This window comes from Porites lutea, chromosome 1 (assembly GCF_958299795.1).
Source record: "Porites lutea chromosome 1, jaPorLute2.1, whole genome shotgun sequence".
Lineage (NCBI taxonomy): Eukaryota > Metazoa > Cnidaria > Anthozoa > Scleractinia > Poritidae > Porites > Porites lutea.
This window is the reverse complement of record NC_133201.1, coordinates 52,043,287-52,115,375: the sequence shown is the minus strand read 5'-3', so window position 1 is coordinate 52,115,375 and position 72,089 is coordinate 52,043,287. Positions and strand designations below refer to the sequence as shown.

The 72,089-nt window shown below is 37.9% G+C and overlaps 2 protein-coding genes and 2 pseudogenes across 2 annotated transcripts in view; 2 read left to right on the top strand and 2 right to left on the bottom strand.

Annotated features, from left to right (window-relative positions):
• Nucleotides 1-22,475: 22,475 nt before the first annotated feature.
• On the bottom strand, nt 22,476-59,420 carry LOC140931982 (sushi, von Willebrand factor type A, EGF and pentraxin domain-containing protein 1-like). Its single transcript, XM_073381656.1, has 28 exons — nt 59,057-59,420; nt 58,000-58,176; nt 56,290-56,457; nt 55,829-56,005; nt 55,349-55,516; nt 54,896-55,072; nt 54,411-54,578; nt 54,011-54,200; nt 53,208-53,239; nt 52,312-52,479; nt 51,854-52,030; nt 48,584-48,751; nt 48,124-48,300; nt 46,336-46,503; nt 45,884-46,060; nt 45,404-45,571; nt 45,016-45,192; nt 43,306-43,473; nt 42,847-43,023; nt 41,066-41,233; nt 40,593-40,769; nt 40,109-40,276; nt 36,932-37,108; nt 32,130-32,441; nt 30,238-30,546; nt 25,108-25,416; nt 23,296-23,604; nt 22,476-22,620 (listed from the first exon to the last, which is right to left on the bottom strand). Exons 1-28 carry the CDS (start codon nt 59,418-59,420, stop codon nt 22,544-22,546), a joined length of 5,352 nt encoding a protein of 1,783 aa, XP_073237757.1. The 3' UTR covers nt 22,476-22,543.
• On the top strand, nt 25,907-28,406 carry LOC140939604 (uncharacterized; annotated as a pseudogene).
• Nucleotides 59,421-60,783: 1,363 nt separating the features above from the next.
• LOC140931973 (uncharacterized) lies at nt 60,784-68,520 on the bottom strand (annotated as a pseudogene).
• A 2,953-nt stretch (nt 68,521-71,473) lies between these two features.
• The window catches only part of LOC140921463 (sperm-associated antigen 17-like), a 30,790-nt gene continuing 30,174 nt past the window's right edge, over nt 71,474-72,089 (top strand). Inside the window, exons 1-2 of the mRNA XM_073371469.1 lie at nt 71,474-71,662; nt 71,762-71,902. Coding sequence (XP_073227570.1) covers nt 71,576-71,662; nt 71,762-71,902 — 228 coding nt within the window. The 5' untranslated portion in view covers nt 71,474-71,575. The remainder of the gene's footprint in view (nt 71,663-71,761; nt 71,903-72,089) is intronic.

Below are 72,089 nucleotides of genomic sequence, written 5' to 3'. Positions count from 1 at the left end.
GCGAGTCTAATGCACTAAGCACTTGCTGGCCACGTATTTCCCCCAGTATTTACAAGATACAATTAATTAACCTAACGAACTGAATCACAAAAGCGAGCCTCACCTAGGCGAAGGTTTGCATGTGCTCTGTTGCTATAAAGTTCAGCTTTTACGTCTACGTCTTTGCAGTTCACTTTAATTCCCTCAGTATAAAAGTAAACAGCGTTTCTGTAGTCGTCCTTTAAGTACGCTTCATCACCTTCAGTTTTGTAAACTTCTGCAATTGCTAAAAATGAGGCAGATTTTAAAACTGTTAAACCTGAAGTTCTACAAAAGGATTGGGAGAAGGCCTGGTTCCGCTTTTTTGGAAACTAAAGGCGATTATTTGGAAATGGGATGAAAGATAAAAACAAGAGCGGGAAGCAGAAAATAAAAAAAAGAAAAAGAAAGAAAGAAAAATGGACCGGAAGGGGATCTTGCGCTTTTCGGAAATAAGTGAACTATTTGTAAATAAGAATTTGGTGCATGATTACTGTACACAATTTTTATTTTGTGTTTACCAGTATATATTTTTTTTCTCTCCTCGCTTTGTCACGTATTAATGTCAACAATAAAAGAAATTATTTGCAAAATCAAAGAAACTTTATTAATTGAAGAGTTAAATTCCTTGCAGAATGTCAAAAAAAGGTAGCGAAAAACTTCTACCAAAAGCTATCAAACTAGGAGCTACACGTACTGATCTACTCCGCTTTTCCCGACTTGTCCCTTGTCCATGTTTCTTACTAAAATAAAGACCCAGGAGCCCATCAAATGGTGCCTCCATCTCTATTAATTTCTTGAGTCAACCCTTTCCCGAGTAGATTTATAAATAGAACGGCTTTTTTCCCGCGAAAAGTGTCATATTTCCTTGAGTCTCGTATGCCACGGTGAAAAAATAAAGTTGGATGAAGTCGAACTCAAAAGCCCGTCCTTCCACCGTTTTCTTTTTTTATTATACGTCCATTTTTATCATTTTACAGCCGCTGGGATCTGGGTATAATGAAATGAAAGTTAATGAACTGTAATGAACTGTAATGTAAGTTAATGAAATGAGCATGAAGCGATGGGACAAAGGCAGCGAACTGAGGATTACTGAAAAGTTGTCTTTGCGAGTGTTTTGTCGTTATACATTCCACATGTAAACATGCACTTCGAAAAGAGTCGACGATTAAGCGTTGTGTGAACGGTTTGGAACATTTCGATGATTAGCGCCGAAAAAGTGCTTGGATCATTTGATTTTTGTCATCACCGTGGAGTGGATTTCGCCAGTTAAGCACCGCGTGCAAAAGCGATCACCTAAGTAGCAACTAACGAGAAATGCTCTAGTTCTGAAATTTGAGAAATTGCAGTCTGCCTCTACAACTGGCTTGTATTACCATGAGTGTTGCCTGATAAAACTGGCACTTGAAAAGTGGAACAGAACAGAACACGATTGCTCGACTGTGAAGCTAAGTCAAAAGTAATATGCTAACGGAGGAATTTGTTACATCGCGCTCCAGTCCAAAGACCCACGTATCTCAAGAAAAACAAAATGGATTGTATCTGCGCCAAAAGAATTATGACTGACTAACAGGACAATTCTCAGCAGTTAATGTAATAAGTTTAAGGTCAATTCATTCCTTCGAATTCGCATCTGTAGATCACCATTCGTGAGAAAACAATGCTAAATAGCTGGGCCCGGCGCTACAAAACATAGCAGGGAATCATCACACTAGCTGACGGGAAAAAAGAGAAAAAGGACTATAATTATTTGTTCAGATAAACGCATTTGGAAAAAAAAAAGCTTTAAAAACAAGAAATTTGATTAACGTTGAGTCAATTAGCCGAAATAAGAACTTTAACGCTTAAAAACATTAGCTAAAGAAAACCGGTACTAGGATCGAATCCTGTCAGAACTACAGACTGTAGGAAGTAGTTAATCATTATACATGGAACAGACCAGCTTCATGGCATCTTAATGTGAGACAAGCAGCCAAAATAAAGATTAACATAGTCAGAGTTTCAAATTCTCCGCAGTAGAATCTACCCGCTAGAAAGAAAAGAAAGAAAATCTCTTAGGGATGAAAACTCTGAAGTCACGTTTCACTAGCTTATGATTGTGTTTGGCTTGTCAACACCGTATTTCCTGCTGTTTGATGAAGTACAATAGCACTGTCATTTTGTCGTTGTGATTGGCTCTTCCCACTGTCGGCGCGTGAAGCCTCCCCTGGGAATCGTTCTAATTATAAATCTACTCGGGAAAGGGTTGACTCCAAGGGCTTGTATGGGAGATGGAGGCTCCATTTGATGGGCTCCTGAAAGACTATAATCCGGTTTTGCGATATTATAATATTAATTCTGTCGTTGCTGTAAAGTTTAAAGTAGGAAATGCCGCAAATTCTGTTTTTACCTTTTAACAGAGGTGTTTTTGTCTAAATTTTTTAACTTCATTTGTGGTCCTTTGTCCCTTGAAATTCTAAAGGGCTTTTGGTTTATACCAAGTATTAAGAGCTGTAAGTACCTTTACCTTTCAAAGTAGCATCGTCAAAGTTCAAAATTTGCTCATCAGTCTCACTTGCTGCTTTGATTCCACTAAGCGCGATGAATGCTTTGATCTGGGAAAAGGTATAACGCTTTCAATTACCGTAAATCCGCTATTAAGACCCCGGCAGGCTTATTTATTTCAAACACATTTAAGGAGGGCTAAAAGCAAGACGGCAGGCTTATTTGAGAAGGAGAGCTCATTTAATTTTGCACAGACGGTGGTATCAGTTCACCATAAAGAACAAGAATGCAAAGTGAAAAGTTCAAGTACCAAGCTCGGTCCCAGGTTCTCTCTCCTACCCGTCTCTCGCTCCGTAGGAACGGGTAGTAGAGGGCCCTAGGAACGAGGTTGCTGAAGTACAAGAAGCTGGATGTCATGCAGCAAAATTCAATTCAAAATTCAATTCAAAACTTCCAGCTGGTAAATAAAAAATCTTTTGTCCACATGAAGTTTTACAATCCAGTCAATTATTTGTCAGTGAATAATAATGAAGAGGGGGGCTTATTAACTTTCTTCCCCTGATAAGGGAGGGCTTATTAGAGAGGGGGCTTAATAGAGGATTTACGGTTATGTTATCGTCATGCATACTGGCATAAGCACATTAAAATTGTCATGGTTTTTCAATGAACAGATAACATTGCTTTACAGAATTATTTCATTTGTAGGCCGCCACGGTCCTAAAATACACCGTCCGGTTAACCAGCGATCGCGAAATGGAATTTCGAGAACCTCAGGACCCGACCCATCCTCAGATTCAGGGCAATTTTTTCTTTCAGCTATCTTTTTTTTGCGTGTGAATAGCAGAACATGTATGAGCGCATTTAAAATTCTGGTAGTTCACTGTTGGAATCTGCTATTGTTAGAGTACAATCTGATGATATTCCTTCCATTTTCCTGGAAGAGCAACTCGATTAAGTTTACTTTATGGGACTTTCAGGGCATTGAAATACCTGATTTGCAGTAGATGCCGTTATTCGAAAAAAAAATGCTGTAATCGGTGACAAAAATATCGTCAGAGAGAACATTAGCTGTACCCATTTAGCGGCTATTATATTGCGTTTTCCATTTCAAAACTAACAGACCTAAATTTTGAAAAATTAAAATTGATATTACCCTTTTAAAATCATCATTGGAATATCTTAATTGGCACTAACTAAAAACATTTTTACAACGGCAATGGCGTCTGAATTTAATTTCCTTGAGCCCGGCTTGTAGCGGGAGTATACGCATGCGCCAAAAAATGATAAATAGTTCTAGAGTGGGTGACAAGGTCGGGGTATCAGTGGAGCGTGCACCACAATTGACGCCTCAAAGAAAAATTTGCAAATCACTTTGGCGACAACACCATGTTAAAAATCGACAAAAAAGCCAAAAAAACAAACAAACAAACAAACAAAAGCACACCTCGCAAGTTTAGAAATACTGCAATATCGAAATTCATGACTACAATGCAATTGTAAACTGCAAGAAAAAGTACTCAACGTACCGCAGCACCGCAAACTTTTTACGAGTACGTACGTCGATAAAACCAAACGATTTCTAAAGGTGAAACTCTAGGACGACAAAACCCGTCTTCCGGAGCTGACGTTTGTTTTCAAATGAACCAAACAAAAGTAAACAAAAGTGCCTGGTGAATGACGGGAAGGGGTTGTGATGCTTCAATTAGAGAGGAGAAATGTGACGTCACGTTACTATGGTAGCAAAATTTCTGGATCTCAACAATCTTCGTTGACGAGGCGGTTATTATCATTGTCGAACGATGGAAGGAAATTATTGGCTACCGTTTTGTTCCAGAGTGCAATCATGCACAGGAAAGTCATACAAGTCAATTTTTTTTCGTTTTTTCCTGCCATATTTACAGGACAACGGTTTTTGAGGTTCAGAAATTTTTGATACCATGGGAATCTGACGTAACGACGTCTCCTTTCTATTGACTCTCTAATACCAGCTGATAGCAGGCGAGTTCACCGCGGTTGAAAGTGTTTCGTTTTTGGTTTGTGGTGTGCTTCGTTTTCGGCGAGTTGAGGGTATTTCGGTTTCGAGCTCAGGATCTTAGCTTTTTTTTTGTAAGTTTGAGGTTGCTTCGAGGTTTAAACTTGTAGATTGTTTCGATATCTGTTTTGCTATTACATGTATGAAAATCGTCATAAGCAATTTGGGCCTTTGTCTAAGAAATCCTTGTAGACGGAAATAGTCCATGATACGTTTCGTTGATAGCCGAAATTAGAACAACTATGACCAGCCAAAAAATAAACAAGAAAATTAAACTAACAAAAAATAGCAAGAAAGTTATATTACACGGAATAAACGAAGGTAGCATGTTTTTTATTCTTTAAAATTTACCTGTACTAGTAAATTGAATTCACAGAAAGAAAACTCGAATAAGAAGCTTGTCGTAAGACTACAAAAACTCTTCTAGCATTTGGGATCCGGGATCCGGTTAAAGACGAGTTGAAATTCCCGCCATTTTCGTGTTTGAAATAAGAGAAAAAGTGGTCAGCCGTTTTAAACCTTACATTGGATTAAAACCCAGCATAGATTTTTGGGGCTGGTGTATGGAGAAACAGACCGGAACTAGACCAGCAACAATGCGTCTTGAAAGAAAAATCTGTACCGAGGAAGGCTGGGACTGTCAGATGTGGGCAATAAGAATTAACCAGTTGAAAAGACTTAATATCGAAAAAAGGCGGTTAGCGTAGGAAAGGATCAACAAAAATGTCTTCTACCAGTTTTCTGAGCCTACTTCTGTGCTCACACAAAATTTATATTAAGTAATAAAGTGATAAAGCAATAGGAAAAATGACGAAAAACCCAAATGGTGTCGTTTGTGTAGGAGGTGCCCAACATTACAAAACATGGAACAGTATTCTTTGTTATCGATAAGAAACAAAGCTTAGTCCAGCAATTTAAACGAACAGCAACAGGCCATTTAAAAGTTCATCAAATTAGCTTACCTGTATCCTGAACTAAGGAGGAATAACTTCTCTAATTCGTTTGACTGCACCTGCTTTGCTCAGATGTACGTTGTATGATGATATGAAAGGGTCGTCAACAGAATATGTAGTCCTTGGATAATCATGTGATCAAAAAGACACGACGCAATAGGATCATTCCGATTTATGAAAATGTGTGTGATGACATCTTGCCTAAAATATGTTTTATTCATAAAAACTTGGGAAAATGATATAAACAAAAGGATATGACGCTCAATAATTTTGTTTCGGGAAAATGGCGTGATGACATCCGGTCGAAAATAAAATGATTCTAGGCAAATTATACCGTTACACACGAATACATCATGGCAGCTAGATAGCAGGAAACGATACAAGGTTTGTATAAATTAAGGCCACTGTTTCCAACTTTACACTGCTGTATATAGTTAGTGAGACACTTTTCACACCAAACACTCGAAAGTATTTGGAAACTGAAAAGTTACAGGTTTCGACCAATTACCGCCTCGAACTCGTTTTTTCAAGTGATGGGAAACTAAACAGTAAAGAATTAGAAATGAAAATTGAACTGGCTGAAATCTTTCCTTAAAAAAGGTTACATTAATTACTTTTCTCTTGGTAGCGATAAATGCTTCCATTTCATTTTGTCCAGTAAATGTTTGCCGAGTGCTAGATATAATTTTTATTTTGATTACTTCAGGTCGTCTTTCATTTTTTACTGAAAGTACATCTATAATAATGCAATCTGGATGGAAAAAAATACTTTTAGCCCGTATCGAAACTGATTGATGCTCTAATTTTGTTTTAATTTGTAAATGTTATGTTGGCTATAAAATTCATAGATGTAAAAGCCGGCTACAATTACGAACCGGGATATACTTTGAAAACCGGCAGCAGCTACCACCCCAATGAAAACACACTTTGGCGCGCACAGCTCTATGGGAAACTGAAGGATGTATCCCTGAAAGCCATCCTGGCGCATGCGTGCCGCAATGCAGTTTATCGATGTACGAAGTTGGCATGTGGTCACTGGTGCCCCCCTGAAACCTATACCAGCTTTTTTGAAGGGAACTGTCACATTTAGCTAGGCCTGTATCATTGTCTGTTTTATAATACATTGATCTGTCGTCAGAGTCCAGGAGCACCAATTTGAGGCACTCTGAAAAAGTAAGAGAACAGTACGATGGAATGAATTTCGCAAAGTAGACAAACGAATTTGGCAAAGTTATTGAGGGATGAATTTCAAGTCAAGTTATAGTGCCTTTCAAAGAAAATTTGAAAACCAGATACTGAAACTGTTTAAGCTTTTGACTCCCAGTGCGAAATACGTGGTTTGAACTAAGTGTACTCAATTAAAAAAAAAAAAGATTGAGCACGCTACCGCTTCATTGTCGTTAAGTCATTTTTCTGATGCGTGCTTTTTGCCTTCTTCTTACTCGACCTTAATCAATGGCATATTGATGGCTGTAACAAATACGAAGCTGAATTTTAGGACGTATTTGCGGACACGAACGAGGAGAACGCCAATTTTGATGGAAAATGATTGAGAAAAGTCATTTTAAGGTCAAAAGGGAGTGATACAAAGTGACTTACCGGGTAAAGATGGGAGCCTTGTGTTTGTGGTGTTCGCAAGTATTGTTGTTTCTGTGTAAAGAAAAATCTTAGGACATTAGAAATGTAACATTTAAAACAGGGTCTGAATGGGGTACCTCTACAACACTAAACACTTCATTTTTTGGCTTTGTAACATGAAACAGTTAAATTTTAGGCATTGTAACAATGAAAGCAAAAAATTCTTTGAAACAGTAATTTTTTTCCAGAAAGAAGAAAAAACAGCTTCAAAAAGGCCAATATCATTTTGTTTAGTATATCAAGGAGTTTCTGGCCATTTTACGACAATTCCGGATTATTTCAGAAGATTTCTGAAGGCTATCGACGATTCCCGAATATTGTCGAAGATTTCCGAAAACTAACGAAGAGGTCCGACCATTGCGGAAGATGTTCGAAGAACCCCCCAAACCCTTAACAGTACTTTCTTCGGAAACAACAAACATTAAAAATTGGCCAATTTAACACCAAACAATAAAAATTATGGGCAAATAACACTGAACACTAAACCCCATTCAGACCCTCTTAATAACGTCCAGTGCTTCAGGAAGTTGATAATTGATTTATTTTCTTTTACAGAACCGCACTGACCAGATAAAGGGACTTTACAAGACACGGTTAGCAACGTTTTATCTTACAATCAAACTGAAGCACCTTCTAGAAAGTTTCTTGTTTTTACCTGGCGAAAACGTTGCTCATTTTGTTATTGTTGTTGTTAGCGTTGTTGTTGTTGATGATGCTGAAGTTGATGCTAATGATGACGCTGATGTTGTTGAAGGTGGTGTAAAAGTTTCCGGGGATGCTATCGCCTCTGCAACAAAACGAATCTAATTTCACAATCAAATGATTTTGTTAAGTGCAGTGCCGGATCTAGACCTTAAGATAAGGGGGGAGGAGGGCGGTCATCCAGATCCTTAGAAAAGGGGGACCCGGTCTCCAAATACACTTTTTTCAGCCCTTCGGGCCTCAGTTTGGTCTAAAAATAAAGTGGGACCCCCAGGCCCCTCCCTGGATCCGCCACTGAAGTGTACATTCTTCCTTTTGAGTCACTTTACTTTTGTGAGTATTTAAAAAAGACAACCACAAAACGTCATACCAGAACGAGTGAGCGATTTTGCAAATGCGTTTTTTGTAGCTTAGTACTATGAAAGTATTAACTCTGAAGCTACGAACAAACTCTACCTTTCCCATTACCACAATAGCGTAGATTGCAAGTTACTGTGCTATGGATTGCAAGTTATTGTTGTTGAGTTCGCAAACAAAGAACGAAAACAGAATTTTTCCAAGAACAGCAGCTCTTCCAGTGAAAGCAAACGTCAAGCCGAACCTTCCCTTCATGCACTGCAGAATGAGGGCCGTCAAGCCAGCCAGGCGCATGCGCACCACAATGATGTGTGGGGACACACGTCGTTGGCATTCCAGTCGCGGCAGATCCATCAAACCTGTACCATCCCCATGTTCATTTATCATCACAAGACGACTTGGAATCGATGAAGTTCAGCGATCGTCTGATTGAATTTAAGATATGATAGTTTTGGCATTCCACATGAAACGTTACACCATGTACATGTTATAAAATAACTAAGATAGTACGCGCGCTCTGATTGGCCGAGAGGAGTGTTTGCATGAGAGTATGTAAACATGGTTGTGGCGTCAAGATGTTTGGCTTTTCGCACGAATTTGAAAAAGTTTTCGAGTTCAAAACTCGACAAGTTTACTTTATTTACTCATTCCTTCGTCGGCTGAAACTTGTAAAATCATTACAAAGAAGGTGAGTCAATTTTTCTTCGCTTAAGCTGACATTTTAAGCGAGAAAAGTCCGTATTTTGCAAAGCATCCTGTTGCAAAACAAGAACTGATTACTCGTGCAAGACTTCGTGGACAAGATTTTGCAACTGGTAAGAATTTCTCTTTTAATCAGTGCCATACAAAGAGTTTTGCGTTTTTTTTCTCGAGAAAGTTATTTTACAAAAGCAATGGAAAACTTTTTTGCTGTGTTTGCATAGCCTGATATAAACACGAGAGGGGTTGGGAGACGTTGGGAGAATTCGAGACAGTTTTGCAAACCCGAGAGGAAGTCGAGGGTTTGCATAACTGTCGAGAATTCCCCCAACCCCTCTCTTGTTTATATCAGGCTATGCAAACACGGAAAACGTTTTCTATTGCTTAACTGTCCGACACCTTACCTGATACCGACGTTAATCGCAAAGAAAAATCTAGTAATTGCCATTTAAATAGTCCATTTGCAACGATTGCGTCATTTTCATACTACTTTACGACCAGAATCCTTTTCGATTTTTCTTTCATATTTAAACTTGGTAATCCCAGCGAGGTTTAAATAACAAAAGCCGTACTTTGCACAAGAAAGCACCTGTAGGATTCTGTTCGTGGTAGTAAAATGGCCTGTTCTATTCTAGCATTGTGGTACTTATACGCTAAGATTTGAGGAAATCCCTTAATTAGCGTACCTGTTGGGATACAAGTTGTTGGTTTTTCCTTTGGCGGAAGGGGAGTCGTGGACTCTACTGTTAAGTGAGTAAAAGGGAAGAAAAAGAAGACAAAAACTCAAAACTGCATTGCATGGACGGGCAACAATAACCTGCTTTGCGGTTGTTTCCACCAGGATTGCAATCATGGGACACGATCGTCGACTGAAAGTGCAAAGAAAGAAGCCGCAGGACAGGGAGGCAATAGATAAACGATAACCGATTAGATAAACGATTCCCTGTCTCGTTTTCAAAATCCTAGAAGCTGGCAGTCTTTACTGCTCTAGTGTCGTAAGCTCGTCCGGGACAAAATCCTAAGGTTTGAACATTTAAATGAAACTTCGAAGCATGACTCCTTCACAGCACGATTTGTTTGTAAGTTGTTGCGAGTAAAAAGTTTTAAACCAACGTACCATTTTGGCAGGTCGGAGCAGGCTAGAAACCAGTTTCGCAGAGACACCACTATTGTTCCTCTTGTCGTTTTAAAATGAAGTATTTCAGCTAAGGCAGCGCAACATCAAGTGGGAAGGCGCCGAAAGGACGAAACACGACGTCCGGTGCTGGTGAGCTGTTCTGCTATTAGTCAAATCGGTTTTAAATTCAGCGTGCCGTCGTCGCTGTTGTTCGTTGTCTTGGAAAATTTTTCTTATTAACTTAAGTTCGAAATGCACACTTACGTGACTCGATGATCATGAAAACTGAGTTCTCTCCTTTGCCTCCTAAACCACTTTTGTAGCCATTTGAAACGCCATCCCTCTTGTACTACTTGCTGCATCGTTACCACTTCTGCACTGTCCGAACGACTGAAGACCAAAGTAAGTGTAGCCTTGGTCACTTGCAAGTTTTGCACACTTTCGCTTGACCTTGCTAAGATCGCGCCAGTCTATCTCGCCAGTTAGGTCAGCCAGCAGTTTTGGGATAGGCCTAGGATCGACTTGTTTGTCTCTGTAGCATCCCACGACTTTGTAGAGAATTTGATGTTTGTCTGCATATCAATAATTAAACAAAAGTAAATGTCAAAACGTGATTCACAAGCTGAATAAAATGGTGCAGGAAATGCGTTAAAATAGTGTTTAATGACATTGGGATTGGTGACAACGACGCAAAAAGTGCTTTAAGGGTAGCATTTACAGTCGAACCCTATGGAGTGTTTTCACATGACGTCACGGCGGCCATATTGGTGTCCCAAAACAATGAAACGGCGGCCATGTTGGTGTCCCAAACCAGTCCTCTGGGAGTTGAACTCTTTTCTTATGCAAACGCTTTCTTTTGTTCCAATAAATTTGCATATATGCTAGCCACGTGAGTGAAAACACTCTATTGATAAAGGTACTGTGGCTTGGGTGGGTGGGGGGGGGGGGGGGGGGAGTGGGGCAGAGAAAGTGTTTGTATTAACTGGATGTCCCTATTCAGAGGGTTGAACTTAGAGGAAATCTAAGGGCTCTCTTTCCTCAGGGACGAAGAAAACTGTCTGTATATGAGGTGTCCGTATTAAGCTGGTGTCCGCAAAGCGTGGTTTGACTGTAGGAACAAGCATCTATTGATGCCCCTGGCTTTCGAATCCCATTGCAAGCAAATGTATTAATCCCTCTCCCTAGTCTTCCAAAAGCTTACACTCGGGCATCTTCCATGTCTAATTGTTTTTCTCTAATGGAGTACTGATAATAACAGTGTAAAGAGTGATTGCGATGTACCTTGACGTACATCTTCAACAATCGTATCGAGGTCTGCTAACATCTCTTGAGCTTCTAGCATTTTATCTGTTAAGAAAAAAAGGATAGCTCCCTAGCTACGAAAAATTTTGCACCGCACAAGCTGATATAAGCTGAAACGCGCCATATAACATTTCATCAGCAAAGACAATATAATACAAAACTTCTGGTGCGAATAATGCTATGATTACTAGAGAATGAGTGTAGACAATCTGATATATTAACACTCGAGTGATGGTAAATCCGGTGTAGATAAGAGAATTGGAAGACCCTGAATTACAATAGTATTGCTGTAGTTTCATTTCCGCTTATAATAATCTTCATATATGCATTGCAATTGTACTGATGCATGAGGACGCATTGCATCAAGGGAAGTTCAATGCGGTTTCCCCCTTCCCAACCTTATTACCTTCGTCCAGACGTTTATCACTCTTGATAACACAGAAATAGTTAATAAAAAACCTCCGCTTTCCAGGTTGACCTAACTCTAGGAGTTCGAATATCTCACCGTCTTCCCAGTCGGTTGCTTCACGTCCACCGTTTTTAGTCGTTATTAGTTCTTTTTTATTTACTGTCGACCTTTCTAACAAGCCTCAAACATCTAAACAAAAATACAAATGAGTTAAAAGCTTATTAACTCATACAAAACCCTTGACTTACAAACTGTATTCTCAAATTGTACAGTTGTTCAGTACTTTCCGCTGCAAAAACGCCTATCCAAGGATTAGTTACCATGGCAACTGACCACCCATGTGATCTGTTTGCAGTTAACCCAGGGTTAACTGTTTAAGTCCCAAAAGTGACCAACATTATTTTTCTCCTAGCAAAATTCATACATCATCAAAAGAAAAGGTTCTGAGAATTAATGACATGATCACTAAAGGGAAAATGTTTTCAAATTGAGACTACGATGCGAATGTTGGGGTTTAAAGGGTTAAAGCCAAACTAGCTGGCTTCAAACAACTCGGCTCAATCTTGTTTTAAGGCTTGCTATCTTCTAAACTCTCGTTTCCTTGTTCATTTAACAGGCTGATTTAGCAACAGAACGGGAACGTCAGTTGACGACGACACGCCCAAATCAAACAACTGGCTTGACCAATGGTAGAGCGACAAATTGAGCACCGGAAGTCGTGTTTAGTCCTTTTCGCGCGCTTTCCCGTCGTCAAAAGACGTTCCCGTTCTGTTGCTAAATCAGCCCAATAGTAATGTTATGCCGGTGATTTAACTGTAGCGAAATGGAATACAGGACTACACCTTCTCTATCATTTAATGTCGTCCAGTGCTCGCGATAGCATTCCGATGTCATCGCAGACGGCTGTGTAAACAAAAATTATTTTCATTGGTATGTTTCCTCCGAAATGAGCGCCCGGGTCTCACAAATTAGCACGTTCTCCCTCCTGGGACTCTTGCGTCAGCCCTGGATATTGAGCGTAGTATTTTAATCTTAACCTTCATCATTAACCTTATTTTAACCTTCATCAGATCGCTGTATTATGCGTTCATGCTCTGAGAGGTCATATACTTTCGGTTTTTGTTTTGTGCCGTTTTTTCGTCGCTGAGCATACCTCCGCCTGAACTTACTGCTGGTGGTGAAAATCTCGCACCACCCGCTGAAGAGGTAGGCTGTATTCTTTCGCTTGCTCTCCGGTGTTCTGCTCCCTCTGTACGTTCTGTGGGTTGGGCAGAATCAAGGCTGGCCAGGGTTGTTTTGGTAAACGTACGTCGCCTTTTCTGTAGGTCTTGCGGCGTTTGTCTTCTCTCCTGTTTTGTATTCGTGGCGAGTGCTTGCTTGCAAGTCAGCCTTCTTGGCGTACGTCGCCTTTCTAATAGTAGGGAGTTTAAGATACCGCCACTACGGACTACGACTATGGAGAAACATGCTACTGCGCATGATCAGAACCACGTGACTGTTCATTTTTCCCGCGTAGTCCAGCGGCTACGGTGAGTTGTTGAGCTGTTTCGCGTAGTAGGGACTACGGAGAACATTTTGGTCGTATTTTGCCGTCTCGGTAATTCAAAAATCTCGTCTTTTCGTAAAACAGTTTTCAATTCACCTGCTTTAAGTGGGAGGGAAGCGAAATATGTAAGTTGTGTCTAATTTCTGCTCAGATTTACGCTTTTAATCCACTGTTGTGACTACATTTTTATCTAGCTAAGCTTAGAATTCAAATTGACGGCCGAGGGCAAGAGAAATTATGCACGTAATTTACTTTCTCTTCGCACTTGAAAAGTTTCAATGTTTGTTCGAACTGATTAGTGTGTCTTTCTTCTTGTGTAACCTTTGTTTATGCGAGTTTTTGTATCGCTTTTGCTGAATGAAAAAGAGGTAACCATCTTCGAGACAATCGAAACTCGGCATTTCAATACTTCAATACATCAGATCAGTAGTGGGAGAAGTCCATCTTCTAAATCTAATAAATGAGCTATTACTATTTATGTCTATATCTTTAATATTTGACATAAGTATTCATGGGCGAAAAAATAAAACCTGTGTAACCAAAACTTTGTTCACCAATTTCACCCGACGTAATTGTTTCCTTCAAGAGTGGAAGAATTTGTTTATTTTTGTAAAGATAAGATCACATGCAAAACTGACTTGCATTTTTGTGAACTGTGATGAAAACAAGAAAATCTTTGCGTGTTGTTTCCCTCTCCGCCTCTTCTCTCGTAGTCTACTGTCTGTAGTGCAATCTTAACGTTCTATATTTGCACGACTTAACCCACTGCTACAAACAAAGGACAACGCTCGTCCAGCCGTAGTTCGTAGTCCGTAGTCTCCGTATCTTAAACTCCCTAGTGTTTTGCTTTTGGCCGTATGTGCTCTCGAAATTAGTTTCCATAGCGTGTGTCGCCTTCAAGTTACCTTTTTATAGCGTGTTTCGCTTTCAGACTAGATTTCACGGCGGATATTACTCTCTAGTTCATTTTCACAGTGTGCGTTGCTTTCGATCGAGTTAATAGGCTGATTTAGCGACAGAATGGGAACGTCATTTGACGACGGGAAAGCGCGCGGAAAGGACTAAACTCGACTTCCACTTCCGGTGCGCAATTTGCGGCTCACTGCCATTAGTCAAGCCAGCTGCTTGATTTGCGCGCGCAGTCGTCAACTGACGTTCCCGTTCTGTTGCTAAATCAGCCTATTTTCATTAACGTACGTCGTTTTCAAGTTGCTTTTCCGGCGTGTGTCGTCTTCAAGTTAGTTTCCTTGGCGTGTTTCGCCTTCAGGTTGTTTACACGGCGTGTGTCGCCTTCAGGTTGTTTACACGGCGTGTTTCGCCTTCAGGTTGTTTACACGGCGTGTGTCGCCTTCCAGTTAGCCTTTTCTGGCATGTGTCTCCTTCACTCTAGTTTCATGGACTAGTTTCATGGTGTCTTTCGTATTTTTTCTCTCCATTTAGGTTTATAGTGTGTGTCGCTTACAAGTTGTTTTCATGGCGTGTGTCAACTTCAACTAAGCGCGTTTCTAGCGTTAGACGATCTCAGAATTATAGTTTTATAAAGTCTATTGCCCTCATTTTTTTATTTTTGCTGAGTGTGTCGCTTTTACGTTTGCACAGCCTTTATGGCGCATATTCCTTTCAGGCTAGTGTTATGTTATTTTCTGCTCCCAATATAGTTTTCGTAGCGTGTGTCGCTTTCAATCAAGTTTTTTGGTATCTTTTGCTCCTAGTTCAGTATGTCGTCCCCCCTTTTTCGGACCGTTTTTTCATAGTGTGTTGCTTTTTTAGTCCTTGTGTGTGACGCGTCATTTTGGTCTTGTATTTATTCGGCGTTTGCCAGTTGTTTAAGTTTTATGGGCTTGTAGTTATTTATGCAGGTTAATCTTGACTGTACTCTATCGTGTTACGTATATCGACCCATCACTTTGTTTTGGTTGGCTTTCGCTTCGGGAAATGTGTTGTTATTTTGCTTTCAGTCTTATGCTCCTGCTATCAGTCCGGTTGATCTGGGGCTGGTCATTCTAAACAGTACCCGATACTCTGTCTGTAACGGGATTCCTGGATCGGCCTGGTTGGTAGCCCCCTTTATTTCTTTTTTTCTGTTCTGTGTAAAGCTATCACGTGAGGTATATTGGTATTGCCTTCGTGGTAATGTATTTCCAATTTTCTCGCTTTAAGGCACCGTTTATTGTTCGGTTAAACAACGCACAAGTTTCGGTCAAATTTGATCCTTCCTGGTGTAACTGAAAAGGGGAGCCCGCCAGCTGGGCCGGTCCGCTCCTGTCTCCCGGGAGGGTGGTCTCTGAGAGGGTCTAGCCTATCCCTCGCTTTCCCCTGGGGTGAGCTTCTGAGATTGGGGGGGATATAACTATTTTTTCTGGGGTTGTTGGCTTATTAGCGGCGTTCGGGTAAAAATAATTTTCGCTTCTATGTTAGTATTCCCCGCGTGTGACATAGAGGTGCAGCATAACAATGAAAATTCTCCGACTATTTTCAGATATTTTGATTGGTATGTTTACTACGAAATGGGCGCACGGGCCCCATAAATAAGTATGTTTTTCCTCCTGGGACCCTTGCATCATCCCTGGGTATTGAGCCTAGTATTAAATTTTAATGCTTATAACAATGAAAATTCTCCTTTTATCGTTCTGCATCGCTTTTCTCCATTCTAGAATACGACCCTTCTCCAGGAACTAGTAAGCACCTTTCCCGTAAACAAAAAAAAAATAGAAAGAAAGAAAGAAATTGAAAAAAGAAGGTAGGAAGAAAACAAGTAAAAACAATTTGAAAAAGAGAGGACACGAGAAAACAGAACTTTTATCATTTAGTTGAGATGTTTTATTTAGACCACAATAACAAGTTAAGAAGAAGAAGTTAAGAACATTTCTGTACTTCGCTGTTATTTTATTATATTTTTTAATTCTGTGTAATCGGTTTATAGTTAATTCACGCCGGATCAGCAGATCAAAACGCTTGAAAGTACACTCTAGGGACTACTTTTACAGGCTTTATCCGTTTGAGCTCAAATCATAACAAGCCGCACGATCGTAGCTAGCAACCAAAAAAAACCCCTCAGTATCCAGCTGAAAAGTGTAAGTGTAAGGGTTTGTTACTGCCGTTACGAATTATTAACAGGACAAATGACATGCTTTGTTTGTTTATGCATCCTGTCATAATGAGACAATTTATTTTTTCTTTTGGCTGGCATGACAACTTAATGTGAATATTTTACATAATTTACTGTATACCAATTTTGGCAAGAAGTTAGGGGACAGATATAAATGGCGCTCATTCTACAAAAAGTTATCCCAAGAAAGCGCTTAATTTGTGGACATTTTTTGAGCTCCTTCTTTCTTTTTTCCTGGATAGTTCACATAAAATTAAGCTATCGCTAGGTAAATTGTATATACATATACACAATAAATTACAGCATTTGCCCGTTTTGAATGAAAGATAATTAAAAGATACCTTCTCCGTAATGTTACGGAAAAAAGGGTTGTTGCTAAGATTTGTGTTTTTTCATCTGGAAGCAAAATAGCATCACATGTCCTAAGTAATGACACTGACATACAAAAAAACAAAACGTTTGGCGACCATTAATTAGGATCGACATATAACCAGCCAGTTCTATATACGAAATACTGGACTAATTCACATTCTGAAAGTGGCTAAAGGGATAATAATTTTCTGATAAAAGAACTATTTAATTGCATTTATTCTTGTAAATTTGCAGTGTTACTCAATAATGGGTATACTGATGTACAAAATAATATCAAATAATTCTTACCTAGGTAGAATAAAGATCCGCAAACTAAGTGCTGGATAGTAAATCTTTCAGCAACCATGCTATCTCCTGGCGATGAGCAAAATGAGATTATGGAGCAGGGCTTATGTAGACGAAGAGCGGTAAAAAGGGTCTCCTGACATGTATGACCTCAAAGTGGTCTAAGAGCAGAATGTTCCTCTTATATGCCACGCTCGCATGTTTACGTCAGAGTCACAGAAACAAGAAAATGTTGATCAAGGAGAAAAATCAGAAATTTAAAACAAGGCTGGCAGAAAATAGATCTTAGCATTACAGTGCAACAAATTTAAAAGTTATTAGATTCATGCCCGGCATATTTACTGAAAGCGAGTGACTCAGATATTTAGACGAGGAAGAATTTTTCTCATCCAGTGTCATAAATGCTCTATTTTTAGTCATTAGCCCTTGTTTGGCCTAAATAAACCAAATTGTTTTCTTAATAGCAGATACGATAAAATATGATATTACGGAAATAATAAATAATTAAAAAATATTTGTTCTCAATTCCTCCCTGATAAAGGCACAGGTTGGCTAAAAATTTTAGAGCAATTGGAAAGATAAAAATATTAATATCCAAAGAATCTGATTAACCTCTTCAGTTGGTTCCTACGATGATCAACAAAGAAATGAAATATTTTTAGTTCCACAGTTCTATTTCGTCATTCGTTAACAATTTTTAAATCAGATTACTCAGTCCCTCTTGTCGAAGATCGTCAACGCATTTTAATTTATCCTTATTTGGTAGCTGAATGTATCAAATCCGTCAAAGATATCGATCGACCATTAATTTGTTCCCAACTAAGTAAAACAATATCGGGAAAATTCATATTATTGCTGACGTAAACGTCCCCACAGGACACACCCAGGAGCCGATCGGCTCCTGAAACACCCAATTGTAGTGATGCCCCGGTCGATCTGCTTGTCACTCTAGACCAGACAGTCTCTTCCTCTTGCCTTTATACACCCAATTGTTATTTTTACGTTATGTCAAAAACTTTTATTTCTTCAGCGGTTGTTTCTAACATAATAGTCAAAATTATAATTGCTGCAGTCTTTGAACCATTAGTTTAAAAAGTCTTAGCAAAATTGAAATGCTAGCACCTTAGTTTTTTCTAAGCAAAAAATCAAGATGCAATTTGCTTCGGCCTTGAACCTTGAACTTACGATAAAAATTATTAAATTGTAGTACAATTAATATGTTGTTTTTGTTGTTAATGTTTTGCTGTTTTTACTCAATTATAGTTTAACTGAAAAAACCTAGATACTTGAGTTCCACAATGCATTGCTCTAAAAACGACCAGCCATATTGGAACAGCTAACCGCTCCTTGAGATCGTGTATATGTTCAGATTAACTTTACTTCTTGAAGGCTACTTTACTAACAGCTTATGGCTTTAGATCGTCAACTCCTGCTGGAAAATAGAAATTAAAAAATATCCAATTATTACTATTATGTATTATATTGTGTTCATAAGTCCTCTAAATCGGTCATTTAAAACTAGAAAACTGAGGTGCTTAACTAAAGAGTACACGTGTTCGTGCGCATCAAAAAAGGCCACTTCAAGTTTTCCTATTGAAAACGGTTTTTTATCTCTTGTGCTTTTCCTCTCAAAGTTCAAGAATCTCGCCCGTTCCCCAAAACAGTGGGAATAAACTGGGACTGTACAACACGTAAGGCTAGCCAAACGAGGTTTAACGTTTTCGAGTAATCCTGCTGGCTCCGCTTATCAGCCAAAAAAAGGCAGCTCCCCCTGGGGGGAGGGGGGTACTCCTGGGAATTTTTGGTGGGAGTGTGCCGCCCGCTTCTCCGAATCCTGACCCGATTCCAGACCAAAAAGTGTAATTTTCCGTACCCGTTTTCAGAACAGACCTCTAAAATCCATACCCATTTTCATACCTGGCCTTTAGGCGGAAATTATGTTATCATTACTTAAATTAGAGCGCAAACAAACAAACTCATCAAATCCATTTCGAATTCGCATATTTCTCTTTCTTTCTTACTCATTTGGAATTTAGACGATAAATATCTTCCTACACTCCCGTAGTTCCCCCTAAAATCATTCTCGATTCCAGACCAAAATAAGCAAAGTGTATACCCGTTTTCAGACCAAAATCGCGCAAAAACCCTACCCGATGCCAGGGGCGGCACATATCTATATAGCTTATATAAGGGAGTACCCCCCCCCCCCCCGGGAGGGGGCAGCTCTCGGTTGTATAAGTTCTGTCCAAACTTGTGTTTGAGAATGAAAGTATATGGTAATGACTTTAAAGCAAAGGAAAATACAATTTATGCCCCGATACATCCCATCAATAGTTAGGACGGTCTATAACTTTGATCAGCTGTTCTGGCAAATTGTCAGTTTTTCAAAAACAAATTCTATTGTTGTCCACGACTTTGCCATACGCAAACACAGGAAGGACTTAACAACTGCTGCATGCATAACACGACCCTACGCCATAGGAGTTGGCCACCTTACTAAATAACTCTTAAAAAACGCAAATATTATCTAGTAGTCTGTGGGGAAACGATTTAAGAGGCAGGGATTGAGACTGTTTTTACCTCTGGAAAGATCCCGGCTAGGTTCCTGTGGTAAAGAAACAGATCAGACAATTCGAAAATGTTAGTTTAGATACTTCACTAAGACGATGCCATGTTAATAGTATCTATATTATATTTCTTACACCAGTGTGTTCTTCTCTATCCATGAATTCTGTTGTGTCTGACCAAATAAAATACCTCCTTTACCTATAAACTATAAACAATTTTTTACTTTATACACGCGTAGGCCCGAGGAGCATTTGCAGATATACAGAAAAAGTAATGCAAAAAAGTGCAATTAAAAAATTGAGTGCTGTCCTTCGCGTGAATAAACTTATTTTATGGGGCTAATAAAACTCGCTTTGTATTAAAAGTACTGGAAATATTTTAATATTTTAAAACAGAAAGGTCATTTATTTCAAGTGAAGAATTCAGTACAAGTCCGTTGAATAACATCCTTGGCCCGTTTCAGATTTCTCTTTTTCCCTAATTATGACGTCATCAGACACTAAACTTAAGGACTTTTAGTGGTCATTAAGACTGAAACACTTCTCGGCGATTTATGAGGTATGGCCAGGACCTTACGCAAGCGCACACCCAGATTACATTGGAATTGGCAGCCACGGACAACTGTTTCGCCCTTTTGATTGGGAGCTCATCAGAGTGATCGTTGCATTCAGATGGTTCAGCACAATGACATTATTCAGCGTCTATATGTACTTAGCGTCTATACTCAAGGGATTAAGGTCTGGCTTCTGGGGTCAAAAGAGTGTTGCAAAATATGCTTGATTGGCAATCTCTTGCTAGGATTCCCTGAACGAACAGGATAAAATTTTTCCCGAAGGGAAATCTTAGGGTTTTCAGCAGCAGCCTTGACGTATGTTTATGGTCACGTGAAATACCACTTGATCAAAAGTTTGAAACAAACCATATGAAAATGTAGAAAGTAATGGCGATCGAGAAGGCCTAAAGGAAACCATATGAAGCTAATGAATGTTAATTAGGCCTCCCCTCAATTATAAGTTTTCAAAGATGACCTAAAAATTACGGCGACGGATACAATTTTTGCCAAAAAATATTATTACAATTTTTATCATAAATGTATTAGAAGTTTACGATTAATACAAATACAAATTATTACAATTATTATCATAAATGTATTAGAAGTTTACCATTAAGGTGTTTTGATACAGTTTTCAGAAGCCATAGCAATATTTTTCAATCGCCTTAAAAGTGTTTTTTTCCTTGTACGATCGTTATAAAATTTTCACCAGTAATTGGCTGTGGATTGAAATTTGTGAAAATGTAGTTTTATGTAAAATCGATATTACTATGACAACAATAAACAAAAAAATTGAAATTGATAAAGGCCGAATTTTGTGTGATCTAGGCTAGCTACTGAAAATCCAACACTAGAAACTTAAAGTTTGGTGTTAAGCAAATAACCTCAGCAAGAAGTAAAAAATTCTGTATGTCAGTTGAATTCGACTAAAACTAAAATATATTTCAAACCTTAAATTTTCAATAGCCGTGATAGATTATTTAATAAAAACGTTATAAATAACTCAAATTATTCTTAAGTAGCGTCAGAATGCTGCTTAATATGATATTTTGATGCTAGGAAATTTTGCTGTATTTTCGTGCTTAAGATCTCGAAAACTAACCCGTTTTCTCACCACTTTTATAAGCACAACTTCATTCAAAATTGGGCTTAAAGCGCTTTTTTGTATACCTCTGAAACGACTCGAACAAATTTTTTTAAAATCTCTTCACGTAATCTTCATAATGTATAGAATAAGATCTGAAACTTTCATTGACATTGATTCACTGCAAGATCTTAAAATTTCAAGACAAACCTATCCTACGAAACTGTCAAAAATCTGCGTTACAATATTCACTGTTTTGACGTTATGCTAATTTTTCCAAAATAACGCGCACTACACCTACCTCCATGACTAGTACATTTTAGTTTGAATTTATCGCATCTTTTGGATGTAAACATTGACAATACTTACAGTGAAATGTGCTAGTCATGGATACATGTATTGTCGCTAAAAGTCCAAATTTTGAATAAAGTTGCACTTAGACGGGTGGTGAGAAAACGGGTTAGATTTAAGATCGCAGCAACGAAAATACACCAAAATTTCCTAGCATCGAAATATGATATTAAGCAGCATTCTGACGCTACTTAAGAATAATTTGAGTTATTTATAACGTTTTTATTAAAAAATCTATCAAGGCTATTGCAAATTTAAGGTTTGAAATATATTTTCGTTTTAGTCGAATTCAAACATACAGAATTTTTCAATCCTTACTGAGGTTATTTGCTTAACACCAAACTTTAAGTTCCTATTGTTGGATTTCCAGTAGCTAGTCTAGATCGCGCAAAATAAGGCGTTTATCAATTTCGAAGTTTGTTTTTTATTGTTGTCATGGCAATATCGATTTTACTAAAACCTACATTTTGACAAATTTCAATCTATAGTCAATCATTGGTGAAAATTTTATAGCGATCAGACAAGGATAAAATCACTTTTAAAGCTATTGAAAAATATCGGTATGGCCTCTGAAAAACTATATCGAAACACCTTAATGTTTTAAGTAATTCACGTGTGAATTTGGCCATTGAAATGGTGTTTGTCCTCATAATTATTTTTATCAAAGTTGCAATGGACAGTTTCTGTAAACTTAAATTGTTAGAAATATTTAATACAAAGACTGTAAAGGGAAGACGATTTCTTTTCTAAAATCGGTCACCAATTCGTTACTTATTTGAGACTTTCAGTAAGAATGGTCACGTGACAGTTCAAGCCAGGTACTAAACGGATACTAGTTGTACTTTAATATTTTCAAGGACCTTAGTGTCTCTCTATCTATACCATTTCGACTCAGTTCCATTCCTGCCAAAATTATAGCCAATAAACCATTTTTTTCCCAGAGGTAAACTCACTAACCCAGGTTTTAAACTTCTTGAAGTATAACTTCAACGTTAACCCTCAGACGAAACCCACTAATTTTCCTTCCCACACTCGAAATTCCTGTTGAAAAAGGGAGATGGTGAAGAAAGGCTAAGCAACTGCAAAGGGAATACATTACAGAATTCTCGATTTTTTAGCTTGCTAAGAATAGACTAACAGAGTGTTGGGCAGATAGGACGTTCTCCAAACAGGGAGAGTTATTGTTATTTTTGCGTCTTTAATTTGATTTTGTGGCTAAGATGCATTACTCAGAAAATAATAAGCATGCAATTAATTTAAAATAAAAGCAAGATTGCTATTGGCTAGTCCATAGCTGTATATGAATAATTAACATTAAAATTACATCTAAATTTAATACCTTAAAGTACTTAAATTCTCGCCTGAGAGCTTTAGAATGGACAGAACGTTTTTAGCTTTAAATTACTTATTACTATTAGGATTTTAAGGGAGAATACAGTACAACAGTAATTATTACACACCCTGTTGAAACAGAATGTCACTCACTTCATTCGAAATGGGAAATTTGGCGCTGACTAGAGTCGGGACTTAACAGATCAACAAAGTAATTTAAGTAATCTGCAAAATGTACAGCTATGAGTGGGCCCCTGCTACGATCGGGCTCGACATGAAAGTGAGGCAAACGAATCGTATTAAGCGCGGGCCTTTTTTAAAACAGAAAGGCTCAATTCTAATAATACCTACCAGAAAATACAGTCTATTTTTTATCGCACTTACTTGAACAGATCACTGATGCATCCTCGTTGTGTCCACAGTTATGCACACCCCATGGATTGTGTCGACAACTCACAATGGTACCTTCATTTCCTTGACACTGAACATCGTCCAGCCAAATCTTTCCACTTCCTTGACCAAACCGTGAACTGTGTGGGGCACTGACAGCAAACGAATACCCAAGTTGACGACAGACAACTCGAGCATCATTTTTATCCCAATTATCGTCACAAACTGTTCCCCAGGTATCGTTGTAATAGATCTCCACTCTGCCCTCTCCAGGCCAATTTCCTCCAATCAGTCTTAAAGTTGCTAGTGTATAAGATAGAGGTAAATTCTTATTTGGGTTTTGAAAAACAACTCTATTCCCTTATCTGTTATCCTGACATGCACACAGAATATTTTAAAATGGAAAACTTTGTCTTTTTGTGTAATCTGCAGGGAACTTCGGCGATGCTATTCGACTGAAGTGTGCAAAGAAATAGGGGAATACTGCGAAATGTAACAGAACAAGGCTAGGAATTTTCATTTTGAAAAAGCAACCACCGAAAGACCGGAATGACGCCGTCATCTTTCACCCCCTCTTCGATGACCAAATTTATTATTGAGGAACAGAACTTAACTTTTCCCACGAGACTTGATTTAAAAATAAAAACGTCCGTGAAAACACCTTGACATACTGGCCAAGAGAGTTTAATGGGACCAGCAGAGAGGGAATCTTAATGTGCTGGCGTGGGTATGTGAAATTCACTAAATTTATTTTTAGCGGTTGTAATTAAACGGAAGTCTTATTCCTAAGGCGTCTGTTGAATTCTCTCTTGTCAACGCTGAATCAAGTTTTAACAAGAGTGGCAAATCAAAGGTGAGAGTACGGGGATGATTACAAAGCCCGTTATGTATTACACCAATCATGCTGTGATATATCATTTAGTAGTTAATTAAGCGATGTGTGTCCAGAGTTTTGTGCAAATGGCTGCATAGGTGAATTTTTAATGGCAATACTATGAACTGCGAGCTAATAAGAGTAGGAAAAATTATCTGTAGAACCGTTTCAAAGAGTCACACTCATGTGACGCCTGTCAAGTAATAGATCCTTCTTTGCACAATGTAAACTATTCCAATGAGTCTACAATTATATGGTCAGTAATTTCAGTATTTCTAATAGTAAACAGAATCATACAAACAACGTATTAAAAAAGCTTGCCCACCCAAAATATCGGGAAATTCTCGGGTCCAAGGCAAGTTTAGCCTGAACAGAGGTGTCCGCCCTGAATGGAGGTTGGGCTGGGGCTTGTTAATGATTAACCAACAAATAAAACTGCATTTTTTATTCTGCCTCGGAATCTGCTGCAGTCATTATTTCAAGCATCTAGATAATGTAGAAAAAAATCCTGATTAACTTATTTCTGTAATGTAGTGTGTTGAAGTCCCACAAGTGTAATACGTCGTTTTCAAGTGAGATAGTTCATGTTTTGAAAGCTGTCGCCATTGTGACTAGTGAATATTTAAACTTATCAACGAATTTTGCCGTTAGTCAGCTTTTTGGTGCTGATTAAAGTGTCCCTTGAATGGAGGTTAAAGCCGGGTTTCGGAATCCAGAAAAAGTGTTCCTTTCCTCTGAATAGAGATGTCCCTCCAATAGAGGTAACAAATAAAAAGGTTATGTATGTGAACATTTTCCTGGGACTCCACTGAATTTTCCCTTCAATAAGGATAAGTCCCGAGAGGGTCCATTGTAATTGACATTAGCCTCAACTCTAATAAAATCTATTAATTAATACTTATAAATTACAATCTATTTATTATTACGCTTACTTGAACAGATCACTGATGCATCCTCATTGTGTCCACAGTTATGCACACCCCATGGATTGTGTCGACAACTCACAATGGAACCTTCATTTCCCTGACACTGAACATCGTCCAGCCAAATCTTTCCACTTCCTTGACCAAACCGTGCACTGTGTGGAGCACTGACAGCAAACAAATATCCAAGTTGACGACAGACAACTCGAGCATCATTTTGATCCCAATTATCGTCACAAACAGTTCCCCAGCTACCGCTGTAATAGATCTCCACTCTGCCCTCTCCAGGCCCACTTCCTCCAGTCAGTCTCAAAGTTGCTATTGTATAAGTTAGAGGTAAATTCTTATTTTGGTTTTGAAAAACAAAGAAACAACTCTATTCCCCTATCTGTTATCCTGTCATGCACACATAATATTTCAAAATGGAAAACTTCGACTTTTTTTGTAATCTGCCCAGAACGTCTGGGATGCTATTCGACTGAAGTGTGCAAAGAAATAGGGGAATACTGCGAAATGTAAAAGAACTAGGCTAGGGATTATCATTTTAAAAGAGCAACCACCAAGAGACCGGTATAACACCATCATCTTTCAGCTCCCTCTTCGAATACCATATTTATTATTGAGGAACAGAACTTAACTTGAATTTTCCCGCAAAACTTCATTTAAGGTGTTGGCATGGATATGTAAATTTCATAAAATTTATTTTTAGTGGTTGTAATTAAACGGAAGTCTTATTCCTAAGGCGTTCTCACATTTTAAACAAGTCCAGAAATCAAGCCCTCAATACAAAAAAAGCAGAATATTTGCAATGGGGGCTGTTGAATTCTCTCTTGACAACGGTGAATTAAAGGCACAGTATAACGTTACTGCGCATACACGAAACTTTGATTTTTGGACAGGATGTCACAAAATCAAAAGATGCGAGGACAGTAAGAGAACCTTGAAAAATCCGTTTGCGTCGCGCTTGGTTGAGTTCAATGCTACACTTAAACTTCTCAGGATTACAGATCAATGATACATTGTTCCCGTTAAATTTCGATTTGGGGAAATCGGGATTTTTTGGCGTTACTTTTATTGCCGTTCGCCAGAGGACCAAAACAAGAAAAGTGCTTTGATGCCGATTGACGGCTTATTTCTTCTGCTAGCTTCCATACAAGCTCAAATAATTGTGAAAGGAATACGCAGAAATGAAACAGCAATAATAAAGACTGAAGATGGAGAAATGATCGTCGCAGTGAACGCAATTTATGCAATTGCGTAAAGAAGCCTGAAAAAAAATTCAGGACTTCAGCGGAGTTTGAACCCGTGACCTTGCGATTACCGGTGCGATGCTCTACCAACTGAGCTATGAAGCCACTGACGTTGGGAGCAGGTCAATTGTGGGATCATATGTCCCGTGAAAGAAATGAGTGTTAATGATATATGAAATAAATCATATTTGCGGAATTGAAATGAAGATGAAGAAATGATCGTCGCACGGGAACATATGAACCCACAATTGACCTGCTCCCAACGTCAGTGGCTTCATAGCTCAGTTGGTAGAGCATCGCACCGGTAATCGCGAGGTCACGGGCTTAAACCCCGTTGAAGTCCTGAATTTTTTTCAGACTTCTTTACGCAATTGCAGAAATTGCGTTCACTGCGACGATCACTTCTTCATCTTCATTTCATTTCCGCAGTTCACATATGATTTATTTCATATATCATTAGCACTCATTTCTTTCACGGGAACATATGAACCCGCAATTGACCTGCTCCCAACGTCGGTGGCTTCATAGCTCAGTTGGTAGAGCATTGCACCGGTAATCGCGAGGTCACGGGTTCAAACCCCGTTGAAGTCGTGAAATTTTTTCAGGCTTCTTTTCCCTCCTAAATGTTGTAGACTTGCACACCTATATGGCCTACCGAAGATACATAAGGAACAACTTGCTATGCGCCCAATTCTCTCCGCTAAGCATACTTATAACTATGAGTTGGCTAAGTGGCTAGATGAAAAACTGAAACCACTCTCATGCAATCAGTACACGGTCACAGACACCTTTGAATTTGTCAACGAAGTACAAAGCCTAGGGATCAACAGAGGCGATATTCTAGTATCCTATGATGTCAACTCTTCATTTACCAATGTACCACTAGATGTAGCTATCCAGATCTTAGCTGACAAAGCTTTCACTGATGACTGGTTTAACAAGACCCATGAACTGAACCTACCCAGAGATCAGCTAATTGAACTACTCCACGCAGCCACTAAGAACCAATTCTTTCAGTTTAATGGAAATCTCTATGAGCAAACAGATGGCGTCGCAATTGGATCTCCTCTTGGTCTTCTGCTCGCCAATGTCTTTATGTGCTCCATTGAAGATAAGCTCGATCAAGATGGCAAATTGCCCTTCTATTATCGACGATATGTGGATGACACATTTACCATCATGCCTGATATAGCATCAGCCGAAATTTTTTTTGATACCCTAAACCACTGCCACCCATCAGCAAAGTTTACTATATATGGAGGTTGAACGGAATGCCTCTCTTCCTTTCGTCGGTGTTCAACTGTTAAACTTAGCTCCCAGAAACAAGACCAAGGTCTACGTAAAACCAACTAATACGGGCCTTTTACTCCACTACCAGAGCCACGTGGAAAATCGGTTCAAGCGCAGTCTAATTACCACCATGTTAGATCGAACTTACCGCATATCTTCCGACTGGTCGTACTTCTCACAAGAATGCGATCGGCTTGAGACTGTATTCTTAAAGCTTAAGTACCCGAGGCACCTATTCCTATGGATTCCAAGGTAGCAGACCAGCAGCAAATTCCATCAACCGACAAGACTCCAGCCCCCATCCGAGTTGTCCTACCATTTTTAAAAGATCAGGTCTCTGCTAATATAGTGAAAAAACGTCTCACAGACCTCAGCTTAAAAATCAAGACCACTATTCAGCCCGTGTTCATCAGCAGAAAACTCAACGAAGACCTTAAATTTCGAGAAGTCAAGCGAGCCATTGTTAACCAACAATGTTTAGTTTATCAATTTCAATGTAACCTGTGCGATGCAGGATATGTTGGTTATACTCGCGGCCACCTCCACGAACGCGTTGATGGACACAAACAGAAATCGTCGCCAATTTGTAAACATGATCTTAGCGAACATAACTCGGACGTACCATTTTTTCTTTCAGAACAATTTCACGTGCTCACTAAAGGTTCTAACAAATTTGATCGCCTAATTAAGGAGATGCTCTTTATAAGAAAACTCAAACCATCCCTAAACGTGCAGGCGGACTCGATTCGCGCAAAGGTATTCACTTGAAGAACTTGTATGCTAATTTGTAGAGACTATAGAGATCAAATCTTCGCATTATTTATTGGTGTCATGATGATACCGAAACGTCGGCTTTTAACGTTAATATTCGCTTGCTTATGTTTTAAGAAATCGTTTTAGATCAAGACTTCTTTATGCAATGGCATAAATTGCGTTAACTGCGACAATCATTTCTTCATCATTTCCTTTCCGCAGTTCATATGTGATTAATTTCATATATCATTAACACTCAATTCTATCACGGGAACATACGAACCCACAATTGACCTGCTCCCAACGTCAGTGGCTTCATAGCTCAGTTGGTAGAGCATAGCACCGGTAATCGCGAGGTCACGGGTTCAAACCCCGTTGAAGTCCTGATTTTTTTTTTTTTTCAGGCTTCTTTACGCAATTGCATAAATTGCGTTCACTGCGACGATCATTTCTTCATCTTCATTTCATTTCCGCAGTTCATATGTGATTTATTTCATATATCATTAACAACAATAAGGACTGTAAGAAAGAAACCATTGAGACATTAATGTGGCTAAGGAGATCTTGTGCAATTATGTTTTGTAACGACGCGTTAGTAAACTTTTAAATGAACCTCCCAAAGGCCGACAAAATCAAACAAAGAGGCGCTACAAGTTTACAAAACTTAGCGCCATGAAATCATGAGGCGATGAGTCTTCGCAGACCGCGAGCCAAATTTTCAATAAGACGAAAGATTTCTTCGAAAGTTTAAAACATTACTTGAGAATGTAAACAACAAATCACCGTCGGCGATGCGGTCCGGAAAGGAATCTTGTCGAGTCAATATGACAGTTCTATTGTCTTTTGAAGAAAAAAACAGATGACGCTCGCGCGCGCGCACATTCGGGACACTGTTTCTTTAAGTTTGAGCAACAGTGGCGAATCAAAGGTTAGAGTGCGCGGATGATTCGAAAGTCCCTTATATATTACACCAATCATGCTGTGATACATCATTTAGTAGTTAATTAAGCGATTTGTGACTAGTGGTTTGTGCAAATAGCTGCGTAGATGAAATTTTAATGGAAATACTATGAACTGCAAGCTAATAAGAGTAGAAAAAAACTATCTGTGGAACAGTTTCAAATAGTCACACTCATGAGACGCCTGTCAAGTAATAGATCCTACTTTGCACAATGTAAACCATTCCAATGGGTCTAAAATTATATAGTCAGTAACTTTATTATTTCTAATAATAAATAGAATCAAAAAAACTACATATTACAACAGCTTCACACCCAAAATATCGGGAAATTCTCGGGTCCAAGGCAAGTTTAGCCTGAACATAGGTGTCAGCCCTGAAAGGAGGTTGGGATGTGAATGTTAATAATTAACCAACAAATAAATCTGCGTTTTTTATTCTGCCTCGGAATCTGCTGCAGTCATTATTTCAAGCATCTAGATAATGTACAAAAAAAATCCTGATTAACTTTTTTCTGTGATGTGGTGTGTTGAAGTCCCACAAGTGTAATACCCCGTTTTGAAAGCTGTCGCCATTGTGACTAGTGAACACTCAAACTTATCAACGAATTTTGCCGCTAGTCAGCTTTTTGGTGCTGATTAAAATGTCGCTTGAATGGAGGTCAAAGCCGGGTTTCGGGACCCAGAAAAAGTGTTCCTTTCCCTTAATAGAGACATCCCTTTAAATAAAAAGGTTATGTATGTGAACATTTTTTCTGGGACTCCAATGAATTTTCCCTTGAATACGGACGTGTCCCGAGAGGGTCCATTGGTAATTGACATTCGGCTCAACTCTAATAAAAGCTATAATAATAATAATAAATTACAATATATTTATTAATACGCTTACTTGAACAGATCACTGATGCATCCTCATGGTGTCCACAGTTATGCTCACCCCACGGACTGTGTCGACAATTCACAATGGAACTTTCATTTCCTTGACACTGAACATCGTCCAGCCAAATCTTTCCACTTCCTTGACCAAACCGTGCACTGCGTGGAGCACTGACAACAGACGAATACCCAAGTTGACGACAGACGGCTCGAGCATCATTTTTATCCCAATTATCGTCACAAACAGTTCCCCAGGTGCCTCTGTAATAGATCTCCACTCTGCCCTCTCCAGGCCCACTTCCTCCAATCAGTCTCAAATTTGCTAGTGTATAAGTTAGAGATCTATTCTTATTGGGGTTTTAAAGAACGAACAAACAAAGCGAAAAAACAAACAACTCTATTGCCCCATCTGTTATCCTGTCATGCACACAGAATATCTTAAAATGGAAAACTTCGTATTTTTGAGTAATCTGCACGGAACTACTGCGATGCTATTCAACTGAATTGTGCAAAGAAATAGGGGAATACTGTGAAATGTAACAGAGCAAGGCTAGGAATTTTCATTTTGAAAGAGCAACCACCAAGAAACCGGTATAAGGCCGTCATCTTTCAGCTACTTCTTCGATGACCGTATTAATGAGGAACAGTACTTAACTTGAATTTCCCCGCGAAACTTGATTTAAAATAAAACTGTCCATGAAAACGCCTCGACATACTAGCCAAGAGAGTTTAATGGGACCGGCAGAGAGGGAATCTTAAGGTGTTGGCGTGGGTGTGTGAATTTCACTAAATTTATTTTTAGTGGTTGTAATTAAACGGAAGTCTTATTCCTAAGGCGTCCGCGCAAATTTAGTCAAGTCCAGAAATCAAACCCTCAAAGCAAAAAAAAAAGAAGCAGAATATTTGCAATGGCGGCTGTTAAATTCTTTCTTGACAACGCTGAATCAAGTTTGAACAACAGTGGCGAATCAAAGGTGGGAGTGTGGGGATGATTGCAAAGCCCCTTATGTATTACACCAATCATGCTGTGATATATCGTATAGTAGTTAATTAAGCGATTTGTGACGAGAGGTTTGTGCAAATGGTTGCGTACGTGAAATTTTAATAGAAATACTATGAACTGCAAGCTAATAAGAGTAGAAAAAAACTATCTGTGGAACAGTTCCAAATAGTCACACTCATGTGACGCCTGTCAAGTAATAGATCCTTCTTCGCACAATGTAAACTATTCCAATGGCTCTACAATTATATAGTCATTATTTCATTATTTCTAATAATAAATAGAATCGCACAAATTCTGTATAACACCTTGCCCACCCAAGATATCTGGAAATTCTCGGGTCCAAGGCAAGTTTAGCCTTAGCATAGGTGTCCGCCCTGAATGGAGGTTGGGCTGGGGTTTGTTAATAATTAACAAACAAATAAACCTGCTTTTTTTATTCTGCCTCGGAATCTGCTCCAGCTTCTAAATAATGTACAAAAAAATCCTGATTAACTTATTTGTGCGGGATGTGATGTGTTGATGTCTCAAAAGCGTAATACACCGTTTTCAAGTGAGATAGTTCATGTTTTGAAAGCTGTCGCCATTGTGACTAGTGAATACTTAAACTTATCAACGAATTTGCCATTAGTCAGCTTTTGTGTGCTGATTAAAATGTCCCTTGAATGGAGGTTAAAGCCGGGTTTCGGAATCCAGAAAAGTATTCCTTTCCCCTGAAAGATATGTCCCTTTAACAGAGGTAAGAAATAAAAAGGTTATGTATGTGAAAATTTTCCTGAGACTCCCCTGAATTTTCCCTTCAATTCAGAGGTGCCTCGAGAGGGTCCATTGTAATTGACATTCGTCTCAATTCTAATAAAAGCTATAATACTTATAAATTACGATCTCTTTATTATTACGCTTACTTGAACAGATCACTGATGCATCCTCATTGTGTCCACAGTTATGCTCACCCCATGGACTGTGTCGACAATTCACAATGGAACTTTCATTTCCCTGACACTGAACATCGTCCAGCCAAATCTTTCCACTTCCTCGACCAAACCGTGCACTGTTTGGAGCACTGACAGCAGAAGGATACCCAAGTTGACGACAGACAACTCGAGCAGCATTTTCATCCCAATTATCGTCACAAACAGTTCCCCAGGTACCGCTGTAATAGATCTCCACTCTGCCCTCTCCAGGCCAACGTCCTCCAATCAGTCTTGGTGTATAAACTAGACACAATCAATTCATATTTTGGTCTTGAAACAAATATAAACCTATTTGATTATGCAAGCATTAGCTTCAGGGCTTACGCGTTTGTTAAAAGTGCTCGAATTTGAGCACGTCTCGGCTTAAAGTAAATGCTCTAAAGCGATGAAGGGGTAAGCAAAAGCCGTTGACATATTTAGATGTCTTATATTTTTTGCAAACTCTCCCTTACTCCCTCCCGCCCTGTCATCTGTAGTCAGAGCCAGTTACAAACAACCCACCACTTGCCTTGCTTAAACTTAATTCAAATCTACAGGGCTTCCAAACACAACCACCAACTTCAGGGGGAAACGAGGTGTCTTGTGGCAGAGGTGCAAATCGCCAATTCAAAAACTTGAATATAAAATGACTTAACACTAGAAGTTGAATTCTAATTTCAACAGTGTTGAACAAGGTTAATTAACTCACTGATTACTAGCAGTTTTTTTCCCTTTACTTTAATTTTACATTTACATCGGTATTTTAACTTTTATTTTTTTTTTGCTTTTTAAGCATACTTAAATACACAGGTCGTATTTAATATCACGGTTTCCTCGATTTACACGGGTTTTTAATTGAGCTGGTGCACTATATATCAAGTGAATAGCAATCTAGAGTTACGTCAGAAAGAACACAACAATGATCCCTAACCCGCGTAAACAATAACACAATTATCTCCACACAATGAAACCACACAATAGTGTATATATTGACTTGGTACATCGAGCATCAATCGGTTTTGAACCAAATTAATTCAAAATGGCAGATTTAATATGGCGTTATTCCAGTACGTTGTCTAACAATAAACAAAGTCATCATGACGCCACCGCTATTGTTAAAGATTATCCGTGTGTTAGCCAGCTTCATAAGTTTTTTCAAACATACCACTATTTCAGCATTTTTCGCTTCATGGCTACTCCTAGACAAAAAAAAATTATGAAATTTTGGTTCTGCTTATAACTCATAACAATCGTACGTCATAAGTACGTCAAATCGCGTTAGTTATCCCTAGATGTTGAAAATGATGAGTACATTATTAGGTGTAATTTTGGTGGATGTGTTATGAACTGTTTTAAGTTATCCATGGGAGCCTCCCACATTTCTCTGTCGTAGGAAGCCAGAAAAGGAAAAAAAAAACATGGTTAGACTAGGGTAAAACTTCTGTTTATTAAGTGGGACGATAAGTTTTGTCATGTTTTGTCGAACTTTTGCCGTTTAAAAGCTACAATATTCCTAATGATCATTTATGTGTAGATCATTTTTTAACGACCAAGAAATGTAGCTGTGTTTTATCCGTTTAAAAAAACTGTTTGAAAAAAAAAACTGGTTAGTAGGACTAATGTCTTTTATTTTCTCTTACCCATGGCAATTACCTAAGCAACGTGGAACAGAGGAACTCCAACTTCTATTAGCTTGACAATATATAACATCAGTCCCCACTAGAGTGTAATTCTTATCACAAACAAACTTGACTGATCCACCATAGACGTAGCCTTTCTTGATAATCTGCTTTCCGTTTGCTGGTTTGCCAGGATCACCACACTCAACAGCTATAATAATTACAGGGTGGTTAATTTTGTAGCCTTTGTCGTTTACGTAAAATGAACTAATACAACAAATGAAGATAGCAGGGTATTAAGTAACTGCAACTTGAATGGACGCACACCAGTTAATTCTTCTTTAAACGGTTCAAAGTTGCGGAGTATGTAATTCATTTTGCAACCATTACCGAAATCTGTCACGCAATTTAAAAAGTTGCAAATAAAACAGCCCGCTTTACCTCCAAAATCAACACAAGCTTTTATCTTTAAAAACAAGAATGAACGCTAACCTTTACACTTGGGAGAGGCAGTGTTCCACCTTCCATCTACACAAGTCAGTTCAGCCTCGCCCTCAAGTGTGTACCCAAGGTTACAAGAGTATCGAACTGTTTTTCCGCGCGTGTAGTTATTACCGATTTTACGACCATGATTCAAAACACCAGGTGAGCGACAGTTAGCTTAATCAAAAAGAAAAAAATCAAGCTTAGCTACAGAAAAAAGTAAGGGAACAAAACAAATTGCTCCTTATTTCTTTAGTTTTTTAAAGAAACTAACTCATTGAGTTATTTTGATTTGGACTTTACCTTATTGAGACCAAGGAACATCTTTGAATATCTTCAAAATCGTTTAAACTATGAAATCAAACTTAGCAAATAGTCCTACAAAATAATCTAAGAACATTTAAAAACATGGCGACCTGCACGTCAACTTTAACGTTACCATGGCAACCCAGGTTTAACACCCTTGTTTTACGAAATTCGTCTTTTTTCTATAAAAACTGATTTATTTCAAGGTTTTCTGGCTGAAATATTGTATCACAATCCATTTAGAATTATTTAAATATTTGTTATAACTGTTAATTCAGTCAAGGCCTTTTGGTGACCAAATTGGCACTTCTCCCATAATACACATACTCCCCCAAAATTGTGCATAAGCATTGTCTTCAGTCTCTCCTGGGAAAACTGCAATACCCAGGAAAAATTGAAAAAAAGGCTATGCAAAACTTAAGGGGGCAAACGAGGTGTATTATTGGAGATGTGCAAATGGCCAATAGACCTTTATACCGATACGGCGGCCATATTTGATTAATTGGTTTTAAGGAGTATTATGGGATGCCCAGGGGGCATGAGTTTGATCCGTTCGGTATTTACGCTCGCTTTTCGGAAAATATTCCGAACGTTTTCCTAGAATATGTTTGTAATGGGAAAAAAGATTTGGGGCTAATAATTGTCGCCGCGTTTCCCAAGAAATAGTTGGTGAAAGAACCATACCAGTTTCTTCGGAGGTACGTTAATTCTGCTCTTGCAAATAGCAAAGGCACTTGGCTACTTGGATGAGACTACTGAGCCAAAAGGGATTTAAGGTGAACAAAAATACTAATTAAGTTTGCTCATATCATTTTAAATTTGGAAGACCGGTTGACAGTCATCCTCATCCCACGCCGCTCTTTCTGAAGGGCTATGAAAGGGAAATAGTAACACGTAAGAGAAATGCTCCCATGGACGTGCATCTAGTACAACCAATTATTAGTAAGAGGAAGAGGTCAGATAATGATTCTAAATAGCAAAAGAAAAAAGAAGCAATTAAAATTGTGGACACTCCGAAGAAACTGGTATCGTCTTTCACTGTACTATTTCTCACGTAAAAGGCGATCATTATTACATCCAAACACGGTAAAAAGTTCTTTTTCCCCATTAAAATCTTATTGTTGAAAAACTTTAGGAAAAATTGCCCCGAAAAGCTCTCTAAGATACTGAGTGAGTGTATCGGATGGTGCTCATGCCCCCTCGGCATCCCACAATACTCCTTAAATCTAATTAATTCAATTAAGTTCACTTCCTCTATAAGCAAGGTATTAAATACAATTTCAAGTGCTTTACCTGTTTTGGTGTAGATAACTTTCTCGCGTGGAGAGAAGTTGACGACAGGCACCAAAGCGGAACTGGGATAGGAGCATGTGAATATAAACTCTGTGGTAAACTCTCTGGAAATCCCTTCGCTGTCTTCGCCGCCTTCATCACGACTCTTAACTATCAGGCTATTTTGATAAGTGATTGTGTCTCCTTCGGCGGTGTAGTTAGTCTTGCACGAATCAAGCGGAGTGTTCATCATTAAGTGTGTATTGTTAAGAGACCCGTATTCAGACAATTGGCAGTCATCATCCTTCAGAGTAACTTTGTCGAGGTCAATTTTGACGATTGGTGCGTACTCCAGTGTAACAATCATTTTGTCTTTTGTACACTCCACAGTCAATCCTGCAAAACAAAACAATTATGCGTATTTCTACTAGAGCAAGGTGTTGCCTTAGGGCCTTTTTGCGATCTTGCAGCTCTCGGAAGGCCTCACGGGATTGGTTTGCAACCGGTAGGAAAACCAATAAACAAACAAAGTTAACAATGCAATCTGGGTCCAATTAAATTAGAAGTTCTGAAGAGCTGCAAGGCTTCTGGGGCCTTTTTTTCTTGTTAAGGTACAGCATTAAATTATATCAGCTATTGAAAGTTCCAACTAGCACAAAACATAGATAAACCAACACCATACAGGACAAAAACGGCAATCGGTAGATATTGGAGTCAAATTTTAACAGTGTTCAACAGTATTAATTATCAGCAGTTTTTTTTTTTATTTTTACATTTACATCCCCTTTCTTAGGAGGCCAGAAAAGATTTAAAAGAAAAAAGCATGGTCAGATTAGGGTTAAACTTTTGTTTATTCCGTGTGACGATAAGTTAATTTTTTTATCCAACGAACCTTTGTCGTCTTTTGTAGAACTTTTGTCGTTTAAAAGCTACAATATTGCTACTAATAATTTATGTAGAGATCATGTTTTAACGACCATGAATTGAACTGTCGTTTTTTATTATTAAGACCTCTTTGAAAAAATTAGTTAGCGGGACTAATGTCTTTTATTTTCTCTTACCCATGGCACTTACCTAAGCAACGTGGAACAGAGGAACTCCAACTCCTATTAGCTTGACAATATATAACATCAGTCCCAACTAGAGTGTAGTTCTTGTCACAAACAAACTTGACTGATCCACCATAGACGTAGCCCTTCCTGACAATCTGCCTTCCATTGGTGGGTTTGCCAGGATTACCACACTCAACAGCTATAATAATTGCAAGGGATCTAAATTTTTAATCTTTGTCCTTTACAATTAAACAAGTATGGGAAATGAAGATCACCGGATTCTAGGTAAAACTTTGAGTACAACTCGAGTAGATGCACTGGAGTTAATTCTTCATTTGACGGTCAAAATTTGAGGGCTTATTTATTTTGGAGCAATTACAAAAAGTTTGTTACATAATGTTAAAAGTTGAAAAAAACAACAGCAGCAACAACAACGACGTTAAGCTCCAAAATCAATACAACCTTTCAGCGGAGCCCCATAGCTAAGGAAATGTGGTAATCTACCCATCCGAGAAAATTTGGTAATCTCGTGACCGTACACCGACTGACCGCTCGCCAGACCGTCCGTCCGCACCACAGGAAAACCACTGTTTACTCTCACACTTTCAAGAGAAAACTAATTGCGCATCAATGTTGTGACTAATTGACAGCTGTCAAAACAGGGTATTTGCTGACCAGTATCACCTGACCGTACCGCGGGCTCAAGTCTCGACCTAACGAGGTCCAGTATTTTTTTGAAGTTATCCGCGGACAAATTACCAGTTATAAATGATCGCAGGCTCAAGTTTATTTTTATCAATGATTCATATCAAATATGTTTTGTTTATGTCACTATGGCCCCGCACTATTAGGATTGTGATTTCTAACTGACCTCGGACGCGAAAATTCATCCAGTTTTTTTAAAACTACAGGCGGGGAAGACATTTTCTTACCATGGTCAGGCGTTGGTCAAGCCCTAGGTCCAATTTTTATGCTCTGATTGGTCAAAATTTGACAGGTGAGTTCATGTGGAAAATTCATGCATCATCTGGAAAATTGTTCACTTTGACAGCTGGAGCTAACAGAGTTTTGTGTCAACTTGTGAAGTTTTTAACTGTCTTTTCCCTCTGGAAGTACAAAATGAAATACAGCTGCTATCAAGAGTCTTCTGTTTATTCATGGCTGGTTTGTTTACTGGGGTTTTGGTTGAGAAATGCGTCGCTTGGAAAATTCGGTAATTCGATTTCGGATGGCATCGTTTTCGTTTTGTACCCTGCTTAATGCGTAAGAGGGTTTAAAAGTCTCAAGCAACTGTGGCCTTCCTTGATAGCTTTCAGGAACTCAGGAGGAATCTCGAATGGTAAGCCTGAGTAATTATTGTATTTGATGTTTGTCTTTTTTATATCTAATTTCATGAAGTCGAGCACAGTTTGTGTGGCAAGTTTATACACGTTTGTAAGATTTCGTCAATGATCTGACCCAGTATCAGGTTTGATATATAAGCTTACAGAACTTTGAAAAGCCTTCAGATATATTTTCTCACCGCAAATAGAAAGAAAGCATTCCGAAGAATATTTAGTTATAAATTTCGCTGTAGAGAGAAAACTTTAAGCGATTTTCTTGCTTCGAGGAGTACATCTTTGAAAACAGTAAACACCGCGCCGGGAAGCTGGCTTAAAACATAAGCTTTAGCTTTACGCTTAAAGACTCAGGACTTTTAGAGACACTTTAATAGTTGTCTTCGTGAATGAAAATTGTTGTCTCTGTAAATATTTCACCGAGTTATATTTCTTTTATTGATTGTTAGAAGTCTCTCTTTCAGTTTTAATCGTTTGTCCGTGCCGTTTGTTTTCATCGTTCAAGAACATCGCTTGCAGGAGTACTCAAAAATGTTGCGCGTATCAAACGCTTTATAAGTATTACACATCGTTATAACTGAAACCATTAAAAAACAAAAAGTAATAACAATAAATTCGTTGTTATGTTGCAGCGTAACTCTATTAAAGTTCATTCAAAAACTCGACCACACTGACAGCTCGCACTATAGAGATGAGAACCGGCTGGCCGTATAGGTGATTTTGGAAATGTTTTGAACGGTTTCGATTGATCGTCCTGAATATTGACTGAGTGCAATTTGTCTTGAAAATTTGTGAAATACCGCTTTCTGTCCGAGTTCTGTGTGATAAATAGTACTGTTCCACCTCAGATGTGATCTATAAAAATTATAGAAGGTTGGTTTACACACCCCCAGATTTGTTGTTCGACCTGTCGAACGCAAAAAAATTCGGCTTGATTTGTTTTCCAAGAATTTGTTTTCGAGGCCTAATCTACTGTGATCTTGAATGTGATCGAAGATGTTTGCTATTTTTTGGGTGTACATATAAGGCTATCAATTCGATGAAAGATCTTTCACTCTAAAATAACTTAGCCTTTCCCTCAAAAGTCACATGAATGTGCGCTTAAGTTAACTGATTTGTGGATTACAAGTTTATTGTATGATTTAAATTATAAATTTATTAATTGGAGCTTCGCTTTTAGCCCCGACTAAATCTATATATTATTTTGGAAAACAATAAGACCGCGTACAGCTCGCGTGGTCTCACGTACCTTCCCCATGCATGATAGGATGTGTTGTGCGTTTCTTAAATTCCCTGCAAATTTTCCAGCCTAAAGCCATTTTTTTAAATTAAAAACCACAGGTAACCCAGGCTCTGTGACAGTACCACAGTACCGTCCCAGTAAAATTACAGCGTTTGTATGGGGTAAAAATACCATCCTAAACTTTTTAGAAAATACTAAATAAAGATCAATGAAACTTACTCTGCAGTTAATTTTTGTTGTCCTTATTGCTTTATTTCTCTTGGCCAGAGCTAGTGGTACTCGAGTTGGCGATTGAAGTTAAGTAGATCTCTTTGTTTGCAATCTTACGGCTTCATCTCGAATTCAAATATTTTTTTACAAAAGTGACATAAAAAGCTGACGTGCTGAATAGTTGAAATTTCAATGGCAAGTTAATTGCTGGAGGGTGGATCTGCGGCATCAAAGGCATGTCTCCAGGCTCCGCCACCCTTTTCCCTCCCCAGACTACCTCTCGGCTCGCTACGCTCGCCGATTTTTTTCTGCCCACGCCCATTTCCTTTCCATTTCCAGTGCGTATCCTAGTCTCAGGCTACAAGCTATATACCTCTAAATACAAATTCACTCACGCTTACGAATGTACCTTTGCACTTGGGGGTATCAGTATTCCATGTTCCCTCTTCACAAGTCACTTCAGCCTCGCCTTCAAGTGTGAACCCAGCGTTACAAGAGTATCGAACTGTCTTTCCGTGCTTGTAGTTATCACCAATTTTAAGGCCGTGATTTATATCAGCAGGTGATCGACAGTTAGCTTTAATTTAAACAGAAAGAAAAATCTTAATAACAGAAAAACAAGGGTAAACGAATGATTTGTTCTTTAAGACCAAATTTCATAGTAAATTAATTGGTTTCGTTAACTTGCGTTTCTCTTAGTTTTATTCAGCACACTAAGTTAAATTGTTCGAACAACTAGTATTAATACGTATTTTTAAAAAGCTACAATTTTCTACTGCTAATTTTCATACATTATGTTTCTACGACCATTTTATTATACAGTTTTTTTATACTTTAAGGCAAAAACTAATGAGGGTAAATGTCTTTAATTTTCTCTTACGCATGGCACGTACCTACGCAGCGTGGACGAGGGGAACTCCAACTCCTATTAGCTTGACAATATATAACATCAGTCCCCACTAGAGTGTAATTCTTGTCACAAAAAAACTTGACTGATCCACCATAGACGTAGCCCTTCCTGACAATCTGCTTTCCGTTTGTTGGTTTGCCAGGGTTACCACACTCAACAGCTATCGTAATAATTACAGGGTGGTTAATTTTGTAGCCTTTGTCGTTTACATATAATAAACCAATACAAGAAATGAAGATTGCAGGGTATCAAGTAAAGCTTTAGCCTGCACCTTGAAAAGACGCTCACGAGTTAATTCTTCTTTTACCAGTTCAAAGTTGCGGGCTATAAAATTCATTTTCCAGTCATTCCCATAATTCTCCACGTCATTTGAAAAGTTGCAAATAAAATAACCTTAACTTCCAAAATCAACGAAAGCTTTTATTTTGGAAATGGAAAACAAGAATGAACGCTTACCTTTACACTTGGGAGTGGCAGTGTTCCATCTTCCATCTACACAAGACAGTTCAGCCTCGCCTTCAAGTGTGTACCCAAGGTTACAAGAGTATCGAACTGTTTTTCCGTGCGTGTAGTTATTACCGATTTTAAGACCATGATGTAAATCACCAGGTGAGCGACAGTTAGCTTAATCAAAAACGAAAAAAATCAAGCATAGCAGCAGAAAAAAAAGGAAGGGAATAAAATAAATTGCCCGTTATGTCTTTAGTTGATAAGAAACTAATTGACTGAATTATTTCGATATTGCTTTTACCTGATTCAGCCGTTCTGAAAGACCCAAATATCTTCAAAATAATTCAAACTACGTGTATGACAACAAATTTAGGAAATTTTTCTCAAAATGATCAAATAACATTTTAGAATTATCGCGACCTGTACGTCAATTTTGACGTTATCATGGTAACCGAGGTTTTAACAGCCTTATTTTACAATACTTGCCTTTTGCACTACATAAAATGATTGGATCAATTCATTTCAAGGTTTACTTATTGAATATTGTATCCCAATAAATTTATAATATTTCGTATATTTATTATAACTGTTAATTTAATCCAGGCTTTTTGATGACTAAATGCGTCATTTGCACTTCTGCCATAATGCACCTTGTTTGCCCTCAAAAATTTGCATAAGCATTGTCTTCGTTTCCTGGAAAAACTGCAATACCCAGGAGAAATCACAAACAAAGGTTATGGAAAACTTTAGGGGGCAAACGAGGTGTCTTATGGCAGATGTGCAAATCGCCAATTCTAAAACTTGAATATAAAATGGCTTAATGGTAGAAGTTGGATTTAAATTTCAACAGTATTCAACACAGTTAATTACTAGCATTTTTCCTTTTTTTTTCCTTTCAATTTTAAATTTACATGGGTATTTTTACTTTCATTTTATTTTTTGCTTTTTAAACATACTTTAATAGACAGGTCGCATTTGATATTACGGTTTCCTCGATTTACACGGGTTATTAATTGAGCTGGTGCACTATATATCAAGTGAATAGCAATCTAGAGTTGCGTCACAAAGAACACGACAATGATCCCTAACCCGCGTAGACAATAACACAATTATCTCCACACAATGAAACGACACAATAGTGTATATATTGACTTGGTACATCGAGCATCACTCGGTTTTTCAAAATGGAAGATTTAATATGGCGTTGTTGCTGTACGTTCTCTAATAATAAAAAAAGTCATCATGACGCCTCTGCAATTATTAAAGATTATCCGTGTGTCAGCCAACTTCATAATTTTTTTCAAACATTTCACTATTTTAGCATTGTTCGCCTCATGGCTACTCCTAGGCAAAAAAAATGAAATTTGGATTGTGCTTATAACTCATAACAATGTTACGTCATAAGTACATCAAATCGCGCTAGTTATCTCTAGATGTTGAATGTGATGACTACATTATTAGGTATAATTTTGGTGGATGTGTTATGATCTCTTTTCAGTTACAGAGGGGAGCCTCCCACGTTTCCCTGTCTTAGAAAGCAAGAAAAGGAACAAAAGCATGGTCAGATTAGGGTTAAACTCTTGTTTATTAAGTATGACGATACATTTTCTCGTGTTTTGTCGAACTTTTTCCGTTTAAAAGCTACAATATTTCTACTGCTAATTTATGTATAGATCAGTTTTTAACGACCACCAAAGGTAACTGTGTTTTACCCCTTTAAAAACCTTTTTGGAAAAAACAGTTAGCGGGACTAATGTCTTTTATTTTCTCTTACCCATGGCACTTACCTAAGCAACGTGGAACAGAGGAACTCCAACTCCTATTAGCTTGACAATATATAACATCAGTCCCCACTAGAGTGTAATTCTTTTCACAAGCAAACTTGACTGATCCACCATAGACGTAGCCTTTCTTGACAATCTGCTTTCCGTTTGCTGGTTTGCCAGGATCACCACACTCAACAGCTATAATAATTACAGGGTGGTTAATTTTGTAACCTTTGTCGTTTACATAAAATGAACTAATACAAGAAATGAAGATAGCAGGGTATTAAGTAACTGCAACTTGAATAGACCCACGCAAGTTAATTCTTCTTTAAACGGTTCAAAGTTGCGGGCTATGTAGCTCACTTTGCAACCATTACCGAAATCTGTCACGCAATTTAAAAAGTTGCAAATAAAACAACCCCCTTTACCTCCAAAATCAACACAAGCTTTTATTTTAAAAAAACTGGAATCAACGCTGACCTTTACACTTGGGAGTGGCAGTGTTCCATCTTCCATCTACACAAGACAGTTCAGCCTCGCCTTCAAGTGTGTACCCAAGGTTACAAGAGTATCGAACTGTTTTTCCGTGTGTATAGTTATTACCGATTTTAAGACCATGATTTAAAACACCAGGTGAGCGACAGTTAGCTTAATCAAAAAGAAAAAATCAAGCTTAGCTACAGAAAAAAGTAAGGGAACCAAACAAATTGCTCGTTATTTCTTTATTTCTTTATAGAAAGTAACTCACTGAGTTATTTTGATTTGGATTTTACGTTATTGAGACCAAAGAACATCTTTGAATATCTTCACAATAGCTGAAACTATGAAATCAAACTTAGCAAATAGTCCCAAAAAATAATCTAAGAACCTTTTAAAAGCAAGGGGGCCTGTATGTCAACTTTAACGTTACCATGGCAACCCAGGTGTAACAGCCTTGTTTTACGAAATTCGTCTTTTTTTCTATAAAAACTGATTTCTTTCAAGGTTTTCTGGTTGAAATATTGTATTACACTCAATTTAGAATTATTTAAATATTTGTTATAACTGTTAATTCAGTCAAGGCCTTTTGGTGACCAAATTCGCACTTCTCCCATAATACACATACTGATGTTCCGAAATTTTTCCTAGAATATCTTTGTAATGGGAAAAAAGACCGTTGTGTTTATTTGGGGGTAATAATGATGGCCGCGTTTCCCAAGAAATAGTTGGTGAAAGAACCATACCAGTTTCTTCGGAGGTACGTTAATTCTGCTCTTGCAAATAGCAAAGGCACTTGGCTACTTGGACGAGACTACTGAGCCAAAAGGGATTTAAGGTGAACAAAAATACTAATTAAGTTTGCTCAAATCATTTTAAATTTGGAAGACCGGTTGACAGTCATCCTCAGCCCACTCTCTTTCTGAAGGGCTATGAAAGGCAAATAGTAACACGTAAGAGAAATGCTCCCATGGACATGCTTCCAGTACAACCAATTATTAGTAAGAGGAAGGAGTCAGATAATGATTCTAAGCAGCAAAAGAAAAAAGAAGCAATTAAAATTGTGGACACTCCGAAGAAACTGGTATCGTCTTTCCGTGTACTATTTCTCGGGTAAAAGGCGATCATTATTACATCCAAACACGGTAAAAAGGTCTTTCTTCGAATTACAATCTTATTCTTGGAAAACTTTCAGAAAAATTGCCACGAAAAGCGCGCTTAAATACTGAGTGAGTGTATTGAATGGTGCTCATGCCTCCCTCGGCACCCCATAATACTCCTTAAATCTAATTAATTCAATATGGACGCCGTATCGGTAAAAAAAAAACTGAAGATAAAATGACTTAATGGTAGATGTTGGATTCAAATTTTAACACTGTTCAACAGTGTTAATTATCAGCAGTTTTTTTTTTATTTTTACATTTACATCCCCTGTCTTAGAAAGCCAGAAAAGGCAAAAAGCATGGTTAGATTAGGGTTAAACTTTTCTTTATTCCGTGTGACGATAAGTAAATTTTTTGCTACAACGAACCTTTGTCGTCTTTTGCAGAACTTTTGTCGATTAAAAGCTACAATATTGCTACTGCTAATTTATGTATAGATCATGGTTTAACGACCAAAAATTGAACTGTCGTTTTTTACTATTAAGAACTCTTTGACGAAATTAGTTAGCGGGATTAATGTCCTTTATATTCTCTTACCCATGGCACTTACCTACGCAGCGTGGAAGAGAGGAACTCCAACTCCTATTAGCTTGACAATATATAACATCAGTCCCCACTAGAGTGTAATTCTTGTCACAAACAAACTCGACTGATCCACCATAGACGTAGCCCTTCCTGACAATCTGCTTTCCGTTAGTTGGTTTGCCAGGATTACCACACTCAACAGCTATCGTAATAATTACAGGGTGGTTAATTTTTTAGCCTTTGTCGTTTACGTATAATAAACCAATACAAGAAATGAAGATTGCAGGGTATCATTTTCCAGTCATTCCCATAATTTGCCACCTCATTTGAAAAGTTGCAAACAAAATAACCTTTACTTCCAAAATCAACGAAAGCTTTTATTTTGGAAATGGAAAACAAGAATGAACGCTTACCTTTACACTTGGGAGTGGCAGTGTTCCATCTTCCATCTACACAAGTCAGTTCAGCCTCGCCTTCAAGTGTGTACCCAAGGTTACAAGAGTATCGAACTCTTTTTCCGTGCGTGTAGTTATTACCGATTTTAAGGCCGTGATTTATATCACTAGGGGATCCACAGTCAGCTTTAATTTGAACAGAAAGAAAACTCTTAATAACAGAAAAACTAGCCAGGGTAAACGAATGATTTTTTCTTTAAGACCAAATTTCATAGTAAATTAGTCGTTAACGTGCGTTTCTCTTAGTTTTATTCAGCACACTAAGTTAAATTGTTCGAACAACTAGTATTAATACGTATTTGTAAAAAGCTACAAATTTCTACCATTAATTTTCATATATTACGTTTCTAAACAACTTACTCTTACTGTTATTTATACTTTAAGGCAAAAACTAATGAGGCTAAATGTCTTTAATTTTCTCTTAGGTATGGCACTTACCTAAGCAACGTGGAACAGAGGAACTCCAACTCCTATTAGCTTGACAATATATAACATCAGTCCCCACTAGAGTGTAATTCTTGTCACAAAAAAACTCGACTGATCCACCATAGACGTAGCCCTTCCTGACAATGTGCTTTCCGTTTGTTGGTTTGCCAGGGTTACCACACTCAACAGCTATCGTAATAATTACAGGGTGGTTAAATTTTAGCCTTTGTCTTTTGCATATAATCAACTAATACAAGAAATGAAGATAGCAGGGTATTAAGTAACTGCAACTTGAATAGACGCACACGAGCTAATTCTTCTTTAAACGGTTCAAAGTTGCGGGGTATGTAATTCATTTGTACCGAAATCTCTCACGCAATTTAAAAAGTTGCAAATAAAACAACCCGCTTTTCCTCCAAAATCAACACAAGCTTTTATCTTAAAAAACAAGAATGAACGCTAACCTTTACACTTGGGAGAGGCAGTGTTCCATCTTCCATCAACACAAGTCAGTTCAGCCTCGCCTTCAAGTGTGTACCCATGGTTACAAGAGTATCGAACTGTTTTTCCGTGCGTGCAGTTATTACCGATTTTAAGACCATGATGTAAATCACCAGGTGAGCGACAGTTAGCTTAATCAAAAACGAAAAAAATCAAGCTAAGCAACAGAAAAAAAGGAGGGGAATAAGATAAATCGCCCGTTATGTCTTTAGTTGATAAGAAACTAATTGACTGAATTATTTCAATTTTGCTTTTACCTGATTCAGCGGCTTTGTAGGACCCAAATATCTTCAAAATATTCAAACTCTGGTATGACAACAAATTTAGGAAATTTTTCTTACAATGATCAAATAACGTTTTAAAATTATCGCGATCTGTACGTCAATTTTGACGTTACCATGGTAACCGAGGTTTTAACAGCCTTATTTTACAATACTTGCCTTTTTTACTATATAAAATGATTGGATCAATTCATTTCAAGGTTTACTTATTGAATATTGTATCCCAATAAATTTTGTATATTTATTATAACTGTTAATTTAATCCAGGCTTTTTGATGACTAAATTCGCCATTTGCACATCTGCCATAATGCATCTTGTTTGCCCTCAAAAATTTGCATAAGCATTGTCTTCGTTTCCTGGAAAAACTGCAATACCCAGGAGAAATCACAAACAAAGGTTATGGAAAACTTTAGGGGGCAAACGAGGTGTCTTATGGCAGATGTGCAAATCGCCAATTCAAAAACTTGAATATAAAATGGCTTAATGGTAGAAGTTGGATTCAAATTTCAACAGTGTTCAACACGGTTCATTACTAGCATTTTTTTTCCTTTTTTTTCCTTTTAATTTTAAATTTACATCGGTATTTTTACTTTTATTTTATTAATTTTTTGCTTTTTAAACATATTTTAACACCCAGGTCGTATTTAATATCACGGTTTCCTCGATTTACACGGGTTTTTAATTGAGCTGGTGCACTATATATCAAGTGAATAGCAATCTAGAGTTACGTCACAAAGAACACAACAATGATCCCTAGCCCGCGTAAACAATAACACAATTATCTCCACACAATGAAACAACACAATAGTGTATATATTGACTTGGTACATCGAGCATTACCCGCTTTTGAACAAAATTAATTCAAAATGGCAGATTTAATATGGTGTTGTTCCAGTACGTTCTCTAATAATAAACAAAGTCATCATGACTCCTCTGGAATTGTTAAAGATTATCCGTGTGTCAGCCACCTTCGGATTTTTTTTTAAACATTTCACTATTTTAGCATTTTTCGCTGCGTGGCTACTCCTTGACAAAAAAATGAAATTTGGATTCTGCTTATAACTCATAACAATGTTACGTCATAAGTACCTCAAATCGCGTTAGTGATCCCTAGATGTTGAAAGTGATGAGTACATTATTAGGTATAATTTTGGTAGATGTGTTATGATCTGTTTTAAGTTACAGAGGGGAGCCTCCCACGTTTCCCTGTCTTACGAAGCAAGAAAAGGAAAAAAAAACATGGTCAGATTAGGGTTAAACTCTTGTTTATTAAGTATGACGATACGTTTTGTCGTGTTTTGTCGAACTTTTGTCGTTTAAAAGCTACAATATTTCTACTTCTAATTTATGTATAGATCAGTTTTTAACGACCACGAAATGTAACTGTGTTTTACCCCTTTAAAAACCTTTTTGGGAAAAAATAGTTAGCGGGACTAATGTCTTTTATTTCTCTTACCCATGGCACTTACCTAAGCAACGTGGAAGAGAGGAACTCCAACTCCTATTAGCTTGACAATATATAACATCAATCCCCACTAGAGTGTAATTCTTGTCACAAACAAACTTGACCGATCCACCGTAGACGTAGCCTTTCTTGACAATCTGCTTTCCGTTTGCTGGTTTGCCAGGATCACCACACTCAACAGCTATAATATATACAGGGTAGTTAAAATATTTTAGCCTTTGTCGTTTACATGTAATAAACTAATAAAAGAAATGAAGATAGCAGGGTATTAAGTAACTGCAACTTGAATAGACCCACGCGATCTAATTCTTCTTTGAACGGTTCAAAGTTGCGGCGTATGTAGCTCATTTTGCAACCATTACCGAAATCTGTCACGCACTTTAAAAAGTTCCAAATAAAACGACCCGCTTTACCTCCAAAATCAACACAAGCTTTTATCTTTAACAGCAACAATGAACCCTAACCTTTACACTTGGGAGTGGCAGTGTTCCACCTTCCATCTACACAAGCCAGTTCAGCCTCGCCTTCAAGTGTGTACCCAAGGTTACAAGAGTATCGAACTGTTTTTCCGTGCGTGTAGTTATTACCGATTTTAAGACCATGATGTAAATCACCAGGTGAGCGACAGTTAGCTTAATCAAGAACGAAAAAAATCAAGCTTAGCGATGGAAAAAAGGAAGGGAATAAAGTAAATTGCTCGTTATGTCTTTAGTTGCTAAGAAACTAATTGACTGAATTCTTTCGATTGTGCTTTTACCTGATTCAGGGGCGATGAAGGACCCAAATATCTTCAAAATAATTCAAACTCATGTATGACAGCAAATTTAGGAAATTTTTCTTGAAACGATCAAATAACATTTTAAAATTATCCCCACCTGTACGTCAATTTTGACGTTACCATGGTAACCGAGGTTTTAACATCCTACTTTTACAATACTTGCCCTTTTTACTATATAAAATGATTGGATTTAAGGTGGCTCGATACAGTTTTTTAGGGTCAATACCTCCCACGTTTGAGCATAAACTACGTCGCAATAAACAAAGTTTTGGAAAAATTGCCAACACAGTTGTATTAGATAAGGATGAAAATTTGTTATGATCATGGTTGGAACGGCATCGGAGTTGTCATAGCAAAGAAATGACGCTGTTACCTATTTTACTTGCAGCACTATATCTCGGCACTGGGAACTGTTCTTCGAAAATCGTTCACGGGAGCTTTTTCCTCCAATAGCGGCCTCGATGTTCGTGAAGTTTAAGCGAAATCTGTAAGAGCGTTATCGAGATATTTTGCGATGAAGTTTTTATGGTTAGAAATACAGTAGAAAATGGACAATATTGTTGTTTGGCTGTCATCTGTAGAAAATAAAGCGCTTTTGACATGCAATTTCACCTCAGAGTAGTTTCAATCTTTTTAAAAACCTGTGTGAAAGATCATGGAAATAGCTCCAGCCGATTGCTAGAAAGAAGGGTTTGATTAGTATGTATCGAAGCGCTCTTGTTAGCGCTTTATTAAACATTTTGGTCTTCTTTATCAAATTAGCGAATAATTTTTAAACTGCACGTTAGATTTTTTTAAAAAAATTAAGATTCTTGAGATTATTAAACCTTCCTTTTATATGAACTTTTAGTTTCAAGATTATTGATATATCGTAAGGCAGTAAAATAAGGGCTACAATTCGTTACTTTTTTATTGGAAGTTTCGTCATTACAGGTGAAAGCCTGTCATTATTCAAGGCATTGTCTCCAAGTTTCATTTTCACGTGAATAGCAGTAACTAACAACGCATTTGACATATGCAAAAATGCTAGCTATTGTTGTGCATGAAAATATGAAACTTGGAGACAATACCCTGAATAATGAGAGGCTCACCCTTGTAAACACAAAATTTCTGCCAAAATATGAGCGAATTGTAGCCCTTATTTTACTGCCTTACAATACATCAATAATCTTGAAACTAAAAGGTAATATCAATGGAAGGTTAATCTCTAGAATCTAATTTTTTTTTAAAAATCTATCGAACGGTTTAAAAATTATTTGCTAATTTGTTGAAGTAGACCAAAATGTTAAAAAACCGCGCCTCGATGCATACTAATCAAATCCTCCTTTCTAGCAATCGTCTGGAGCTATTTCCATGATCTTTCACACACTTTTTTAAAAAGATTGAAACTACTCTGAGGTAAATTGCATGTCAAAAGCGCTTCGTTTTCTACGGATGTCAGACGAACATCAAGATTGTCCATTTTTTACCCTATTTCTAACCATAAAATCTTTATCCCAAAATATCTCAATAAAGCTCTTACAGATTTCGCTAACAATTCACGAACATTGAGGCCGCTATTGGAGAAAAAAGCTCCTGTGAATGATTTTGGAAGTAGAGTTCCCAGTGCCAAGATATACTGCTGTAGGTAAAATAGGTAATAATAGCGTCATTTTATTGCTAAGACAACTCCGATGTCATTGCAACCATGATCATAACAAATTTTCATCCTTATCTAATACAACTGTGGTGGCAATTTATCCAAAACTTTGTTTATGGCGACGTAGTTTATGCTCAAACTTGGGAGGTATTGGCCCTGAACAACTGTATCGAGCCACCTTAATAATGCACCTTGTTTGCACCTCGAAAATTTGCATAAGCATTGTCTTCGTTTCCTGGAAAAACTGCAATACCCAGGTGAAATCACAAAAAAAGGTTATGGAAAACTTTAGGGGGCAAACGAGGTGTCTTATGGCCAATGTGCAAATCGCCAATTCAAAAACTTGAATATAAAATGGCTTAATGGTACAAGTTGGATTCAAATTTCAACAGTGTTCAACACAGTTAATTACTAGCATTTTTTCCTTTTCTTTTCCTTTCACTTTTAAATTTACATCGGTATTTTTACTTTTATTTTAATTTTTGCTTTTTAAACATACTTTAATTGACAGGTCGTATTTAATATCACGGTTTCCTCGATTTACACGGGTTATTAATTGAGCTGGTGCACTATATATCAAGTGAATAGCAATCTAGAGTTACGTCACAAAGAACACAACAATGATCCCTAACCCGCGAAAACAATAACACAATTATCTCCACACAATGAAAAGACACAATAATGTATATATTGACTTGGTATATCGAGCATCACCCGCTTTCGAACAAAATTAATTCAAAATGGCAGATTTAATATGGCGTTGTTCCAGTACGTTCTCTAATAATAAACAAAGTCATCATGACGCCTCTGCAATTGTCAAAATTTATCCGTGTGTCAGCCAACTTCATTTTAGCACTGTTCGCCTCATGGCTACTCCTAGGCAAAAAAATGAAATTTGGATTGTGCTTATAACTCATAACAATGTTACGTCATAAGTACCTCAAATCGCGCTAGTTTTCCTTAGATGTTGAATGTGATGACTACATTATTAGGCATAATTTTGGTGGAAGTGTTATGATCTGTTTTCAGTTACAGAGGGGAGCCTCCCACGTTTCCCTGTCTTAGAAAGCAAGAAAAGGAAAAAAAACATGGTCAGATTAGGGTTAAACTCTTGTTTATTAAGTATGACGATACGTTTTGTCGTGTTTTGGCGAACTTTTGAAGTTTAAAAGGTACAATATTTCTACTGCTTATGTTATAGACCAGTTTTGAACGACCACGAAATGTAACTGTGTTTTACCCCTTTAAAAAACGTTTTGGGAAAAAATAGTTAGCGGGATTAATGTCTTTTACTTTCTCTTAACCCATGGCACTTACCTAAGCAACGTGGAACAGAGGAACTCCAACTCCTATTAGCTTGACAATATATAACATCAGTCCCCACTAGAGTGTAATTCTTTTCACAAGCAAACTTGACTGATCCATTATAGACGTAGCCTTTCTTGACAATCTGCTTTCCGTTTGCTGGTTTGCCAGGATCACCACACTCAACAGCTATAATAATTACAGGGTGGTTAATTTTGTAGCCTTTGTCGTTTACATATAATGAACTAATACAACAAATGAAGATAGCAGGGTATTAAGTAACTGCAACTTGAATAGACCCACGTGAGCTAATTCTTCTTTTAACGGTTCAAAGTTGAGGGGTATGTAGCTCATTTTGCAACCATTACCGAAATCTGTCACGCAATTTAAAAAGTTGCAAATAAAACAACCCGCTTTTCCTCCAAAATCAACACAAGCTTTTATTTTAAAAAACAGGAATGAACGCTGACCTTTACACTTAGGAGTGGCAGTGCTCCATCTTCCATCTACACAAGACAGTTCAGCCTCGCCCTCAAGTGTGTACCCAAGGTTACAAGAATATCGAACTTTTTTTCCGTGTGTATAGTTATTACCGATTTTAAGACCATAATGTACCTCACCAGGTGAGCGACAGTTAGCTTAATCAAAAAGAAAAAAGTCAAGCTTAGCTACAGAAAAAAGTAAGGGAACAAAACAAATTGCTCCTTATTTCTTTAGTTCTTTATAGAAACTAACTCACTGAGTTATTTTGATTTGGATTTTACCTTATTGAGACCAAGGAACATCTTTGAATATCTTCACAATAGTTCAAACTATGAAATCAAACTTAGCAAATAGTCTTAAAAAATAATCTAAGAACATTTTAAAAGCAAGGGGGCCTGTACGTCAACTTTAACGTTACCATGGCAACCCAGGTGTAACAGCCTTGTTTTACCAAATTCGTCTTTTTTCTATAAAAACTGATTTATTTCAAGGTTTTCTGGCTGAAATATTGTATCACACTCAATTTAGAATTATTTAAATATTTGTTATAACTGATAATTCAGTCAAGGCCTTTTGGTGACGAAATTCGCACTTCTCCCATAATACACATACTGATGTTCCGAAAGTTTTCCTAGAATATGTTTGTGATGGGAAAAAAGACCGTTGTGTTTTATTTGGGGGTAATAATGATCGCCGCGTTTCCCAAGAAATAGTTGGTGAAAGAACCATACCAGTTTCATCGGAGGTACGTTAATTCTGCTCTTGCAAATAGCAAAGGCACTTGGCTACTTGGACGAGACTACTGAGCCAAAAGGGATTTAAGGTGAACAAAAATACTAATTAAGTTTGCTCATATCATTTTAAATTTGGAAGACCGGTTGACAGTCATCCTCAGCCCACTCTCTTTCTGAAGGGCTATGAAAGGCAAATAGTAACACGTAAGAGAAATGCTCCCATGGACATGCTTCCAGTACAACCAATTATTAGTAAGAGGAAGGAGTCAGATAATGATTCTAAGCAGCAAAAGAAAAAAGAAGCAATTAAAATTGTGGACACTCCGAAGAAACTGGTATCGTCTTTCCGTGTACTATTTCTCGGGTAAAAGGCGATCATTATTACATCCAAACACGGTACAAAGTTTTTTCTTCGCATTACAATCTTATTCTTGGAAAACTTTCAGAAAAATTGCCACGAAAAGCGCGCTTAAATACTGAGTGAGTGTATCGGATGGTGCTCATGCCCCCTCGGCATCCCATAATACTCCTTAAATCTAATTAATTCAATATGGACGCCGTATCGGTAAAAAAAAAATTTGAAGATAAAATGACTTAATGGCAGATGTTGGATTCAAATTTTAACAGTGTTCAACAGTGTTAATTATCAGCAGTTTTTTTTTTACTTTTACATTTATATCCCCTTTCTTAGGAAGCCAGAAAAGGGAAAAAGCATGGTCAGATTAGGGTTAAACTTTTCTTTATTCCGTGTGACGATAAGTAAATTTTTTGCTACAACGAACCTTTGTCGTCTTTTGCAGAACTTTTGTCGATTAAAAGCTACAATATTGCTACTGCTAATTTTATGTATAGATCATGGTTTAACGACCAAAAATTGAACTGTCGTTTTTTACTATTAAGAACTCTTTGACAAAATTAGTTAGCGGGATTAATGTCCTTTACTTTCTCTTACCCATGGCACTTACCTACGCAGCGTGGAAGAGAGGAACTCCAACTCCTATTAGCTTGACAATATATAACATCAGTCCCCACTAGAGTGTAATTCTTGTCACAAACAAACTTGACTGATCCACCATAGACGTAGCCCTTCCTGACAATCTGCTTTCCGTTAGTTAGTTTGCCAGGATTACCACACTCAACAGCTATCGTAATAATTACAGGGTGGTTAATTTTTTAGCCTTTTCATTTACATATAATAAACCAATACAAGAAATGAAGATTGCAGGGTATCATTTTCCAGTCATTTCCATAATTTGCCACGTCATTTGAAAAGTTGCAAACAAAATAACCTTAACTTCCAAAATAAAGGAAAGCTTTTATTTTGGAAATAGAAATTAAGAATGAACGCTTACCTTTACACTTGGGAGTGGCAGTGTTCCATCTTCCATCTACACAAGTCAGTTCAGCCTCGCCTTCAAGTGTGTACCCCAGGTTACAAGAGTATCGAACTCTTTTTCTGTGCGTGTAGTTATTACCGATTTTAAGGCCGTGATTTATATCACCAGGGGATCGACAGTTAGCTTTAATTTGAACAGAAAGAAAACTCTTAATAACAGAAAAACTAGCCAGAGTAAACGAATGATTTGTTCTTTAAGACCAAATTTCATAGTAAATTAATCGTTAACTTGCGTTTCTCTTAGCTTAGTTTTATTCAGCAGACTAAGTTAAATTGTTCGAACAACTAGTATTAATACGTATTTGTAAAAAGCTACAAATTTCTACCGCTAATTTTCATATATTACGTTTCTAAACCACTTACTCTTACTGTTATTTATACTTTAAGGTAAAAATTAATGAGGGTTAATGTCTTTAATTTTCTCTTAGGCATGGCACTTACCTAAGCAACGTGGAACAGAGGAACTCCAACTCCTATTAGCTTGACAATATATAACATCAGACCCCACTAGAGTGTAATTCTTGTCACAAAAAAACTTAACTGATCCACCATAGACGTAGCCCTTCCTGACAATCTGCTTTCCGTTTGTTGGTTTGCCAGGGATACCACACTCAACAGCTATCGTAATAATTACAGGGTGGTTAATTTTTTAGCCTTTGTCTTTTACATATAATGAACTAATACAAGAAATGAAGATAGCAGGGTATTAAGTAACTGCAACTTGAATAGACGCACACGAGCTAATTCTTCTTTAAACGGTTCAAAGTTGCGGGGTATGTAATTCATTTATACCGAAATCTCTCTCGCAATTTAAAAAATTGCAAATAAAACAACCCACTTTTCCTCCAAAATCAACTCAAGCTTTTTTCTTAAAAAACAAGAATGAACGCTAACCTTTACACTTGGGAGAGGCAATGTTCCATCTTCCATCTACACAAGTCAGTTCAGCCTCGCCTTCAAGTGTGTACCCCAGGTTACAAGAGTATCGAACTCTTTTTCCGTGCGTGTAGTTATTACCGATTTTAAGGCCGTGATTTATATCACCAGGGGATCGACAGTTAGCTTCAATTTGAACAGAAAGAAAACTCTTAATAACAGAAAAACCAGCAGGGATAAACGAATGAATTTTTCTTTCAGACCAAATTTCATAGTAAATTAATCGTTAACTTGCGTTTCTCTTAGTTTTATTCAGCACACTAAGTTCAATTGTTCGAACAACTAGTATTAATACGTATTTGTAAAAAGCTACAAATTTCTACCATTAATTTTCATGTATTACGTTTCTAAACCACTTACTCTTACTGTTATTTATGTTTTAAGGCAAAAACTAATCAGGGTAAATGTCTTTAATTTTCTCTTAGGTATGGCACTTACCTAAGCAACGTGGAACAGAGGAACTCCAACTCCTATTAGCTTGACAATATATAACATCAGTCCCCACTAGAGTGTAATTCTTGTCACAAAAAAACTCGACTGATCCACCATAGACGTAGCCCTTCCTGACAATCTGCTTTCCGTTTGTTGGTTTGCCAGGGTTACCACACTCAACAGCTATCGTAATAATTACATGGTGGTTAATTTTTTAGCCTTTGTCTTTTACATATAATGAACTAGTACAAGAAATGAAGATAGCAGGGTATTAAGTAACTGCAACTTGAATAGACGCACACGAGCTAATTCTTCTTTAAACGGTTCAAAGTTGCGGGGTATGTAGCTCATTTTGTAACCATTACCGAAATCTGTCACGCAATTTAAAAAGTTGCAAATAAAACAACCCCCTATACCTCCAAAATCAACACAAGCTTTTATTTTAAAAAACAGGAATGAACGCTGACCTTTACACTTGGGAGTGGCAGTGCTCCATCTTCCATCCACACAAGACAGTTCAGCCTCGCCTTCAAGTGTGTACCCAAGGTTACAAGAGTATCGAACTTTTTTTCCGTGTGTATAGTTATTACCGATTTTAAGACCATAATGTACCTCACCAGGTGAGCGACAGTTAGCTTAATCAAAAAGAAAAAAGTCAAGCTTAGCTACAGAAAAAAGTAAGGGAACAAAACAAATTGCTCCTTATTTCTTTAGTTCTTTATAGAAACTAACTCACTGAGTTATTTTGATTTGGATTTTACCTTATTGAGACCAAGGAACATCTTTGAATATCTTCACAATAGTTCAAACTATGAAATCAAACTTAGCAAATAGTCTTAAAAAATAATCTAAGAACATTTTAAAAGCAAGGGGGCCTGTACGTCAACTTTAACGTTACCATGGCAACCCAGGTGTAACAGCCTTGTTTTACCAAATTCGTCTTTTTTCTATAAAAACTGATTTATTTCAAGGTTTTCTGGCTGAAATATTGTATCACACTCAATTTAGAATTATTTAAATATTTGTTATAACTGATAATTCAGTCAAGGCCTTTTGGTGACGAAATTCGCACTTCTCCCATAATACACATACTGATGTTCCGAAAGTTTTCCTAGAATATGTTTGTGATGGGAAAAAAGACCGTTGTGTTTTATTTGGGGGTAATAATGATCGCCGCGTTTCCCAAGAAATAGTTGGTGAAAGAACCATACCAGTTTCATCGGAGGTACGTTAATTCTGCTCTTGCAAATAGCAAAGGCACTTGGCTACTTGGACGAGACTACTGAGCCAAAAGGGATTTAAGGTGAACAAAAATACTAATTAAGTTTGCTCATATCATTTTAAATTTGGAAGACCGGTTGACAGTCATCCTCAGCCCACTCTCTTTCTGAAGGGCTATGAAAGGCAAATAGTAACACGTAAGAGAAATGCTCCCATGGACATGCTTCCAGTACAACCAATTATTAGTAAGAGGAAGGAGTCAGATAATGATTCTAAGCAGTAAAAGAAAAAAGAAGCAATTAAAATTGTGGACACTCCGAAGAAACTGGTATCGTCTTTCCGTGTACTATTTCTCGGGTAAAAGGCGATCATTATTACATCCAAACACGGTAAAAAATTCTTTCTTTGTATTACAATCTTATTCTTGGAAAACTTTCAGAAAAATTGCCCCGAAAAAGCGCGCTTCAAAACTGAGTGAGTGTATCGGATGGTGCTCATGCCGCCCTCGGCATCCCATAATACTCCTTAAATCTAATTAATTCAATATGGACACCGTATCGGTAAAAAAAAACTGAACATAAAATGACTTCATGGTAGATGTTGGATTCAAATTTTAACAGTGTTTAACAGTGTTAATTATCAGCAGTTTTTTTTTACCTTTACATTTACATCCCCTTTCTTAGGAAGCCAGAAAAAGGAAAAAGCATGGTCAGATTAGGGTTAAACTTTTGTTTATTCCGTGAGACGATAAGTTAATTTTTTGGTACAACGAACCTTTGTCGTCTTTTTTAGAACTTTTGTCGATTAAAAGCTACAATATTGCTACTGCTAATTTATGTACAGATGATGGTTTAACAACCAAAAATTGAACCGTCGTTTTTTACTATTAAGAACTTTTTGACAAAATTAGTTAGCGGGACTAATGTCGTTTATTTTCTCTTACCCATGGCACTTACCTAAGCAACGTGGAACATAGGAACTCCAACTCCTATTAGCTTGACAATATATAACATCAGTCCCCACTAGAGTGTAATTCTTGTCACATACAAACTTGACTGATCCACCATAGACGTAGCCTTTCTTGACAATCTGCTCTCCATTTGTCGGTTTGCCAGGATCACCACACTCCACAGCTATAATAAGAATCGTAGGAAAGTGAATATTTTAGGCTTTGTCGCTTACATATAAACTAGCATATGCAATGCATATTAACTGCTTACTAACTGAGCGCGAGGGCCGTGGAGGTCCGTACTGCCACTACCGAGGGCCAATATACCCAAGTACGGCTCGAGCAAGCTCGGTTAGTAAGTTGTTTATTATGTGGCACTCCGTTTTTGATAGTAAAATGCACTTCCGGTGGCTTACACTTAAAGGGCTTCCGCCGTGACATATGCGTGATGATGCAAGTAACTCAGACAAAAGCTAGCCTGCGTAGCAAGCGTTTCCGCGCGAGTTCGTCGAGAACGTCGGCACGGGAGCAAAAAAACTAACGCTTGCTGCGCAGGCTAGACAAAAGCAAGCTAGCACGAGTTCGAAAAACAAATTTATTGAATGTGAAATCGTCTGAAATCAGCTTAAACAAAACTTCAAAAATGCTTTGTAACGGAATCTGACAAAAGCAATTGTTGATTCTAAAATTCGAATAAAGGGTTTTTCGCGATCAAATAATATTTTCTTGATTACAAAATGTGGATCAAGTCAGTGTCAAGTGAAGCTGTGAAAATTAAATTAAAACTGGACAAAGTTGATAAAAAATAGCTTCAAAGTCAATCGTCCTCATCGCTTTCGATGACAATTCGACGCTTCCTTTCATTCTGAACAATATTCACATTACCATGAAATATTTGGAATGTGCACCCGTTTGATGGATCCTATGTTTGCACCTGTAAAAACTGGAACGTTGGAAGACAGATCGCGGATCGCTTGACGGATCAATCAATGTATTTGTTGTCGAACTTGCAGCGATGTCTGTAGTCGAGCGAGTTACTACTTCAAACCCTTAATTATGGACACTTGATAAAGCTTCATTTCTGGTTCCAGAAAGATCAGCTCTGCTGAGGGTCAAGGAGATCCTCTTTTGGTCTTTAGCACTGGCGGACTTGTAGGACTGTAAACTCTCCCTGCTTTTGTGGCCACTCAGTTGGGCTACAAAGTTGTCTGAAACATGAGCATCAAGGCGCCTCGAAATACAGGTTTTCCTGACAGAATGATTGGTTACTTTTTTTCCCTCGCTGTGAAGGCCAGCAGTCTTCGCTGCAGTGGACAGAAACTTTCCTATTTCATTTTTTCCGAGGGGTGCATTCATATACCAAACTTCTTCATTTGATCGTCGATTATGCCCGACCGCTAAGTAAAATGGCGACTCTGGTGCGTTCATTTCCGTTGGCCGGTGATTGCGGAAGTTTTTGTAAAAACTGACAGGACATCTTGCTGTATTGGTGGCATAAATCTTTGGTTGGAACCAGGGGGGAGGTGTCTCCAAGGAAATCTGTGGTACAGTCCGCCTGCCAGTATGACGTCTTACGTCAGTGACTTTCAAAACTATGGCGAGCAAAGTGTTCATCGAAGAGACGGATAAAAATTTCGATTTTATCACGGAAATACTGTTCCGATTTCTTGGATTTGGAGATTTTAAGGTTTCTATTGTCATAGAAAATTAGACTTAGTACTTTTTTGGAATGAAATGTCCAGTGGTGTAATGAATTTTAAAGATTCCTTTCTATCGTCGAGCAAATTTTACGGGCAATCATACCGACTGGTCACACTTTTGAGGGCCAGTGCACAGCAAGATTGAGGAGTTTAGACACAGCAATAGGAGGTTCATCAAAGGATGTATTATACTTTACACTGTGCGTATTTTCAGCTCTTCAGAGCTAGTGGAACCCCATATCATTCCTCTGAAAGTTCGCTTAGCTGTAGCGTTGAAAGAGGACGCTAAATGGCAGGTATTTGTGAGAGACTGTGAGCACTGAATCTTGTTGCTTTACCGCATTTTAATACTGTATTGGGCATACACCTGTAATTCTGTAATTAAATCCCGAAAACCAATAAAAGGTTTCGTATAATCATTTTTTGCGAGCAAACCCAGTGGAGATTTTAGGGTATTAATATCGTGATGATTAGGACGATGTTTAACTTTCGCCAGTTGGTCACTGGTGGGTGTTGGGTGTAAATTAGTACAGTTTGTGGTGCACTGTGTCTTGTTTGTCGCGATGTCAACTAACATTGAAAAAAATTCAGCTGTTTCAGAGGAGGGGCATGTCTTGACAGCTTATGGTTTTTATCTGGTCGTAAGCTTGGCCAGTATGCAGATCAAGACGTTTTGAAATCCCTTTTCCATAATAAAACTCCGGACTCAGCTTAAAAATATGTATTGATCCAAGTGCATGACCACCAGGGTCAGCAGTAAGAATAAAGAAAAAAAGGCCAACAGGAAAAATAGTGTTTAAAAAAGAGACCAAACAAGGGGAAAAAAAACGGTACATAGAAAAAGAAAACAGCGTCGCCGGAAGTCGAACCCGGTTTATCTGCACGTGCAAATAACTGTCGCACCCCTTGCTAATTTGCACAAGTGACCCCAGGCTCTTGCCCGTTACTATGTGAGGTCATACTGGCTGGCGGAGTGGGTCAAGAAACTTAGGTAGAAAACAATAGAGTTACATCCCCCCCCCCCCCCCCACCTCTGATTGGAACCCTCTTTGGTGTCCTCTCTCCTGACCATGTCAGGTCTTTTTGCCTTGCTAGGCCAACCAAACCAAGACTTCTTGGCCATCATTCTGCTGTTGAAGCTGAAAGTCACCCCAGCGTAACTTACGACTTTCATCTCTTGCTCGGAAACCGAAGTGTAGGGATAAAAACCATCACACAGTTCTTTGAAGCGCAACTGAATTGAAGTCGCCGAATTCTCCTGCTTCAAAAAGGGTATCCTCTTCGTCTTCGTCGATGGTTAACTTAAGATCAGGCCCAGTTTTAGCGGTTCTCATACATTCTCTCTAACGGCTACCGTTTCGCCTTGCCCGCTGGAATGTCAGTTTTCAAAGCGAAACGAAAATAGAACCTGATCTCAGGTTATCGATTGCCTGAGCAGCTTGCGGTTTGTTTCCTTTGCCGTGTTCTTGAACAACTGACTTTCGCTTCGCTGCAAGGACTTTTCTGGATTTTTCGAACTCATTGTTCTTAAGTATGTTAAACACTATCGCTGTATACTGCGCCGAAAACTGGAAACTGTTGTTGGCTCGCACTCTTTTCCATTTTTCTTGCGCCTCCGGCCATGCGTTCAAAAAAAATTCGACTAAGGTGGTTAAGCTCGGACGCACGTAAGCTTTCAGTTTTCTCATTTTTCATCATTAGCTTCCATGTAGCGGAGAAGAGTGTTCATATCAGTAGCCGTCTTCTTGTTTGTGTTTGGACTTTTTTGTTGGTTGATAAAATCGTCTATGGCCTCCTGGCTTTCGGTAATGCCTGTTTCAGTTTCTGCATCAAAAGTTTCCAGATATTCAGCATAATAAAACTCGCTTGGAGAATGTTTGTTCGAAATTTCGGTAAAATTTCAATCTTTTTAGCTTTTTCTGGTAGTTTCGCTGTGAAGAATGACAATTTCGCAGTTTTCTTTTGTTTGTTTTTCGCTGTTTTGGTTGCAAATTTTGAGTTTGCCAGCTTTTTTTCCAAAACAAAAATACACGGCTTCCATGAAAACGGTTCGATCCTGACCGAGAAAGAACCAATCAGAGCACACGGATTTGACTAAGACTGGCTTTGCCATATAATAATGCCGGATATTAAGAAAAACTTTTTACTACAACTTGGATAGGTGCAAACGAGTTAATTCCCCTATGAACAGTTCAAAATTTTGAGGTAATTCTTTTTATCAATGAAAAAATTCCACGTTATGTCAAAAGTTGTAAATGAAACAAAAGGTTAATACTTCCTCTAATTCAGGGCAAGATCTTATTTATAAAAACAAAAAGCTATGCCTACTTTTGCACTTTGGAGTATCAGTGTTCCATCTTCCGTCTTCACAAGTCAGTTGAGCCTCGCCTTCAAGTGCGTACCCAGGGTTACAAAAATATCGAACTGTTTTTCCATGCGCGTAGTTATTACCAAATTTAAGGCCATGATTTATATCGCCAGGTGATCGACAGTTAGCTGAATTTAAAAAAAAAAAACAAAGAAGAAGGAGAACAAATTAATCTTGTCTTACCCCCGTATGACGACATAAGAAAAGCGACAGGAAATGTCCGGTCAGAATAGTGTTAAACTTATTTTTATTTCCTAGCCGAGTGCGCTAAATTAATTTTTTTCATACAACTAACTAGCATATGTCTTATTAGAGTGACTTTTTCTACTGCTAATTTACATAAATCATGTTTCTAAGACCGTAAAATTTAACTGTAGAGGAGTATCAGAAAAATTTAGTGTGTGGAGTTAATGTCGTGGATTTTACCTAAGCAACGTGGAAGAGAAGAACTCCAACTCCTATTAGCTTGACAATATATAATATCAGCCCCCACTAGAGTGTAATTGTTGTCACATACAAACTTGACTGATCCACCATAGACGTAGCCTTTCTTGACAATCTGCTCTCCATTTTTTGGTTTGCCAGGATCACCACATTCAACAGCTGTAATATTTTCAGGCAAGTCAATTTTTTAACCTTTATTTGTCGTTTATATATCAGATAAACTATTGTAGAAATTCAAGACTGGGGGATAGAGCGGTTTTCATTTGAGTGTCGAAAAGTAATTGGTTTTGCACTTTCTACACGATGCGATTGGCTTAAAAGATTCGCGCCACCTTTTCATCCAATCAGAAGTAAAACCAAAGCCAATTGTGACGCGCTCGAATGCATTTTCCCGCGCTTTGCGTCAGCCACATGTAATTACTTCGAGTTTTGATTGGTTCAATGTATTGTCTGCGTCCTATGTGATTGGCCAGAGTAATTACTTTGGTTTTGGTTTTACGACACTCAAACGAAAACCACTCTATCAAGACTACAACTTGGATAAACGATGTTACGTGACGGAACAACCAAGAAATGTCCGCGAACAAGGTATAAGTGAAAAGAACTCCCGAGTACGATATAAGGCACGCAACAAAGTGTGACAACGAGCAGTTACCCTTTTTAACTATTGTTTATTTAGTTATACACCGTTATAGTTACTTAGGTTAAAGATTAAGTTAAGCAGTTCGTAAAGCAGGCAGGCTTACTGTCTTTCATGGCCATACAGGAACAAGTCCCAATTCCACTGACTTGAGACATCAATGCTTGATTTTCTTGACTCACTGGATCCTTTCCACTCATTGGCTTTTCTGTGTTCACAAACTCGTACGGGGAACTTCATCATGAACTCTTTTATCTTCTTCTCTTTTCTGCTATCGTCTCTTTCTTCTCTCCAGATATAGCAATGTCAAAGGTTATAGCTCCTCCATAGTTATTGCAGTTGATTATAGCTTTCTCACAGTATAGCATCCATAGCTGATAAGTTCAATCACAGCTAGCCACGAGGGAAAAGCCCTCGGGCACACACACACACAGCAACCTCTGTTACTTGGAAGCCTGCTTTTATACTTTTTCTTTAAGCATCTAGAATGTTCCGTTGCTATTTATAGTGTATTACAACATCTACTATTTGTGGAAACTGCTGAGTCACATTACAGATATTTCTGGAATATTACAGATGATAAGATAATTCTAGAAAAGTCTGGAATTGCATGACAGATAAACTAAAAATAATTCTGATCCTCATAACAACGAACACAAGTTAATTTTTCTTTCAACGGTTCAAATTTGCGAGCTAACTCATTTTGCAGCCATTGCAAAAATTTACTCGGAAATTTCAATGGTTGTGGCAAAGCTAAAGCAAACCCCTCAAGCTCTTTTCCGTCCGACAACGCATTTTTAGGAGTTCCCAACTCACGACTTTAGATTTGAGAAGATAAATACATGTAAATGCAGACATAACAAACTTTAAACAAATTGTGCACGCACAGGGAATGATTCGGAAGCGCGAAAGATGGCCCCAATTCCAACTATGATGTTCCTAAACAGCTCAAGGTTTTGTGAGTTGTGAGAATGGCGGCTTTGAGACTTGTTAGCAATAATAAGATCGGTGAAAGGTTTGAACCCAGGAGTCATTTCAAAAGTAGGTTGAGTTTGATCGTCCTAATGAACGTAGTCCTGAATAGGACTGTTGTTGTTGACAGTGACTGACGTTTCGACAACCTGTGCGGTAGTCATCTTCAGAGTCAAAGTGAGTTGTATCACGTCAGTTGATGGTATTATACTCTGGTTATTGGTCCGTGATTGGTCAATCACGTCGCGATGTCATTTGTTATTGGTTATTTACAAAACTTTCAGTGAACCAGTTGACCGAATTCTCGAAGACCGAGAAATCCCCTAGCTTACTAACCAATCGTGTGTGATGGCTGGGTGCTGGGTTATTGTGCTACATTAAGCTGTACCCACAAAATACTCATCTGCCGGCAACTTACGTTTGCATTCAGGGGTAGTCTCATTCCATGTTCCTTTTACGCAAGATATTATTTCTGACCCAAACAGTTCGTAACCAACGTTGCATCGAAATTGAATGGACGATCCAGAACTGTAATCCTCTCCGATGATTGAACCATTTTTGAAAGGTTCTGGATTCTTGCAATTGCCTTTGGGCAAGAAAGAGAACGAAAATGTTCTATTTATTTATTTAAAAAAAGAAGAATATACAGTTTACGTATACTTCCTTGAAGAAGAAATATTTCAATAAAAACTCTGCGGTCTAGTCATATCTCAAACCTTCACAAGTTGGAATACTGCCGTTCCATTTTCCTTGAACACATTTGATCTGCCTCAAACCTTGCAATTTAAATCCCTCGTTACATGAAAAAGAGACTAATGCTCCATTTTCATTGCCATTGTTGTGTATTTTTCCATTCCTAAGGGTTTGTAGTGGATCACAAGATGCTGAAGATGAAACGAGAAGTCAAACAAGTAAACACGTTATCAGTGTCATAACATGCCCATGATAGTTTGCTATAGGCATAAGTAAAAAAGACGATAGAAGAAGAGCTTAGCTGCTCTTTCTGTCTGGATAAGAGTAACTGCTGATTAGGGTCTAGTAACCAACAGCAGTAAGTCCGAATCACAAACAGGAAGCTTCTGGGATTAACACACGCGGCACCAAGTAAATCCTATGATTAAGTTATTTTTTTGTTTCGGTTTGGTTTGTTTTTTCTTTTGTATTTTGTTGTTGTTGTTGTTTTTTTTAATTCTGCAGTTTGAATTTGTTGTGTGTGTAGATCATAACTCATGGCTAAATAATCGGCAAAAATTCTGAAATTATCACGTCATTCAAAAGCTGACTTGAATTCTTGTATTTGTATTTGTATTTTATTTTTACTCCATCCTATAGATAATACATTAGTTGTACAATATTAATTAGTACAAGGTTGTTTAAACTACGTGCTACATAAGAAAAAAAAATTAGAATGGAGAAGGGCACATTATAGTGAAACTAATTATGGCCCTTTAACAAGATTGACTTTATTCTATTATGGCTTTGTTATTCATTAAAACACAAACACGCACGCACACACACACACGCAAACAAGTCAATTATTTTTTTAAGTGCCTTTTTGAACAGGATTTTTGATGATTTATTGCGAATAGAGAGGGAAAATCATATTCAAATAAAAGACACCAACAGGAGCTCTTAAACGAAAAACTAAATTATTTAAAGACACAAAAAAAGCAACAAATAACACTCAACTAGCCAGCTTCAAAAGACGCGGCCATCGTCATCGCTGACCGCTGACCAGATGAATTGAATTCGCGCCCTTTAACACACGAATTTCACAATTTCTTAATCCACGCCACTGTTTTGAAGTTCGCCATCTTTACCTACCTGGAGCAGAACATCCATAGAGCTCCAATCTAAGACAAGGAACCACAGGAACCATCAAAAACCTAAACGGGTCTTTTGGGTATATCCTGATTGATCGTGTCCTAATTGGTGGCTTGAAGACATTCTTTTTCAAGGATCTGCTGTTTCGATTACCTTTAAGTAGCTGTAAACAGAGAAAAAGGCCTATGTTTACATTCCTAGCTCAGTAATAGCTATGTTAGCAAAAAAAATTATGGAGCTTTGTTTTTGATAGTGATAAAACTTGTAATAATGAATGTATTTGTAATGTGTCATCAAATATTTGAAGGGACACCGTGGTCGCGATATTTTCTCAGTTTTGGGTTTGTGTGTTTAAAAGCAGCAGTAGTTTAGGCTCCACGGGAACAGAATACAAGATATATGTAAAAAACGTTGTTATGTTCCGAAAAGAGCCAACGAGATGTCAGAAATCTAAACCGCAAGCATCGACACCGTAATGGTGATTATCATATCGTTTCGCCATTTGCTTGCGTTTTGTTCCCTTCAATGTGAATGGTAATGACAAAGTAGTTATTATGAAAAAAAGTGGTTTTGTTTGCTACGTCGACAGTAACTTTATAATGCTGGTAAAAACATCACTGTTAGCTTTCAGAAAAAGTTACCTTTCCGTACGATGTCCATTTTTCGTCTCTCGTGTATGTAACTTCAAAATTTCTGGCCCAACTAGAATCGCGTGAACTTCCTTGGGTTGTTATCGCTGTTATAAGGTTTTCTTCGTCCCAAGTAATTTGTATATACGGTGATTTATCTCCCGGAGCTGAGCACCACGCTCTCGGTCCATCCAGCCGAGCAAATGCAGGTGCGTGATTGGCGCTTAGCTCAGACGATGACGTAATACCATTATCTGGGATTCTTTTGTCTTGCATTCCAAATTCGCTGCTACATTCTGATGCTTAGAAACAATATGTACGTTAGTATAATATCACACAAATAGGACTTATATTTGAGAGTCACCCCATGGACCTAATCGTATAGAGTAATGGTGGCTCCGAGTAGCATGATAAAAGCTAAAGTCAGATGCAAAAGCTAAAATAAAACGAGCTTGCAGAGTAGGCTGAACGTGACGTTAAGATTTTTATCTGGATTAGCAAGGCCAAGACGCTTCTCAATTACATGTCTATAAAACAACAGATACATTATTGTTTGGATCCAAGTAATAACCACTGAATTTTTACTTGAAACCTGTCTTTAAACTCACGTATGCGTCGGTATATACGACGGAAACGCCAATAACCAAGACGTGGGTGCTTTGTAATGCTGCTAAGTTATCCCTAACCGTCTCCTATTTTTCCTTGCGTTCACTTTCAGTTTTTTAAATGAACGATACGATGCGATAAAAATATGGCTGAAAACAAACATAAATAAGAAATTCCGATGTATTACAAATTATCGACTCAAAAAATCTTGTTTTTCTTTGGTTTTAAGAGTAAACAAACGTTTCAGACCACGTTTCAACGCAATACCGCACCTACAATGACTGCTTTAATTAAAGCTGAGTTCTTTAGCCTGAATGCTTAATCCCATTACTGGTGCTTCATCACTGTATTCTATTTTTGCACATCAAAGTTATACTTCCTTTAGTTAATGTCTTGCACGTACACCTTAAAGTTTATTTGTAAAGTGAATTTACCTACAATCTCATTATCTCTTACGTTCATAAAAGTTATATTACACCGTTGGTAAGTTGGTTTGTGGTGACTTTTTTTTCCTCCCGTTGTGCAGTGCGAATTGTATGCCGACACACACTAAGTTTAGCACACTCTCAAAGAGTAGCCATTTGGATCCTAAAAGCACCTTAATGTTGATACTTACTTGCACTTGCAGAACGTTGACCTATGAAACTCAGTGTAACGGCAAATAACCGCATTAAAATCTGATGAAAATAAAACCAGTAAAAAAAAATTATTCGGACTTTCACTTAAATGAGTATTACATAGTATTACATAGATGGCTGGCAATTTTTTTCTCTTTCAAGTGACACTTTTGACACGTTTCATGTTGACATAGAAGGGGAATGTCAGTTGGTTTATTCTCTCATGCGGTCATTAAATAAAAAAAACCTGAGCAGTGCTGTCTCAAAGAACGGAAGACAAATGTGCTGACACTCCCAACCAACAAGAGAACTTAGCCGAATGGATTCAAACGAAGAGGAAATGTTTCACAGACTTCCTATTATCAGTGCACTTGCAACTCACATCGCTTAATATACAGATATACAGCTGTTTATTTGAAACCTCTTCACTGTAAAGTTCAACTCTTCGAAGCTTGTCTGTGGCGTAAACACCTCCGATGTGCACAGCGGTGTTTACACTAGCCGATGGTTTAGCATGAAGTAAACTTTTATAGGGACAACAGTTATATATTTTTGTACCTTGAGAACATACCTTATATCCAACTGAAAACATGTCGAAGAGTGTGAAATGACAGAACCATCAGTTACTCAAAGATGGATTTTCATTCATTGACATCGACTCCGTGCTATTCTCGAAGCAACTCTGCAACTGATTATCGTGCAATGGTTGTTAACCTTTTAACACGCAAAAAGGTCACGTTTTCCCAAAATTTATGATGTCATGCGAAGAACTGAAGAAAGTGGCGAGCGGGTTCGATGAAAATATGCAACATAGTTTATTCATCGTTTAGAGTCATAAGGTCATTAAGCTGTTTAATCTGAGATATTTTAATAGCGGTATAAATTCAGAAAAGTCTATTTTAACAGGGGGTCGTCCGGATGAATAAGGAGTACTGCTGAAAACTATCAATCAGAATTAATATCATTTGCCAAAATAAATATTGTTCTTCTGTTTAGTAACATCCCTGGAACTGACTCGTCCCCAGTCGTCTCAAGTTGTCTCTACTCATTAATTATTTACTACGGAAACGCTTGGGTTATGCGCGCAGGGAAGATGGGAGAACGGGCTCTTTAGCCCGTTCTAGTCTTCCAAGCCAAAACTGAAAAGCTACAGGTTTCGACCAATTACTACCTCGAACTCGTTTTTTCAAGTAATGGGAAACTAAACAGTACAGTATTAGTAATGAAAATTTTAATCTCGTACCCAGATCTCCAACGGCCAAATTTAACTGGCTGAAATCTTTCCTTAAAAACGGTTACATTAATTACTTTTCTCTTGGTAGCGATAGATACTTCCATTCCATTTTGTCCAGTAAATGTTTGCCGAGTGCTAGATGTAATTTTAGTTTGATTACTTCAGGTCGTCTTTCATTTTTTTACTGAAAGTACATTTATAATAATGTAATCTGAAAGGAAAAAATACCTTTAGCCCGTATCGAACTTGATTGGTGCGCTAATTTTGTTTTAATTTGTAAATGTTATGTTAGTATAGGTAATAGCATGGTTTTTAGTGATATTTGGCATAAAGACCACGAATGATATTTCAAAATTGTCATACGTAATTTCACGAGCCGTTAGGCGAGTGAAATTTGAGACAATTTTGAAATATTACGAGTGGTATTTATGCCAAATATCACGTACAAATCATGCTATTAATTGTTTATCCTACTACCCTTAGAAGGTCTGTAATTTTCACATGTAGGTATTTCAAATTAAGCTGAAATACCACTACTCTAAGCCAATCAAATTGTAGAACTTTCTCATGTAGTAGTATAAGGTATAAAATTGCATGTTTTTATATTTAACTTGTAGGTATTGGCATCATGTCAACGAGGGAAGGTTACCGGAATTGTCACGGTTTTGAGTGGTCCAAAATAAAGCCGCAACACTAAGAGAGAATGATCGAGCTACCTTATCGTCTCTTGGTCGCAAATACAGTGAAACCGCTATCAAGTGGACCCTCAATTAAGCGGACACCCTCTAATAAGCGGATACTAAGCCTGGTCCCGAAACGAACGTCTGATATTTCCCTTTATAACGAACCCCTATTCAGTGGACACCTCTATTAAGCGGACGCGGACAAAAAAGTTGTATTTGGCTAATTTCTATTATTAAAAACCTCTATTAAGCTGACATCAGACTGAATTGACAATGGTAGTATTGGATTACGTCCTTGAAATACGTAGTACTGAAGTCAGTTAATGTTTTTACGTTTACAAACAAATTAAAGTTAGTAAGGAAAGGTAATGAATTTGAACTCTGGATAACTTCTTTAACAACATGCAACTTTAAATCACAGTACAGAGTAACCGCATGAATATTGATCGTTAACAAACGTTGCGCAATTTTTGCAACCTCTATAAAACGGACACCCTCTATTAAGAGGACACTTGGGAAGGTCGCGAAGGTGTTCGCTTAATAGAAGTTTCACTGTATAGATCTTGTCACGGTTTTCGACGCCATCTTGACGAGTAGGCAAACGCGTGAGAAATTACAGTGTTTGTATGAGAATCTAATGTCGAATAATTTCCGTGGAACGGCTGTTCTGAAAAAAATATGATTTGTAAACTAAGGCTTCACTCCAGAGGATTCTCCTGAAAAAATTTGAGGGCGTTACATGCACTAGGAGACCTAGAACCACTTTTAAAAATTTTCTATACATTTGTCTGTAAGAAAGTCCCGGGAAAATTACAGACAAATGTATGGAAAATCTAAAGCAATCCTCTGGAGAAATTTAAGCACAGGTACGCCCCAAAATTTTTTAGGACAATCCTTTGCCTTGTAGCTTTAGTTTACAATTGATATTTTTTTCAGAACAGCCGTTTTACGCAAATTATGAATTCGACATTAGATTCTCATACAAACACTGTAATTTCTCACGCGTTTGCCTACTCGTCAAGATGGCGTCGAAAACCGTGACAGGGTCTATACAGTGAAACTTCTATTAAGCGAACACCTTCGCGACCTTCCCAAAAACTAAAAAAAAACTAAACATGAGAAGTTCGACGCAGGGTGTCGATCACAATCGAAAAACTTGTATTTGGGCTTCAGGAAGAAGCAATAATTCCAGATAAGTAAAAAGTATCAATATTATTGCAGAGCAGGAGCCCATATAGCTCCTGTGCATAGTTGTTATCTAAAGTTATAAAATAACTGAGATAGTACGCGTGATCTGATTGGTCAAAAACCTATGGTTTATTATACCGGTAAACCCATAGAAAAAGGCATCCGGACCACGAGCCATAAACAAAACCGGCTATTGATCTGCAAAAACGATTTTAGAAAGGCTGAAAAAACAGAACAAGTTACTTACCCAGCCCTTCTTAATATTAAAAGCATTCTGTTTCTGAGGAGAACACTCCAAGGGGCTTGGTAACCAGGCAGACGTTGACCTTGACATGATTATCATGTCAAGTTCACAAGCTATTGTGAATTGATTGAATGCTCTCGACCAATCAGATTTTTCATAGCGAGTCTGATGTATAATAAAAGCTTTTCTCGTGTTCTCCCAACATCCCAAGTGGGTTATCACGCCGGTAAACCCATAGAAAGTTATACGCTCAATGCGCTCGCGGTACATTCCCGGCCAGGGGCTTGGAACCAACAAAGACTGTCGCGCGTAGCAACCATAACAAACTTCAATATGGCGGCCGAAGGTTAATTTATTTGTCGTTTGGACGTGGAAAGTTGAGCTATTTTTCCGCAGATTGAGTCACCGTTGTTGTTACTAATACACTAGTAAATATGTCTAAGTCTCGAAGAGGAAAAAGCGCATCAGCCAATGAATTAAGCAGATGGGAAACAGAATTAATTCAGACGCCGTTCAACGAGGTTTGATTTCTGTTCTTCAATTCCCTGTTCAACTTTCGAACTTTTTACTGTGTTTGGATTGCTGACTAAATGTCAGGGTTTTTTCTGGCTTTATATTAGGAAGCATGGAGATCTTGCGTGTATTTCATCGTTCCAAACAGAGTGGAAGATAATGTGTTTATCGACGTTCTGTCAGAAGTTGTTGCGACTGGCCTGAGAAAGTTGTACAGCATTATAACATTCGACGGTCTTGTTAAAGATGTAAGTTATACGATCTCTATGTTCTTATTTAAGTTACAAATGAGCGTTTGAGTGATACTTCGCATTTAAAATTGCTAGATCTGTGTTCATTAATCAGCGTGTTATTTATTCACAGATTGCCCTAACAGGATGCATCTGTTTTGTTAGTAGAAATTAAAGTACCATTGTATTTGTGCTAAACTCTCTT

Bases quoted from the DNA above. Each gene is read 5' to 3' on its own strand.
- LOC140931982 (XM_073381656.1), bottom strand. From the start codon at position 59,420: ATGAACGCACCAGAGTCGCCATTTTACTTAGCGGTCGGGCATAATCGA. The intron at 37,109-40,108 runs GTACATTCGTAA...CAATTATTATAG, and splicing joins TGATACCCCCAAGTGCAAAG to CTGTTGAGTGTGGTAATCCT. The intron at 23,605-25,107 runs GTAAGCGTAATA...CTTATACACTAG, and splicing joins TGCATCAGTGATCTGTTCAA to CAACTTTAAGACTGATTGGA.